This window comes from Salvelinus fontinalis, chromosome 36, assembly GCF_029448725.1.
Source record: "Salvelinus fontinalis isolate EN_2023a chromosome 36, ASM2944872v1, whole genome shotgun sequence".
Classification (NCBI taxonomy): domain Eukaryota; kingdom Metazoa; phylum Chordata; class Actinopteri; order Salmoniformes; family Salmonidae; genus Salvelinus; species Salvelinus fontinalis.
In genome coordinates, this window is record NC_074700.1 from 31,598,647 (window position 1) to 31,670,735 (window position 72,089).

General features: G+C 42.9%; 1 protein-coding gene, 1 long non-coding RNA gene and 1 pseudogene across 4 annotated transcripts; 2 read left to right on the forward strand and 1 right to left on the reverse strand.

Annotated features, from left to right (window-relative positions):
• Positions 1-18,035: 18,035 nt before the first annotated feature.
• LOC129835601 (butyrophilin subfamily 1 member A1-like) lies at positions 18,036-27,408 on the reverse strand. 3 transcript variants are annotated; one of them, XM_055901299.1, is made up of 5 exons: positions 27,144-27,408; positions 23,729-24,118; positions 22,612-22,896; positions 22,351-22,490; positions 18,036-20,042 (listed from the first exon to the last, which is right to left on the reverse strand). In XM_055901299.1, the coding sequence occupies exons 1-5, from the start codon at positions 27,223-27,225 to the stop codon at positions 19,998-20,000; spliced, it is 942 nt and encodes a 313-aa protein (XP_055757274.1). In that variant the 5' UTR covers positions 27,226-27,408; the 3' UTR covers positions 18,036-19,997. The 3 variants fall into 3 exon arrangements, with proteins under 3 accessions (XP_055757274.1, XP_055757275.1, XP_055757273.1); XM_055901300.1 differs by lacking the exon at positions 27,144-27,408 and adding an exon at positions 25,749-26,036 and having other exon boundaries at positions 23,792-24,118; XM_055901298.1 differs by lacking the exon at positions 27,144-27,408 and adding an exon at positions 25,749-26,036.
• LOC129835664 (endonuclease domain-containing 1 protein-like) lies at positions 27,268-32,589 on the forward strand (annotated as a pseudogene).
• A 10,531-nt stretch (positions 32,590-43,120) lies between these two features.
• On the forward strand, positions 43,121-49,681 carry LOC129835811 (uncharacterized). The gene is made up of 3 exons (XR_008756540.1): positions 43,121-43,210; positions 48,137-48,404; positions 48,690-49,681. It is a non-coding gene; the product is annotated as an uncharacterized LOC129835811 (long non-coding RNA).
• Positions 49,682-72,089: the final 22,408 nt, after the last annotated feature.

Below are 72,089 nucleotides of genomic sequence, written 5' to 3' on the forward strand. Positions count from 1 at the left end.
AACTGAATGCAGAGGGAGCCTGTATGAACTGAATGCAGAGGGAGCCTGTATGAAATGAATGCAGAGGGAGCCCGTATGAACTGAATGCAGAGGGAGCCCGTATGAACTGAATGCAGAGGGAGCCTGTATGAACTGAATGCAGAGGGAGCCTGTATGAACTGAATGCAGAGGGAGCCTGTATGAACTGAATGCAGAGGGAGCCTGTATGAACTGAATGCAGAGGGAGCCAGTATAAACTGAATGCAGAGGGAGCCTGTATGAACTGAATGCAGAGGGAGCCCGTATGAACTGAATGCAGAGGGAGCCTGTATGAACTGAATGCAGAGGGAGCCAGTATGAACTGAATGCAGAGGGAGCCCGTATGAACTGAATGCAGAGGGAGCCTGTATGAACTGAAAGCAGAGGGAGCCTGTATGAACTGAAAGCAGAGGGAGCCAGTATAAACTGAAAGCAGAGGGAGTCTGTATAAACTGAAAGCAGAGGGAGCCAGTATAAACTGAATGCATAGGGAGCCTGTATGAACTGAAAGCAGAGGGAGCCTGTATGAACTGAATGCAGAGGGAGCCTGTATGGACTGAATGCAGAGGGAGCCTGTATGAACTGAATGCAGAGGGAGCCTGTATGAACTGAATGCAGAGGGAGCCCGTATGAACTGAATGCAGAGGGAGCCCGTATGAACTGAATGCAGAGGGAGCCTGTATGAACTGAATGCAGAGGGAGCCTGTATGAACTGAATGCAGAGGGAGCCTGTATGAACTGAATGCAGAGGGAGCCTGTATGAACTGAAAGCAGAGGGAGCCTGTATGAACTGAAAGCAGAGGGAGCCAGTATAAACTGAAAGCAGAGGGAGTCTGTATAAACTGAAAACAGAGGGAGCCTGTATGAACTGAATGCAGAGGGAGCCTGTATGAACTGAAAGCAGAGGGAGCCTGTATAAACTGAAAGCAGAGGGAGCCTGTATAAACTGAAAGCAGAGGGAGCCAGTATGAACTGAAAGCAGAGGGAGCCTGTATGAACTGAAAGCAGAGGGAGCCAGTATAAACTGAAAGCAGAGGGAGCCTGTATGAACTGAATGCAGAGGGAGCCTGTATAAACTGAAAGCAGAGGGAGCCTGTATGAACTGAAAGCAGATGGAGCCAGTATAAACTGAATGCATAGGGAGCCAGTATAAACTGAATGCAGAGGGAGCCTGTATGAACTGAATGCAGAGGGAGCCTGTATGAACTGAATGCAGAGGGAGCCCGTATGAACTGAATGCAGAGGGAGCCCGTATGAACTGAATGCAGAGGGAGCCTGTATGAACTGAATGCAGAGGGAGCCTGTATGAACTGAATGCAGAGGGAGCCTGTATGAACTGAATGCAGAGGGAGCCTGTATGAACTGAATGCAGAGGGAGCCAGTATAAACTGAATGCATAGGGAGCCTGTATGAACTGAAAGTAGAGGGAGCCTGTATGAACTGAATGCAGAGGGAGCCTGTATGAACTGAATGCAGAGGGAGCCAGTATAAACTGAATGCAGAGGGAGCCTGTATGAACTGAAAGCAGAGGGAGCCTGTATGAACTGAATGCAGAGGGAGCCAGTATAAACTGAATGCAGAGGGAGTCTGTATGAACTGAAAGCAGAGGGAGCCAGTAGAAACTGAATGCAGAGGGAGCCTGTATGAACTGAATGCAGAGGGAGCCAGTATAAACTGAATGCAGAGGGAGCCTGTATGAACTGAAAGCAGAGGGAGCCTGTATGAACTGAATGCAGAGGGAGCCAGTATAAACTGAATGCAGAGGGAGTCTGTATGAACTGAAAGCAGAGGGAGCCAGTATAAACTGAATGCAGAGGGAGCCTGTATGAACTGAAAGCAGAGGGAGCCTGTATGAACTGAATGCAGAGGGAGCCTGTATGAACTGAAAGCAGAGGGAGCCAGTATAAACTGAATACATAGGGAGCCTGTATGAACTGAAAGCAGAGGGAGCCTGTATGAACTGAATGCAGAGGGAGCCTGTATGAACTGAAAGCAGAGGGAGCCTGTATAAACTGAAAGCAGAGGGAGCCTGTATAAACTGAAAGCAGAGGGAGTCAGTATGAACTGAAAGCAGAGGGAGCCTGTATGAACTGAAAGCAGAGGGAGCCAGTATAAACTGAAAGCAGAGGGAGCCTGTATGAACTGAATGCAGAGGGAGCCTGTATAAACTGAAAGCAGAGGGAGCCTGTATGAACTGAAAGCAGATGGAGCCAGTATAAACTGAATGCATAGGGAGCCAGTATAAACTGAATGCAGAGGGAGCCTGTATGAACTGAATGCAGAGGGAGCCTGTATGAACTGAATGCAGAGGGAGCCCGTATGAACTGAATGCAGAGGGAGCCCGTATGAACTGAATGCAGAGGGAGCCTGTATGAACTGAATGCAGAGGGAGCCTGTATGAACTGAATGCAGAGGGAGCCTGTATGAACTGAATGCAGAGGGAGCCTGTATGAACTGAATGCAGAGGGAGCCAGTATAAACTGAATGCAGAGGGAGCCTGTATGAACTGAAAGCAGAGGGAGCCTGTATGAACTGAATGCAGAGGGAGCCAGTATAAACTGAATGCAGAGGGAGTCTGTATGAACTGAAAGCAGAGGGAGCCAGTATAAACTGAATGCAGAGGGAGCCTGTATGAACTGAAAGCAGAGGGAGCCCGTATGAACTGAATGCAGAGGGAGCCCGTATAAACTGAATGCAGAGGGAGCCTGTATGAACTGAATGCAGAGGGAGCCTGTATGAAATGAATGCAGAGGGAGCCCGTATGAACTGAATGCAGAGGGAGCCCGTATGAACTGAATGCAGAGGGAGCCTGTATGAACTGAATGCAGAGGGAGCCTGTATGAACTGAATGCAGAGGGAGCCTGTATGAACTGAATGCAGAGGGAGCCTGTATGAACTGAATGCAGAGGGAGCCAGTATAAACTGAATGCAGAGGGAGCCTGTATGAACTGAATGCAGAGGGAGCCCGTATGAACTGAATGCAGAGGGAGCCTGTATGAACTGAATGCAGAGGGAGCCAGTATGAACTGAATGCAGAGGGAGCCCGTATGAACTGAATGCAGAGGGAGCCTGTATGAACTGAAAGCAGAGGGAGCCTGTATGAACTGAAAGCAGAGGGAGCCAGTATAAACTGAAAGCAGAGGGAGTCTGTATAAACTGAAAGCAGAGGGAGCCAGTATAAACTGAATGCATAGGGAGCCTGTATGAACTGAAAGCAGAGGGAGCCTGTATGAACTGAATGCAGAGGGAGCCTGTATGGACTGAATGCAGAGGGAGCCTGTATGAACTGAATGCAGAGGGAGCCTGTATGAACTGAATGCAGAGGGAGCCCGTATGAACTGAATGCAGAGGGAGCCCGTATGAACTGAATGCAGAGGGAGCCTGTATGAACTGAATGCAGAGGGAGCCTGTATGAACTGAATGCAGAGGGAGCCTGTATGAACTGAAAGCAGAGGGAGCCTGTATGAACTGAAAGCAGAGGGAGCCAGTATAAACTGAAAGCAGAGGGAGTCTGTATAAACTGAAAACAGAGGGAGCCTGTATGAACTGAATGCAGAGGGAGCCTGTATGAACTGAAAGCAGAGGGAGCCTGTATAAACTGAAAGCAGAGGGAGCCTGTATAAACTGAAAGCAGAGGGAGCCAGTATGAACTGAAAGCAGAGGGAGCCTGTATGAACTGAAAGCAGAGGGAGCCAGTATAAACTGAAAGCAGAGGGAGCCTGTATGAACTGAATGCAGAGGGAGCCTGTATAAACTGAAAGCAGAGGGAGCCTGTATGAACTGAAAGCAGATGGAGCCAGTATAAACTGAATGCATAGGGAGCCAGTATAAACTGAATGCAGAGGGAGCCTGTATGAACTGAATGCAGAGGGAGCCTGTATGAACTGAATGCAGAGGGAGCCCGTATGAACTGAATGCAGAGGGAGCCCGTATGAACTGAATGCAGAGGGAGCCTGTATGAACTGAATGCAGAGGGAGCCTGTATGAACTGAATGCAGAGGGAGCCTGTATGAACTGAATGCAGAGGGAGCCTGTATGAACTGAATGCAGAGGGAGCCAGTATAAACTGAATGCAGAGGGAGCCTGTATGAACTGAAAGCAGAGGGAGCCTGTATGAACTGAATGCAGAGGGAGCCAGTATAAACTGAATGCAGAGGGAGTCTGTATGAACTGAAAGCAGAGGGAGCCAGTATAAACTGAATGCAGAGGGAGCCTGTATGAACTGAAAGCAGAGGGAGCCTGTATGAACTGAATGCAGAGGGAGCCTGTATGAACTGAAAGCAGAGGGAGCCAGTATAAACTGAATGCATAGGGAGCCTGTATGAACTGAAAGCAGAGGGAGCCTGTATGAACTGAATGCAGAGGGAGCCTGTATGAACTGAAAGCAGAGGGAGCCTGTATAAACTGAAAGCAGAGGGAGCCTGTATAAACTGAAAGCAGAGGGAGCCCGTATGAACTGAAAGCAGAGGGAGCCTGTATGAACTGAAAGCAGAGGGAGCCAGTATAAACTGAAAGCAGAGGGAGCCTGTATGAACTGAATGCAGAGGGAGCCTGTATAAACTGAAAGCAGAGGGAGCCTGTATGAACTGAAAGCAGATGGAGCCAGTATAAACTGAATGCATAGGGAGCCAGTATAAACTGAATGCAGAGGGAGCCTGTATGAACTGAATGCAGAGGGAGCCTGTATGAACTGAATGCAGAGGGAGCCCGTATGAACTGAATGCAGAGGGAGCCCGTATGAACTGAATGCAGAGGGAGCCTGTATGAACTGAATGCAGAGGGAGCCCGTATGAACTGAATGCAGAGGGAGCCTGTATGAACTGAATGCAGAGGGAGCCTGTATGAACTGAATGCAGAGGGAGCCTGTATGAACTGAATGCAGAGGGAGCCTGTATGAACTGAATGCAGAGGGAGCCAGTATAAACTGAATGCAGAGGGAGCCTGTATGAACTGAAAGCAGAGGGAGCCTGTATGAACTGAATGCAGAGGGAGCCAGTATAAACTGAATGCAGAGGGAGTCTGTATGAACTGAAAGCAGAGGGAGCCAGTATAAACTGAATGCAGAGGGAGCCTGTATGAACTGAAAGCAGAGGGAGCCTGTATGAACTGAATGCAGAGGGAGCCTGTATGAACTGAAAGCAGAGGGAGCCAGTATAAACTGAATGCATAGGGAGCCTGTATGAACTGAAAGCAGAGGGAGCCTGTATGAACTGAATGCAGAGGGAGCCTGTATGAACTGAATGCAGAGGGAGCCTGTATGAACTGAATGCAGAGGGAGCCCGTATGAACTGAATGCAGAGGGAGCCCGTATGAACTGAATGCAGAGGGAGCCCGTATGAACTGAATGCAGAGGGAGCCTGTATGAACTGAATGCAGAGGGAGCCTGTATGAACTGAATGCAGAGGGAGCCTGTATGAACTGAATGCAGAGGGAGCCTGTATGAACTGAAAGCAGAGGGAGCCTGTATGAACTGAAAGCAGAGGGAGCCAGTATGAACTGAAAGCAGAGGGAGTCTGTATAAACTGAAAACAGAGGGAGCCTGTATGAACTAAATGCAGAGGGAGCCTGTATGAACTGAAAGCAGAGGGAGCCTGTATAAACTGAAAGCAGAGGGAGCCTGTATAAACTGAAAGCAGAGGGAGCCAGTATGAACTGAAAGCAGAGGGAGCCTGTATGAACTGAAAGCAGAGGGAGCCAGTATCAACTGAAAGCAGAGGGAGCCTGTATGAACTGAATGCAGAGGGAGCCAGTATAAACTGAATGCAGAGGGAGCCTGTATGAACTGAAAGCAGAGGGAGCCTGTATGAACTGAATGCAGAGGGAGCCTGTATGAACTGAAAGCAGAGGGAGCCTGTATAAACTGAAAGCAGAGGGAGCCTGTATGAACTGAAAGCAGAGGGAGCCAGTATAAACTGAATGCATAGGGAGCCTGTATGAACTGAAAGTAGAGGGAGCCTGTATGAACTGAATGCAGAGGGAGCCTGTATGAACTGAATGCAGAGGGAGCCAGTATAAACTGAATGCAGAGGGAGCCTGTATGAACTGAAAGCAGAGGGAGCCTGTATGAACTGAATGCAGAGGGAGCCAGTATAAACTGAATGCAGAGGGAGTCTGTATGAACTGAAAGCAGAGGGAGCCAGTATAAACTGAATGCAGAGGGAGCCTGTATGAACTGAATGCAGAGGGAGCCAGTATAAACTGAATGCAGAGGGAGCCTGTATGAACTGAAAGCAGAGGGAGCCTGTATGAACTGAATGCAGAGGGAGCCAGTATAAACTGAATGCAGAGGGAGTCTGTATGAACTGAAAGCAGAGGGAGCCAGTATAAACTGAATGCAGAGGGAGCCTGTATGAACTGAAAGCAGAGGGAGCCTGTATGAACTGAATGCAGAGGGAGCCTGTATGAACTGAAAGCAGAGGGAGCCAGTATAAACTGAATACATAGGGAGCCTGTATGAACTGAAAGCAGAGGGAGCCTGTATGAACTGAATGCAGAGGGAGCCTGTATGAACTGAAAGCAGAGGGAGCCTGTATAAACTGAAAGCAGAGGGAGCCTGTATAAACTGAAAGCAGAGGGAGCCAGTATGAACTGAAAGCAGAGGGAGCCTGTATGAACTGAAAGCAGAGGGAGCCAGTATAAACTGAAAGCAGAGGGAGCCTGTATGAACTGAATGCAGAGGGAGCCTGTATAAACTGAAAGCAGAGGGAGCCTGTATGAACTGAAAGCAGATGGAGCCAGTATAAACTGAATGCATAGGGAGCCAGTATAAACTGAATGCAGAGGGAGCCTGTATGAACTGAATGCAGAGGGAGCCTGTATGAACTGAATGCAGAGGGAGCCCGTATGAACTGAATGCAGAGGGAGCCCGTATGAACTGAATGCAGAGGGAGCCTGTATGAACTGAATGCAGAGGGAGCCTGTATGAACTGAATGCAGAGGGAGCCTGTATGAACTGAATGCAGAGGGAGCCTGTATGAACTGAATGCAGAGGGAGCCAGTATAAACTGAATGCAGAGGGAGCCTGTATGAACTGAAAGCAGAGGGAGCCTGTATGAACTGAATGCAGAGGGAGCCAGTATAAACTGAATGCAGAGGGAGTCTGTATGAACTGAAAGCAGAGGGAGCCAGTATAAACTGAATGCAGAGGGAGCCTGTATGAACTGAAAGCAGAGGGAGCCTGTATGAACTGAATGCAGAGGGAGCCTGTATGAACTGAAAGCAGAGGGAGCCAGTATAAACTGAATGCATAGGGAGCCTGTATGAACTGAAAGCAGAGGGAGCCTGTATGAACTGAATGCAGAGGGAGCCTGTATGAACTGAATGCAGAGGGAGCCTGTATGAACTGAATGCAGAGGGAGCCTGTATGAACTGAATGCAGAGGGAGCCCGTATGAACTGAATGCAGAGGGAGCCCGTATGAACTGAATGCAGAGGGAGCCTGTATGAACTGAATGCAGAGGGAGCCTGTATGAACTGAATGCAGAGGGAGCCTGTATGAACTGAATGCAGAGGGAGCCTGTATGAACTGAAAGCAGAGGGAGCCTGTATGAACTGAAAGCAGAGGGAGCCAGTATGAACTGAAAGCAGAGGGAGTCTGTATAAACTGAAAACAGAGGGAGCCTGTATGAACTGAATGCAGAGGGAGCCTGTATGAACTGAAAGCAGAGGGAGCCTGTATAAACTGAAAGCAGAGGGAGCCTGTATAAACTGAAAGCAGAGGGAGCCAGTATGAACTGAAAGCAGAGGGAGCCTGTATGAACTGAAAGCAGAGGGAGCCAGTATAAACTGAAAGCAGAGGGAGCCTGTATGAACTGAATGCAGAGGGAGCCAGTATAAACTGAATGCAGAGGGAGCCTGTATGAACTGAAAGCAGAGGGAGCCTGTATGAACTGAATGCAGAGGGAGCCAGTATAAACTGAATGCAGAGGGAGTCTGTATGAACTGAAAGCAGAGGGAGCCAGTATAAACTGAATGCAGAGGGAGCCTGTATGAACTGAAAGCAGAGGGAGCCTGTATGAACTGAATGCAGAGGGAGCCTGTATGAACTGAAAGCAGAGGGAGCCTGTATAAACTGAAAGCAGAGGGAGCCTGTATGAACTGAAAGCAGAGGGAGCCAGTATAAACTGAATGCATAGGGAGCCTGTATGAACTGAAAGTAGAGGGAGCCTGTATGAACTGAATGCAGAGGGAGCCTGTATGAACTGAATGCAGAGGGAGCCAGTATAAACTGAATGCAGAGGGAGCCTGTATGAACTGAAAGCAGAGGGAGCCTGTATGAACTGAATGCAGAGGGAGCCAGTATAAACTGAATGCAGAGGGAGTCTGTATGAACTGAAAGCAGAGGGAGCCAGTATAAACTGAATGCAGAGGGAGCCTGTATGAACTGAAAGCAGAGGGAGCCTGTATGAACTGAATGCAGAGGGAGCCTGTATGAACTGAATGCAGAGGGAGCCTGTATGAACTGAATGCAGAGGGAGCCAGTATAAACTGAATGCAGAGGGAGCCTGTATGAACTGAAAGCAGAGGGAGCCAGTATAAACTGAATGCATAGGGAGCCTGTATGAACTGAAAGCAGAGGGAGCCTGTATGAACTGAATGCAGAGGGAGCCTGTATGAACTGAATGCAGAGGGAGCCTGTATGAACTGAATGCAGAGGGAGCCTGTATGAACTGAATGCAGAGGGAGCCTGTATGAACTGAATGCAGAGGGAGCCCGTATGAACTGAATGCAGAGGGAGCCCGTATGAACTGAATGCAGAGGGAGCCTGTATGAACTGAATGCAGAGGGAGCCTGTATGAACTGAATGCAGAGGGAGCCTGTATGAACTGAATGCAGAGGGAGCCTGTATGAACTGAAAGCAGAGGGAGCCTGTATGAACTGAAAGCAGAGGGAGCCAGTATAAACTGAAAGCAGAGGGAGTCTGTATAAACTGAAAACAGAGGGAGCCTGTATGAACTGAAAGCAGAGGGAGCCTGTATGAACTGAATGCATAGGGAGCCTGTATGAACTGAAAGCAGAGGGAGCCTGTATGAACTGAATGCAGAGGGAGCCTGTATGAACTGAATGCAGAGGGAGCCTGTATGAACTGAATGCAGAGGGAGCCTGTATGAACTGAATGCAGAGGGAGCCTGTATGAACTGAATGCAGAGGGAGCCCGTATGAACTGAATGCAGAGGGAGCCCGTATGAACTGAATGCAGAGGGAGCCTGTATGAACTGAATGCAGAGGGAGCCTGTATGAACTGAATGCAGAGGGAGCCTGTATGAACTGAATGCAGAGGGAGCCTGTATGAACTGAAAGCAGAGGGAGCCTGTATGAACTGAAAGCAGAGGGAGCCAGTATAAACTGAAAGCAGAGGGAGTCTGTATAAACTGAAAACAGAGGGAGCCTGTATGAACTGAAAGCAGAGGGAGCCAGTATAAACTGAAAGCAGAGGGAGTCTGTATGAACTGAAAGCAGAGGGAGCCAGTATAAACTGAAAGCAGAGGGAGCCTGTATGAACTGAAAGGAGATGGAGCCTTTGTCAGATCTAGGAAGAAGTGGCTAGAGGAGGGTGAACAAAATTAATCTTCTTTTTTCATGTTAGAAAAATACCACTCTAAAAATAATACAATTCAACAACTAAATATTAATGGTCTCATCACAGATGATCCCAAATTATTATATATCTTTAGTTGCAACTTCTACAGGAATTGATATAGTTCTGAGTATTGTTCTTTAAGTATTGTGAGGTGTCCTCAACTCTTTTTTTTTACTCTGGGGGATGTGAAATCAATTGGGGAGGCCAAGAGGGAAAAGCGTGAGGACCCTATTATAGTTGACGAGATCATTTATTCTATTGAACACCTTAAAAATAGGAAGTCTCCTGGGTCTGATATCTGCTGAGTTTTACAAAACCTTTTCTCAACAGTTAGCCCCATTTCTGTTGGAGGTCTTTTCTGAAAGCATTGTAAATAATGATCTCCCTCCCAGTTTGTCTCCAGGTCTGATTACATTGTAAATAATGATCTCCCTCTCAGTTTGTCTCCAGGTCTGATTACATTGTAAATAATGATCTCCCTCCCAGTTTGACTCCAGGTCTGATTACATTGTAAATAATGATCTCCCTCCCAGTTTGACTCCAGGTCTGGTTACATTGTAAATAATGATCTCCCTCTCAGTTTGTCTCCAGGTCTGACTACATTGTAAATAATGATCTCCCTCCCAGTTTGACTCCAGGTCTGATTACATTGTAAATAATGATCTCCCTCCCAGTTTGACTCCAGGTCTGGTTACATTGTAAATAATGATCTCCCTCCCAGTTTGACTCACGGTCTGATTACATTGTAAATAATGATCTCCCTCCCAGTTTGACTCCAGGTCTGATTACATTGTAAATAATGATCTCCCTCTCAGTTTGACTCCAGGTCTGGTTACATTGTAAATAATGATCTCCCTCCCAGTTTGACTCCAGGTCTGATTACATTGTAAATAATGATCTCCCTCTCAGTTTGACTCCAGGTCTGGTTATATTAATCCCTAAACCCAAAGACTTGCTTCTCCTCGATAATTGGCGTCCAATCTGTCTGCTCAATAATGACAACAAAATATTAGCCTATACATTTGCAAAAAGATTGAAGGCATTATTGGACTCAATTATAGAAGAGACCCAATCAGGCTTCATGAGGAATAGACATATTGTCACGCCCTGGCCTTAGTATTCTTTGTTTTCTTTATTATTTTAGTTAGGTCAGGGTGTGACATGGGGAATGTTTGTGTTTTTGTCTAAGTCTTGGGTGGTTATATGGTAAAGGGGGTGTTGGGTTTAGTGTATGGGGTTGTGTTTAGTGAATGTGTCTAGGTATGTCTATGGTTGCCTGAGTGGTTCTCAATCAGAGACAGCAGTCTTTCATTTGTCTCTGATTGGGAGCCATATTTAAGGCAGCCATAGGCATTATGCGTTTGTGGGTAATTGTCTATGTCATTGTGTAGTGGTCAGTGTCAGCACCATTTGTTTATATAGCTTCACGGTCGTCAGTTTGTTTTTTTGTTTTGTTCGTCTCTCTAATAAAAGAGAATGTATTTTTCACACGCTGCGTTTTGGTCCTCTCTTCCAAGTCAAGACGATCGTGACACATATATCTAATAATGTCTGACTGGTGTTTGATCTTATTGACTATTCTCATCTAATCTTCTAAGATAGTTTTATTGTCTTCTTAGACTTTTATAAAGCCTTCGATACGGTGTAACATTAGTTTTTGGTTTTGGGGAATTATTTTGTGGTAGGATTAAAATTATTTATATGAATTGGAATAGTTCAATTAAATTAAAGCATGGCACTTCTTCCTGCTTGCAACCCAACTTCTTACAAGTTCTGTTAAATCCAGCGATATAAAAAGGATCCGAGAGCTTCTGGTCAGCGGGGTGGTGGCACTGGGATCCTCATCTCTCCCAAGTGGACATTCTCTCTTTCTCCCCTGACCCATCTGTCTATCGCCTCCTTTGAATTCCATGCTGTCACAGTTACCAGCCCTTTCAAGCTTAACATCCTTATCATTTATCGCCCTCCAGGTTCCCTTGGAGAGTTCATCAATGAGCTTGACGCCCTGATAAGTTCCTTTCCTGAGGATGGCTCACCTCTCACAGTTCTGGGTGACTTTAACCTCCCCACGTCTACCTTTGACTCATTCCTCTCTGCCTCCTTCTTTCCACTCCTCTCCTCTTTTGACCTCACCCTCTCACCTTCCCCCCCTACTCACAAGGCAGGCAATACGCTTGACCTCATCTTTACTAGATGCTGTTCTTCCACTAATCTCATTGCAACTCCCCTCCAAGTCTCCGACCACTACCTTGTATCCTTTTCCCTCTCGCTCTCATCCAACACTTCCCACACTGCCCCTACTCGGATGGTATCGCGCCGTCCCAACCTTCGCTCTCTCTCCCCCGCTACTCTCTCCTCTTCCATCCTATCATCTCTTCCCTCTGCTCAAACCTTCTCCAACCTATCTCCTGATTCTGCCTCCTCAACCCTCCTCTCCTCCCTTTCTGCATCCTTTGACTCTCTATGTCCCCTATCCTCCAGGCCGGCTCGGTCCTCCCCTCCTGCTCCGTGGCTCGACGACTCATTGCGAGCTTACAGAACAGGGCTCCGGGCAGCCGAGCGGAAATGGAGGAAAACTCGCCTCCCTGCGGACCTGGCATCCTTTCACTCCCTCCTCTCTACATTCTCCTCTTCTGTCTCTGCTGCTAAAGCCAATTTCTACCACTCTAAATTCCAAGCATCTGCCTCTAACCCTAGGAAGCTCTTTGCCACCTTCTCCTCCCTCCTGAATCCTCCTCCCCCTCCTCCCCCCTCCTCCCTCTCTGCTGATGACTTCGTCAACCATTTTGAAAAGAAGGTCGACGACATCCGATCCTCGTTTGCTAAGTCAAACGACACTGCTGGTTCTGCTCACACTGCCCTACCCTGTGCTTTGACCTCTTTCTCCCCTCTCTCTCCAGATGAAATCTCGCGTCTTGTGACGGCCGGCCGCCCAACAACCTGCCCGCTTGACCCTATCCCCTCCTCTCTTCTCCAGACCATTTCCGGAGACCTTCTCCCTTACCTCACCTCGCTCATCAACTCATCCTTGACCGCTGGCTACGTCCCTTCCGTCTTCAAGAGAGCGAGAGTTGCACCCCTTCTGAAAAAACCTACACTCGATCCCTCCGATGTCAACAACTACAGACCAGTATCCCTTCTTTCTTTTCTCTCCAAAACTCTTGAACGTGCCGTCCTTGGCCAGCTCTCCTGCTATCTCTCTCAGAATGACCTTCTTGATCCAAATCAGTCAGGTTTCAAGACAAGTCATTCAACTGAGACTGCTCTTCTCTGTGTCACGGAGGCGCTCCGCACTGCTAAAGCTAACTCTCTCTCCTCTGCTCTCATCCTTCTAGACCTATCGGCTGCCTTTGATACTGTGAACCATCAGATCCTCCTCTCCACCCTCTCCGAGCTGGGCATCTCCGGCGCGGCCCACGCTTGGATTGCGTCCTACCTGACAGGTCACTCCTACCAGGTGGCGTGGCGAGAATCTGTCTCCGCACCACGTGCTCTCACCACTGGTGTCCCCCAGGGCTCTGTTCTAGGCCCTCTCCTATTCTCGCTATACACCAAGTCACTTGGCTCTGTCATATCCTCACATGGTCTCTCCTATCATTGCTATGCAGACGACACACAATTAATCTTCTCCTTTCCCCCCTCTGATAACCAGGTGGTGAATCGCATCTCTGCATGTCTGGCAGACATATCAGTGTGGATGACGGATCACCACCTCAAGCTGAACCTCGGCAAGACGGAGCTGCTCTTCCTCCCGGGGAAGGACTGCCCGTTCCATGATCTCGCCATCACGGTTGACAACTCCATTGTGTCCTCCTCCCAGAGTGCTAAGAACCTTGGCGTGATCCTGGACAACACCCTGTCGTTCTCAACTAACATCAAGGCGGTGACCCGTTCCTGTAGGTTCATGCTCTACAACATTCGCAGAGTACGACCCTGCCTCACGCAGGAAGTGGCGCAGGTCCTAATCCAGGCACTTGTCATCTCCCGTCTGGATTACTGCAACTCGCTGTTGGCTGGGCTCCCTGCCTGTGCCATTAAACCCCTACAACTCATCCAGAACGCCGCAGCCCGTCTGGTGTTCAACTTTCCTAAGTTCTCTCACATCACCCCGCTCCTCCGCTCTCTCCACTGGCTTCCAGTTGAAGCTCGCATCCGCTACAAGACCATGGTGCTTGCCTACGGAGCTGTGAGGGGAACGGCACCTCCGTACCTTCAGGCTCTGATCAGGCCCTACACCCAAACAAGGGCACTGCGTTCATCCACCTCTGGCCTGCTCGCCTCCCTACCTCTGAGGAAGTACAGTTCCCGCTCAGCCCAGTCAAAACTGTTCGCTGCTCTGGCACCCCAATGGTGGAACAAACTCCCTCACGACGCCAGGTCAGCGGAGTCAATCACCACCTTCCGGAGACACCTGAAACCCCACCTCTTTAAGGAATACCTAGGATAGGATAAAGTAATCCTTCTAACCCCCCCCCCTTAAAAGAGTTAGATGCACTATTGTAAAGTGGTTGTTCCACTGGATATCATAAGGTGAATGCACCAATTTGTAAGTCGCTCTGGATAAGAGCGTCTGCTAAATGACTTAAATGTAAATGTAAATGTAATCTCTATTGCTGACAGAGATATTAAAGGGATCTCTATTGATGACAGAGGTATTAAAATGGATCTCTATTGCTGACAGAGATATTAAAATGGATCTCTATTGATGACAGAGATATTAAAATGGATCTCTATTGCTGACAGAGATATTAAAGGGATCTCTATTGATGACAGAGGTATTAAAATGGATCTCTATTGCTGACAGAGATATTAAAATGGATCTCTATTGATGACAGAGATATTAAAATGGATCTCTATTGCTGACAGAGATATTAAAGGGATCTCTATTGATGACAGAGGTATTAAAATGGATCTCTATTGATGACAGAGATATTATAATCAGTCAGCTCATAGATGACACCACCCTCTTTTTGAAAGATGCTGACCAGATTCCTAGCGCAGTCGATGTGATAAATATATTAACCAAAGCATCTGGTCTTTACCTAAACCTTAATAAATGTGAATTGTTTGGTGTTAAAGACTGTGTGATACCCTCTACATGCAATATTCCAGTCAAGGAAAAAGTAACATACCTTGGGATAACCATATCTAAGGATCAAAAGGAATGATGCTCATTCAATTTTATACCTATTATTGAAAAAAAATAAAAAATAAGTTGAACCATTGGTTGCAGAGGGATTTATCCTTGAAAGGTCGAGTATTGCTTTCTAAAGCTGAAGGTATCTCTAGCCTTACTTATGCAGCCCAGTCCCTCCATCTTGACATCAAAATAGGTCAAGCGGTTGACCAGGTGCTTTTCAACTTCATCTGGAAAAATCGTACACATTATATTACGAAATCTGTCGTTATGAACTCATATGAATATGGTGGGCTCAATTTTTTTTGATTTTCCTACTTTGAATACTAGTTTTAAGATAGATCGGGCTAAACATTTTTTTAAGAATCCAACTTCAATTTGGAATCTCATCCCTCATTATATCTTCTCCCGTTTTGGTGGCCTCAATTTTATGTTACTTTGTAACTATAACATTGATAAGATTCCTATGACATAGGGGCTTCCCCCATCTCTGGGGCAAAAGTTGAACAGTTGAAAAAAAATTCAGAACCTCATAAATTGACCAAGGGCTCCCTCCAGTGACTTGGTCCGGTAGTGGGGTGCTCCCTACCCGGTAATGGAGCCCTGGAACCCCATTAAATGCATTAAAACCCATTTTGAAAATCTATGCCAGTTTGGCCACCCATCTATAGTGTATTATTGTAACATAGTGGACCATATAGCCCATCTATGGTGTAACATAGTGGACCATATAGCCCATCTATAGTGTATTATTGTAACATAGTGGACCATATAGCCCATCTATGGTGTACCATAGTGGACCATATAGCCCATCTATAGTGTATTATTGTAACATAGTGGACCATATAGCCCATCTATGGTGTAACATAGCGGACCATATAGCCCATCTATGGTGTAACATAGTGGACCATATAGCCCATCTATGGTGTAACATAGTGGACCATATAGCCCATCTATGGTGTAACATAGTGGACCATATAGCCCATCTATGGTGTAACATAGTGGACCATATAGCCCATCTATAGTGTATTATTGTAACATAGTGGACCATATAGCCCATCTATGGTGTAACATAGTGGACCATATAGCCCATCTATGGTGTAACATAGTGGACCATATAGCCCATCTATAGTGTAACATAGTGGACCATATAGCCCATCTATGGTGTAACATAGTGGACCATATAGCCCATCTATGGTGTAACATAGTGGACCATATAGCCCATCTATGGTGTAACATAGTGGACCATATAGCCCATCTATAGTGTAACATAGTGGACCATATAGCCCATCTATGGTGTATTATTGTAACATAGTGGACCATATAGCCCATCTATGGTGTAACATAGTGGACCATATAGCCCATCTATGGTGTAACATAGTGGACCATATAGCCCATCTATAGTGTAACATAGTGGACCATATAGCCTATCTATGGTGTATTACTGTAACACAGTGGACCATATAGCCCATCTATAGTTATTGTTAATAGAACCTCTGATAGTAGACTATAGACGGGCTTTATGATTCACTATCAGATGTTCTATGAACAATAACCATTATAATCTGTAACCGATGCAGCATAGAGGCTAGAAAAGGTCCAGAAGTCTGGGGTTGGTCCATCTGCATTTACCCCATTGGACACTTCCTGATTGGTATCATTAATACATTAAAAATAATAACTACTTATTATTCACTCTATAATTGTTTTTTCATTTATATGATAAAATATGGTCATTTTCCGTTCTCTCTGTTGTGTAGTGATGGTCATTCAGTCTTCTGTGAGTCGGATCATTTGTCTCCGTTCACCTAAAAGAGACGTTCATTCGGCTCCCAAACAGCTGTTCGTTCAGTATGGATTAGAAACGGAAAAACCATGACAAAATAGTCCATACAAACTCTACAATGGCTACCTACCATTATGTCAGATAGTGAAATGTCAGTTCAAATACAGTTTTACCTGACCTTATTATTAGATGGCCTGCAACAAAAAACATGGACTGAACAAATGAGAGTGGACCAGAATGATGCTCCGTCCTCTCTATATAGTTCCTGCACTGAGGAACATGGACTGAACAAATGAGAGTGGATCAGAATGATGCTCCCTCCTCTCTATATAGTTCCTGCACTGAGGAACATGGACTGAACAAATGAGAGTGGACCAGAATGATGCTCCGTCCTCTCTAAATAGTTCCTGCACTGAGGAACATGGACTGAACAAATGAGAGTGGACCAGAATGATGCTCCGTCCTCTCTATATAGTTCCTGCACTGAGGAACATGGACTGAACAAATGAGAGTGGACCAGAATGATGCTCCGTCCTCTCTATATAGTTCCTGCACTGAGGAACATGGACTGAACAAATGAGAGTGGACCAGAATGATGCTCCGTCCTCTCTATATAGTTCCTGCACTGAGGAACATGGACTGAACAAATGAGAGTGGACCAGAATGATGCTCCGTCCTCTCTATATAGTTCCTGCACTGAGGAACATGGACTGAACAAATGAGAGTGGACCAGAATGATGCTCCCTCCTCTCTATATAGTTCCTGCACTGAGGAACATGGACTGAACAAATGAGAGTGGACCAGAATGATGCTCCCTCCTCTCTATATAGTTCCTGCACTGAGGAACATGGACTGAACAAATGAGAGTGGACCAGAATGATGCTCCCTCCTCTCTATATAGTTCCTGCACTGAGGAACATGGACTGAACAAATGAGAGTGGACCAGAATGATGCTCCCTCCTCTCTATATAGTTCCTGCACTGAGGAACATGGACTGAACAAATGAGAGTGGACCAGAATGATGCTCCCTCCTCTCTATATAGTTCCTGCACTGAGGAACATGGACTGAACAAATGAGAGTGGACCAGAATGATGCTCCCTCCTCTCTATATAGTTCCTGCACTGAGGAACATGGACTGAACAAATGAGAGTGGACCAGAATGATGCTCCGTCCTCTCTATATAGTTCCTGCACTGAGGAACATGGACTGAACAAATGAGAGTGGACCAGAATGATGCTCCCTCCTCTCTATATAGTTCCTGCACTGAGGAACATGGACTGAACAAATGAGAGTGGACCAGAATGATGCTCCCTCCTCTCTATATAGTTCCTGCACTGAGGAACATGGACTGAACAAATGAGAGTGGACCAGAATGATGCTCCCTCCTCTCTATATAGTTCCTGCACTGAGGAATTACATCTACAGAGAATGTTTTGATCATTTATCTGCAGATAATCCATGTCTGGAGCTCAACAAGCAACAGTTAGTTTACAAATCATGGAGACAAAATCACATGTCTTTAGAAATTTGTATATTTTGACAGGAAGTTAATGCTGAGACAGGTCTCCTTTCCAGGAGGTGAGCCCTGTATATCACCACAATATAATACAAACTACACATTAAAATATATGAAAAGTAAAACACGATCATAAAAACAGACATTATTCAGTAATAAGGTCCCCTAACAACCATCAAATGCCTTAGACACCAATTCCTCCATTTCTTAAGTGCATTGTATATTCTTCCAAACACAAGGTGCAAGGAATCCAAAGGCTGATTTAGCAAAAATGAGTTCTGACTTTACTCAGCATAGAGTCTGTCAGAAGATACACATCCCACTATTACAACAGTGGGACTGTTCTGGAATTACGGTTGCTGAGTTCACATTCATTAATATCCCACAAGGCTTAGCGTCTCTGACTCAGCAACTCAAAGAAGTAAACTTGCATTTCCCTTGACCAGCAAGTCAACATATTTAGTATGATGTCTCAAAAGACCTCACATACATTACAAATCAAAATTGTATTTGTCATACACGTGGATAGCAGATATTATTGCGAGTGTAGCGAAATGCTTGTGCTTCTAGATCCGTAAAAACTGCTATCCTTCAATTGCATTATGAATTGTTGTGCATTGACTGCCCGTCAGAATACGTTTCTCTCCCTATCGCAACGGGAATTTATCTCAGGAGGAACATTCCTCTAACACACGGCAACAAGCCGACTAGGTAAATACATAAACTGTTGTTCTATAGGGTGTTCTGATGCTGTTGTCGTAGTAACATTACATGGTAAAAATAGCAGCAGAGGAAAGTTCCATCCTGAATGATAAAGTCTCTGAATGACTTGGCCAGCAGCTACACAGCTGTCAGAGTTGAGGCTGCTGTGGGCTGCTGTGTACAGTACACTATTTAATTGCCTTCTTCTGAACATGATCAACAATCATGCATGTCAGTACAGTGCATACAGCGTAACCTTATATTTTAAAAAATTAAATAGTTTTTTTTTCAATCTACACACAATTCCCCATAATGACAAAGCAAAAACAGGTTTAGAGATTTTTGCAAAAAAAATAAAAAAATAAAATAAAATACACATTTACATAAGTATTCAGACCCTTTACTCAGTACTTTGTTGAAGCACCTTTGGCAGCGATTACAGCCTTGAGTCTTCTTGGGTATGACGCTACAAGCTTGGTACACCTGTATTTGGGGAGTTTCTCCCGTTCTTCTCTAGTCTACCTTGAAGGTCAGTGAGGTGGACTGACCTTCAATATTACTTCAATATTGAAGTTACAGCATAGAGCACCTGGTAATTTTGGCAGTGAAGTTACAATGCCCCTCTTTGGCACAGTTAAAGGTCATTTTGACCCCAGAGACAAATCTTAGTACCCGAGAAGAGCCTGATAAGAGTCCCTACAGCAACTCCCTACGCTGACCTGTGTCGCGACCCCGGCAACACAGAAGTCTCTCACCAACTCAGCCAGGCATTGATTGCTTCTGTATGCAATAGCTGGTCCTTTCACTATATGATGAAATAAATCAAATAAATCAGCACAGACTACGTAAACTACACCAAAGATGTCTGATAGAAAAAACTAATGCTGATGACATAGTGCTGTATATGGAGCGGCAGGTAGACTAGTGGTTAAGAGCGTTGGGCCAGTAACCAATGTCGCTTGTTGAAATCCCTGAACCAACAAGATGTAAAATCTGCCGATGTACCCTTGAGCAAGGCACTTCACCCTAATTGTTCCTGTAAGTTGCTCTGGATAAGAGCGTCTGCTAAATGACTCAAATGTAAATATAGCCATGCATATTCCTATATAGTCATAGTTAAGGTCCTTGTAAGTCCAGGATAGTGGGTTTGATTCCTGGGACCATCCAAACATGTCTGTTAAATGGCACATAACACTATTATTATAGATCATTTCACATTTAAACCAATGACAGACTGGATTCAATGGCCTCATCTTCCTCATTCTTCATCGTCTCCTTGTTCTTCTTCATTCCTTCTTCGTTCCTGTTTAAACGGGATGAGAGACAGGATTAGAACAGAACTGTCTAATAGCACCTCACATGAACACAGTCAACTAAGAAACATTAAAAACTAAACACTAACTAGTTTCATCTAGGAGTATAATATGGTTGACATCACTGGACTGGTGGAAGCTACTATGTAGTCAAGTCCTCTGTGTCACCTATTGACCGCGTAGACCAGCGGTCCCCTATTGACCGCGTAGACCGGCGGTCCCCTATTGACCGCGTAGACCGGCGGTCCCCTATTGACCGCGTAGACCGGCGGTCCCCTATTGACCGCGTAGACCGGCGGTCCCCTATTGACCGCGTAGACCGGCGGTCCCCTATTGACCGCGTAGACCGGCGGTCCCCTATTGACCGCGTAGACCGGCGGTCCCCTATTGACCGCGTAGACCGGCGGTCCCCTATTGACCGCGTAGACCGGCGGTCCCCTATTGACCGCGTAGACCGGCGGTCCCCTATTGACCGCGTAGACCGGCGGTCCCCTATTGACCGCGTAGACCGGCGGTCCCCTATTGACCGCGTAGACCAGCGGTCCCCTATTGACCGCGTAGACCAGCGGTCCCCTATTGAACGTGTAGACCAGCGGTCCCCTATTGACCGTGTAGACCAGCGGTCCCCTATTGACCGTGTAGACCAGCGGTCCCCTATTGACCGTGTAGACCAGTGGTCACCAACCTTCTGTCAACATCACTACCACTCAGATTATCTTTTAAACAGGACTTCAAAAACAGAAGCCTACTCAACATTACCCTATTAAAAACAGTTCTGAAGCGATGAGGTTTGTGCAGTAGGATATAGGCCCAATACAGTATCACTGCATATTAGATAAGCTTGAATTTCCCTGCCAATGTTGTTCCTCTCAGCTCTCGGCCTGCTGGAGGTCATTTTGCAGGGCTCTGGCAGTGCTCCTCCTGCTCAAAGGTGGAGGTAGCGGTCCTGCTGCTGGGTTGTTGCCCTCCTACGGCCTCCTCCACGTCTCCTGATGTACTGGCCTGTCTCCTGGTAGCGCCTCCATGCTCTGGACACTACACTGACAGACACAGCAAACCTTCTTGCCACAGCTCGCACTGATGTGCCATCCTGGATGAGCTGCACTACCTGAGCCACTTGTGTGGGTTGTAGACTCCGTCTCATGCTACTGTTAAGTTCATGTTTTAAGTATCCCTATACTTCTGTTATTACGGGGCTATCACCAGGTCAAGAGTGCGCCTGCGCAGGAAAGGAGTTCGTTGTTGGACCTAGCCTTGAGTGTAATGGCTACCTTGTAGTGTGTTCATATAGTAGAGTAAACTTTGTTAAACTGGAACCTTGTCGTTGTGTCATTTCGAATTAACAGCTACCACTAGAGTGAAAGCACCGCCAGCATTCAAAAGTGTCCAAAACATCAGCCAGGAAGCATAGGAACTGAGAAGTGGTCTGTGGTCACCACCTGCAGAATCACTCCTTTATTGGGGGTGTCTTGCTAATTGCCTATAATTTCCACCTTTTGTCTATTCCATTTGCACAACAGCATGTGAAATGTATTGTCAATCAGTGTTGCTTCCTAAGTGGACAGTTTGATTTCACAGAAGTGTGATTGACTTGGAGTTACATTGTGTTGTTTAAGTGTTCCCTTTATTTTTTTGAGCAGTGTATTATAGCACCACCACATAACACTACCACACCAGGAAGTAACTCCACCAGATAACACTACCACACCAGGAAGTAACTCCATCACATAACACTACCACACCAGGAAGTAACTCCATCACATAACACTACCACACCAGGAAGTAACTTCACCAGATAACACTACCACACCAGGAAGTAACTCCACCAGATAACACTACCACACCAGGAAGTAACTCCACCAGATAACACTACCACACCAGGAAGTAACTCCACCACACCAGGAAGTAACTCCACCACATAACACTACCACACCAGGAAGTAACTCCACCACATAACACTACCACACCAGGAAGTAACTCCACCACATAACACTACCACACCAGGAAGTAACTCCACCACATAACACTACCATACCAGGAAGTAACTCCACCACATAACACTACCACACCAGGAAGTAACTCTACCAGATAACACTACCACACCAGGAAGTAACTCCACAACATAACACTACCACACCAGGAAGTAACTCCACCAGATAACACTACCAGCACAGGAAGTAACTCCACCACACCAGGAAGTAACTCCACCAGATAACACTACCAGCACAGGAAGTAACTCCACCACACCAGGAAGTAACTCCACCAGATAACACTACCACACCAGGAAGTGTGACTTACCTTTCTGAAGGTCAATATCTCTTTTTTTATCAACAGGTAGAGACCTCCAGCTCCGACTCCAACTCCAGCTACAGCTTCAACCAGAACTGCAACCAGAACTGTCAGCCAGCAGGAATGACACGTCTTAGGAAACATTTGATCTGAAACACAGGATGTAGAATTATTACAATACCTAATGCTTATTACACATGAAATGACTTTTAAAACAGGACATTTTTTCCAGATCGTGCCTCCATTCAAATATCCAAAACAGACCCTCACCTGGAACGTGAACCTGTCTCTCCTTCATGTGTCTGATCTCCAACTGTTGAACCCGACAGGTGAAGGTGTTGTTGTCAGAGTTGGGGACGTTAACATGGCTTGTCACAGTGTAGCAGCCTTCACGGTCTCTGGATGTCTCTGTAGGTCCAGCAGCAGGGAGGACACGTCCATGAGCGTCCCACCACTCCATGACAGGCTCTGGGTAGCAGTCTTCAGCCTCACACCGCAGGACCACCTCATCGCCTTTGATTCCCTCAATGATGATAACTGGTCTAGATGCAGCACCTATACAGATATACCACGGCTTTCAGCCAATCAGCATTCAGAGCTGAAACCACCTAGTTTATAATGTTTATGATATCAGACTGTATACCACGGCTTTCAGCCAATCAGCATTCAGGGCTGAAACCACCTAGTTTATAATGTTTGGTATATCAGACTGTATACCACGGCTTTCAGCCAATCAGCATTCAGGGCTGAACCACCTAGTTTATAATGTTTGGTATATCAGACTGTATACCACGGCTTTCAGCCAATCAGCATTCAGGGCTGAAACCACCTAGTTTATAATGTTTGGTATATCAGACTGTATACCACGGCTTTCAGCCAATCAGCATTCAGGGCTCAAACCACCTAGTTTATAATGTTTGGTATATCAGACTGTATACCATGGCTTTCAGCCAATCAGCATTCAGGGCTGAAACCACCTAGTTTATAATGTGTGGTATATCAGACTGTATACCACAGGTATGACAAAACAATACTTTTTACTGTTCTGTTACCTTGGTAACCAGTTTACAATAGCAATAAGGTAACTCAGGGTTAGTGGTATATGGCCAATATACCACGGCTAATGGCTGTATCCAGGTTGCGTCGTGCATAAGAACAGCCCATAGCCGTGATATATTGGCCATATACCACACCCCCTCGGGCCTTATTGCTTAAATATAACACAAGGGTTTGTTGATATTCTTGGACCTTTAAATTAAAAGAGGAACTAACAATAGATCACAGCATTGTACAGGGACTTAGCTGGGGTCAAGGTCAGTATGTAGTCTAACCAATGTACAGTATGTAACTAATACTCATCATGCTATGGACTTGACATTGAACTCACCCTTGATTTCATGAGATCTGTCTCCTAAGGGGGTTTGGGTGGTCAGCAGGTGTGTTGACTCACCAACAATGAGTTGAATGATGCTTTTCTGGTGGTCCAGCAGTGGAATGTAACAGGTGTAGTTTCCAGCATCAGAGAGTTTCACTCTGGTCAACTTTAAACTAGCGTTGCCGTTCTCTAGTTCTTCTTTAAACAGTGACGTCCTTCCCCTGAAGACTGGATTCTGGAGCACCAGATCCTCCTTCTCATCTCTGTAAAGATGGACCTCTTTTGGTTTTAGGTCCGGTCTCTGCCACTCTACTGTCTGATGCACAGCACTGATAGTGCTTCTCAGGGTGCAAGGCAGGATGACGTCATCACCAACTAAGGCCACAATGGGTTGAACTGTACCTGAAAGAAACAGATTACAGATTCATATACTTTGAGACAAAACAAGATATATGCCTACTGTATGTTGAGCAGGTTGACAGGGACTTCCACAACAGGTAATTTAAAACATGAAATGATCTATGAACATTGACTAACATCAGCAGTCCTACAAATGTGAACTTTACTCTCATACACAATTCAATAAAGCGTCTCACTAAATAGTAGTGATCAGTTAGAATAATCGGTTTATTGATTAGTTGATTGGAGGTGTTTGAATCAATCACAGATATGAAAAAGGCTGCATTTCCACAGACAGCTGATCTCTCTTTAGTGAGAGCTTTCACATGATGCTAGGCTACCTCAGGAGACACTTTTAAAAGGTCCAATGCAGACGTTTTTATCTCAATATCAAATCATTTCTGGGTAACTATTAAGTACGTTATTGTGAATGTTTTCACTTAAAATGGTCCAAAAGAAACACAAATAGAATCTTAGCAAAGAGACTTTTCTCAAGCAATAATTTATCTTGGACTGTCTGGGAGTGGTCTGAGTGGGGAGGGGAAACTGAAAACGAGCTGTTATTGGCAGAGAGGTTTGGAACCCTTTCTTATTGGTCTATTAACTAATTTACCTCATGGTGATGTCACCATGGAAAGACAAATCCCACCAAAACAGGCTGAAATTTCACGTGGTCTTTTCAAACCGCTCCAACACTAAAAGGGCATAATTGTCATTATCACTTATTGTCACGTCCTGACCATAGTTCTTATGTGTTTTGCTTGTTTAGTGTTGGTCAGGACGTGAGCTGGGTGGGCATTCTATGTTGTGTGTCTAGTTTGTCTGTTTCTGTGTTCGGCCTAATATGGTTCTCAATCAGAGGCAGCTGTCAATCGTTGTCCCTGATTGAGAATCATATATAGGTGGCTTGTTTTGTGTTGGGATTTTGTGGGTGATTGTTTCCTGTCTCTGTGTTTTGTCTGCACCAGAAAGGACTGTATCGGCCACGTTTGTTATTTTGTAGTTTTGTAAGTGTTCACGTTTTCGTCTGTCATTAAATATGTTGAGCACTGGCTACGCTGCATGTTGGTCCGATCCCTGCTACACTCTCTCTTCTCGTGAAGAGAGGGAAGGCTGCTGTTACAATAATCATCATTTCCACAGCATTATTCCAACCTCATAGTGTGGAAATATATATAAAACACAGGAATATCACATTTCTTATAGTTCTCCTGAACAGTTACCTGCAGACATTTCTTTAAAGCGACAATCAGCTTTTGAACAATAACAAAGACTACCCTTTTTTTCTTTCTCTCTTTTAAATTATTGTAACGACTCTGGGTTTATAGGCGCGGAAATCGACGCTGCCGCACGAGCATGCTTTTGCGGCACAATCGCTATCGCGCCGGACCTCGGGCTAGGGGTTCGAGACCTGCTCCCTGCTGTTTCATTACATTATAAATTATACCCACCCAGATTGTGTACACGACAATAAGCATCTTAAGGCTCAGTGTATCGTTAGAATCACAGGATCCTATCTGATGGTTTTGGGAAACCGGGACCCAACCCGGTTCCATTCTACAGATCCTGTGTATTAGAAAGTAACGTTACAACTGCAAAACCCACATTATCACTAGCTAGTAAACGTACTTACCGCCTGTGTCTCTTGATGTTGATGATATACTAATGATGTACATTAAAAGTGTCCACAACCCGCAGGCCGAATAAGTCTCCATATTGTCCCGTTAAAGACAGAAGTCATGTAGAACTACAGGATCATCTATCTGCGACGCGATACAGTGACTTGAAACCGATGAGCTGCTGCAAACACACTGTCTTATAGTATCCTTTTTTTGTTCTATAGCAAGCCCCAATCTGTCCTCCTACAACCTGAGCTGCTACAAACAACACTGTTCCCCATCCATCCCAAGTGTCTCCTCCCTTATTGATGCAGTGCAAGCGTAATTTCCGCCTGTGTCTCCCAGTATAAACGTAATTTCCGCCTGTGTGTCTCCCTCTCTCCCTTATTGATGCAGTAACCGCCCCTTTTATCCACTTTTTTATTTTCTTTACCTCTTTGCTGAAGAAATTCACAGCTCCTCAATTTTTATTTAGAAACATCAGTTTAATTGAATATTTAAGATCCTCAAAACGTGATATTTCAACTGAACATGTTGGTTGTACCTCCAGCCAATCACAATCTCTCTATTGAGACATATTGCAGACTCGTTGAAAAGTGTGGTGTTCATCTCCTTAAGAACAAACAGGAGTACATCTCTTTCCATCATTTACCTCAGGATGAAAAACAAGCTTTGCATGTGGAAAAATCACAGATAAATCTCAGCAGCTTCCGTTTTTTCTTCATACTCAAAAATACTCTTCAGTGCCACAGGACAGGTCTCCCCAAGGGACCTGAAGTATGATGTAAGATCTGGACAGCTTTGCAGGAGACGATCGCCAGCTGGATGAACAGAGAGCCATCGTGTGCAAACATGTCGCAGAATTTCACGCCACTCAATGTCAACAAAGACAATACAATGCACGCAGTTCCTCTCTTCAGGAAGCAGATACTGAGAAGTGGCTGTCGATCTGTAAAACAATTGTCTCCATATCCACTGACAGCTGATCGCAGGCGTGTTTGCAGGCATTATGAGCTATGTGAGCTGGGTAATTAGCTTTCAGAATGCGATTGTTGTCACTGCTCAATAACTGGTAAACGGAGAGGTGTTTTCCAAAGTTTACATTATCTGCTGCATAGGCTGTCTAATATCCAGTTCATGTTTTTCCAGACAGAGCTTGATGTATGCCATTTGCAGTTTACCATAGCACCCTTCGCTTTATCACAGGTGACAGTTTTAATACTCATCACTGCATCCTGTATTTAAAGGTTAAAGGTTGGCTGGTCCTCATTAAAGTCCCCTGGATCACTTCACTGTTTGGGCCCCGAATGAACGTCTCTTTTAGGTGAACGGAGACAAATGATCCGGAATAAGATAGTAACGTTACAACTGCAAAACCCACATTATCACTAGCTAGGAAACGTACTTACCGCCTGTGTCACTTGATGTTGATGATATACTAATGATGTACATTAAAAGTGTCCACAACCCGCAGTCCGAATACGTCTCCATATTGTCCCGTTAAAGACAGAAGTTATGTAGAACTACAGGAACATGTCAATCTGCACGACAGGATACAGTGACCTGAAACCGCTGATCTGTCTGCTGCAAACACACTCTCCAAGTATCCCCCTCTTTGCTGAAGAAATTGCGTCAAACTCGCCACCGGAACCACTCGATGTGTTTGATCACCGCCCAGCGGTCAGTACTGACTGGGAAGCGGTGTTTCACTGCGTGTTAGTAGTGTTCACGAAGGGAGCCAATAACTGTACTGCTCTCTCAACACACACACCACCAGCCTGTCAAATCAAATTTTATTGGTCACATACACATCGTTAGCCTGTCAAGGTGGGTATAATTGGTGGAACGTTCCTATAGGAATCTGTTCCAAAAACGCTGTAAATAACAAGGTTGTATAGCGGCGCAATAAGATACCGGGCAGGAAGTTGCCTCTATTAGGCTATCTCTATGGTTAACATGTAACTTAACTAATGACTACTAGCTCCAATATTTTATTTGCTCGGTGACTTGTACACAATTGTTACCGATGACACGGTATATATCAGCCTACTCGTACTACAGAAACATACATTGTATTTAGCCAAGTTCTCTCTTTGTGAATTATTTCCCAAATATAGCAGGTAACTTGTGTCGATGTTGTTGAGTTTATTTTGCCTAGTTAAATAAATATTAAATAAATGAGAAATGTTAAAATATATGTTTTGGCCTATTTCAGGTAACCTCAAGATGCTCGACTCACTACAGCTGATTTTGAAGAATTTTCCAGTCGTTTGTGCTTTAAATTGCTTTAAATTCCGACTTTACATTCCGACTTTACATTCTGACTTTACATTCCGACTTTGAATGTCTGTTTATTGGACATATATATTAGTGTCTAATAAAAAAGAGAAACGTATGTAAAGCATCCCATCTGTTTTAAGGTTATAGTGTGTGTGGTGTAGTTCTTTATGTCCACTAGGTGTCAGCACAGTTTCAATAATGTCACACCAGGTTCACAACATGTTTTCATGTGTAACAAATCAAATTGTGTTTGTCAGATGCGCCGAATACTACATGTGTAGACCTTACAGTGAAATGCTGAATACTACATGTGTAGACCTTACAGTGAAATGCTGAATACTACAGGTCTAGTAGACCTTACAGTGAAATGCTGAATACTACAGGTCTAGTAGACCTTACAGTGAAATGCTGAATACTACAGGTCAAGTAGACCTTACAGTGAAATGCTGAATACTACACGTCTAGTAGACCTTACAGTGAAATGCTGAATACTACAGGTTTAGTAGACCTTACAGTGAAATGCTGAATACTACAGGTCTAGTAGACCTTACAGTGAAATGCTGAATACTACAGGTCTAGTAGACCTTACAGTGAAATGCTGAATACTACACGTCTAGTAGACCTTACAGTGAAATGCTGAATACTACAGGTTTAGTAGACCTTACACTGAAATGCTGAATACTACAGGTCTAGTAGACCTTACAGTGAAATACTGACTTACAAGACCTGAACCAACAATTGATTTTTAAGAAAAATACGTGCTAAAAATCCTGCCTCGGATCAGCAGTCTCTCCAGTCTACCAACTGATCTCTGAAATAACTATTTAAATAAGTCTGTCCTGACGCAGCTCAACAGTCTGCAGTCTACCAACTGGTCTCTGTAATAACTATTTAAAGCAGTCTGTCCTGACTCAGATCAACAGTCTCTCCAGTCTACCAACTGGTCTCTGTAATAACTATTTAAAGCAGTCTGTCCTGACTCAGCTCAGCAGTCTACAGTCTACCAACTGGTCTCTGTAGCTTCATCTTTGTCTCTGGTGTACAGTCTTCAGGTGATGATGGGGGTATTGAATCATCTCTCTACTCTCCTCCTTCTCTCTCTCCTTCCTCCTGCTCTCTCTCGTGTAGTGGAGAAGTTCAGTTATGTTATAGACTATGATAAGTTCTTCCTGAAGGGGACAACTCCTAATCTCCCAGGTATTTTGGTTGGTGGGACAGTCCAGGACCAGAACCGCTACAAGCTGATTTGCCAGAAGTTCAACAACACCTACAGGTTTGCAACTCTGTACGACACGACCAACAGGATCCCTGTGTTCTCAGCCTACACCTTCACTGGTCCTCCTACGGGCCCCAGACCAAATCAACCCTGGATGATCGAGCCCCAGGTAGGACTAATGTTTTGTCATATAACATAACATGATTTGTTTACTGCTGTATATCACAGACAGTTATGAGCTGACAAGGTACAACTCTGTCGTTCTGCCCCTGAACAAGGCAGTTAACCCACTGTTCCCCTGAACAAGGCAGTTAACCCACTGTTCCCCTGAACGAGGCAGTTAACCCACTGTTCCCCTGAACGAGGCAGTTAACCCACTGTTCCCCTGAACGAGGCAGTTAACCCACTGTTCCCCTGAACGAGGCAGTTAACCCACTGTTCCCCTGAACGAGGCAGTTAACCCACTGTTCCCCTGAACGAGGCAGTTAACCCACTGTTCCCCTGAACGAGGCAGTTAACCCACTGTTCCCCTGAACGAGGCAGTTAACCCACTGTTCCCCTGAACGAGGCAGTTAACCCACTGTTCCCCTGAACGAGGCAGTTAACCCACTGTTCCCCTGAACGAGGCAGTTAACCCACTGTTCCCCTGAACGAGGCAGTTAACCCACTGTTCCCCTGAACGAGGCAGTTAACCCACTGTTCCCCTGAACAAGGCAGTTAACCCACTGTTCCCCTGAACAAGGCAGTTAACCCACTGTTCCCCTGAACAAGGCAGTTAACCCACTGTTCCCCTGAACAAGGCAGTTAACCCACTGTTCCCCTGAACAAGGCAGTTAACCCACTGTTCCCCTGAACAAGGCAGTTAACCCACTGTTCCCCTGAACAAGGCAGTTAACCCACTGTTCCCCTGAACAAGGCAGTTAACCCACTGTTCCCCTGAACAAGGCAGTTAACCCACTGTTCCCCTGAACAAGGCAGTTAACCCACTGTTCCCCTGAACAAGGCAGTTAACCCACTGTTCCCCGGCCCTCATTGAAAATAAGAATTCGTTCTCAAACTGACTTGCCTGGTTAAATAAAGGGTTAAATAAATGTTAACAGAATATAGAACTACCATTATGGAGGATATAGAGACTTGATTGTCTTGATTGTGGATTGTGACCCCCCTAGAAAACAGGGTTTATTTGACAGGTGTAACGGCAGTCTACGTCGTCCTCCTCCTCAGACGAGGAGAGGCGAGAAGGATCAGAGGACCAATGTGCAGCGTGGTAATTAGACATAATGAATTTAATCAAACAAAACAAGACACTATACAAACTGACAAAACACACTAACCGTCACAGTCCCGTGTAGCACCAACACTGACACAGGAACAATCACCCACAAACAAACAGTGAGAACAGCCTACCTTAATATGCTTCTCAATCAGAGGAAACGTCAAACACCTGCCTCTAATTGAGAACCATATCAGGCAACACATTTAACCCAACATAGAAACAGACAAACTAGACACACAACATAGAATTCCCACCCAGCTCACGTCCTGACCAACACTAAACAAGCAAAACACATACGAACTCTGGTCAGGACGTTACAACAGGAAATAGAGGTATAGTACAGAATTTTTTAAAATGAATGTATGACTGTTGTTTCCTGCAGCTCAACAGGGAAAACAGCCCTGAAATGGAGAATGACAGTAAAGAGATTGAATACCAACACCAGGGAAAACAGCCCTGAAATGGAGAATGACAGTAAAGAGATTGAATACCAACACCAGGGAAAACAGCCCTGAAATGGAGAATGACAGTAAAGAGATTGAATACCAACACCAGGGAAAACAGCCCTGAAATGGAGAATGACAGTAAAGAGATTGAATACCAACACCAGGGAAAACAGCCCTGAAATGGAGAATGACAGTAAAGAGATTGAATACCAACACCAGGGAAAACAGCAGCCCTGAAATGGTGAATGACAGTAAAGAGATTGAATACCAACACCAGGGAAAACAGCCCTGAAATGGAGAATGACAGTAAAGAGATTGAATACCAACACCAGGGAAAACAACAGCCCTGAAATGGAGAATGACAGTAAAGAGATTGAATACCAACACCAGGGAAAACAACAGCCCTGAAATGGAGAATGACAGTAAAGAGATTGAATACCAACACCAGGGAAAACAGCCCTGAAATGGAGAATGACAGTAAAGAGATTGAATACCAACACCAGGGAAAACAGCCCTGAAATGGAGAATGACAGTAAAGAGATTGAATACCAACACCAGGGAAAACAGCCCTGAAATGGAGAATGACAGTAAAGAGATTGAATACCAACACCAGGGAAAACAGCCCTGAAATGGTGAATGACAGTAAAGAGATTGAATACCAACACCAGGGAAAACAGCCCTGAAATGGTGAATGACAGTAAAGAGATTGAATACCAACACCAGGCTGGAGACAACGACTATAATAAATCAATACCAAATAAAGGGGTGAACAGAGGTCACCTCTTCCCAAATTCACATGCTCATGACCTTGATACTCAGAAGTTCACCTTTACCCTGACCAACATCGTTCCTCAGGTGGTGTCCTTCAACGATGGCAGCTGGAATGATATGGAGGAAAATGTCAGAGAAATGATATGGAGTGCAAAGTCAAAATGACTCTTAATCTCTCTGAAGCTTAACTGTAAGGATGCTAACGACCAGATAAAAGCACTGTAAGGATGCTAACGACCAGATAAAAGCACTGTAAGGATGCTAACGACCAGATAAAAGCACTGTAAGGATGCTAACGACCAGATAAAAGCACTGTAAGGATGCTAACGACCAGATAAAAGCACTGTAAGGATGCTAACAACCAGATAAAAGCACTGTAAGGATGCTAACGACCAGATAAAAGAACTGTAAGGATGCTAACGACCAGATAAAAGCACTGTAAGGATGCTAACGACCAGATAAAAGCACTGTAAGGATGCTAACGACCAGATGAAAGCACTGTAAGGATGCTAACGACCAGATAAAAGCACTGTAAGGATGCTAACGACCAGATGAAAGCACTGTAAGGATGCTAACGACCAGATGAAAGCACTGTAAGGATGCTAACGACCATATAAAAGCACTGTAATAATAACAACAACAAGACAGAAGCCTATGTGGTGACTGGAGCAGTGCCCAGTAAGAGCAACACACTGATCAACAGAGTGAACATCCCGTATCTCCTGTGGACAGCCTTCTGCTGTTACAACAGTGAGAAGAAATAGTGGATGGCTGAAGCACACTGGAGGAGGAACCGAGAGGAACTGAACAAACAAGTATTGAACCCCCAATCAGGGCTGTATGACATGTTGGAACTATTCAGTTGATGTCCAGCTGTTTCCAGATCAGTGTCCAAAAGGTGATATTACGAGAGCGCTTCTCGTAAAGGATCGGGATGTACGTGATCATTGTGTCTATGATGATGACTGTGTCTCTGTTGGGGTCAAAGGTTATTACCTACCTGTTGTATTTGTTTCTGTGCTGGTGATGATGATGTAGTGACATAACCACCAGGAACCTGTGACATCATCAGGTCAAGCAGGTAATAATGGACCTGGTTTAGTCTGACCTGAGTTTCACGCTGTGATCAACATTCACTATTAATGACAATACTTTCTGAACTATTAGCACAGTAGACTACTGACCTGACCTGCTTTAGTAAACTACTGACCTGACCTGCTTTAGAAGACTACTGACCTGACCTGCTTTAGTAGACTACTGACCTGCTGTAGTATACTACTGACCTGACCTGCTTTAGAAGACTACTGACCTGCTCTAGTAGACTACTGACCTGACCTGCTTTAGTAGACTACTGACCTGACCTGCTTTAGAAGACTACTGACCTGACCTGCTTTAGAAGACTACTGACCTGACCTGCTTTAGTAGACTACTGACCTGACCTGCTTTAGAACACTACTGACCTGACCTGCTGTAGTAGACTACTGACCTGACCTGCTTTAGTAGACTACTGACCTGCTTTAGTAAACTACTGACCTGACCTGCTTTAGTAGACTACTGACCTGACCTGCTTTAGTAGACTACTGGCCTGACCTGCTTTAATAGACTACTGACCTGAGCTGCTTTAGTAGACTACTGACCTGACCTGCTTTAGTAGACTACTGACCTGACCTGCTTTAGTAGACTACTGACCTGACCTGCTTTAGTAGACTACTGACCTGACCTGCTTTAGTAGACTACTGACCTGACCTTCTTTAGTGGACTACTGACCTGCTTTAGTGGACTACTGACCTGCTTTAGTGGACTACTGACCTGCTTTAGTAGACTACTGACCTGCTGTAGTAGACTACTGACCTGCTTTAGTAGACTACTGACCTGCTGTAGTAGACTACTGACCTGACCTGCTTTAGTAGACTACTGACCTGACCTGCTTTAGTAGACTTCTGACCTGACCTGCTTTAGTAGACTACTGACCTGACCTGCTTTAGTAGACTACTGACCTGACCTGCTTTAGAAGACTACTGACCTGCTTTAGTAGACTACTGACCTGACCTGCTTTAGTAGACTACTGACCTGACCTGCTTTAGTAGACTACTGACCTGACCTGCTTTAGTAGACTACTGACCTGACCTGCTTTAGTAGACTACTGACCTGCTGTAGTAGACTACTGACCTGCTGTAGTAGACTACTGACCTGACCTGCTTTAGTAGACTACTGACCTGGCCTGCTTTAGTAGACTACTGACCTGACCTGCTTTAATAGACTACTGTACTGACCTGCTTTAGTAGACTACTGACCTGCTTTAGTAGACTACTGACCTGACCTGCTGTAGTAGACTACTGACCTGGCCTGCTTTAGTAGACTACAGACCTGCTTTAGTAGACTACTGACCTGGCCTGCTGTAGTAGACTCCTGTACTGACCTGCTTTAGTAGACTACTGACCTGACCTGCTTTAGTAGACTACTGACCTGCTGTAGTAGACTACTGTACTGACCTGCTTTAGTAGACTACTGACCTGGCCTGCTGTAGTAGACTCCTGTACTGACCTGCTTTAGTAGACTACTGACCTGACCTGCTTTAGTAGACTACTGACCTGCTGTAGTAGACTACTGTACTGACCTGCTTTAGTAGACTACTGACCTGCTTTAGTAGACTACTGACCTGCTTCAGTAGATTCACTCTGTATGTTATTTGTAATGCTATATACAGGATCAACTATTTCTCTTCTTAAAGGGTCAATCTGTGATTGTTGTATCCATTTGGACTTTTAAATGAATGATATGTACCCATTGATTCTTAAAGATATAACCCAGTAGCTGATTTGGTTTTGAGTGTTGAGATTAGATTTGACCTGATCTGAAATTCAAGTTGTGATCGACATCATACGTGATAATTCAATAACATATATCATGTTAATCTCAGGATCAACTTCCTACAAAATGTATTTTGAAACAAATATCTGAAATATTTACTGCTTAGCCGAGACTCACTTTGCATATGATTACAATGTTATTTTAGAATGTATATTTCATCCTTCTTATTAAAAATAAGTAAATAACATTTGAATGTGTTGTGAAAGAGAATAGACCTTCTGTCAGCAGCAGGTAGTGGACATTAACCTGCTACCCTGGTAGTGAGGATCAGCTCTGTCAGCAGCAGGTAGTGGACATTAACCTGCTACCCTGGTAGTGAGGATCAGTTCTGTCAGCAGCAGGTAGTGGACATTAACCTGCTACCCTGGTAGTGAGGATCAGCTCTGTCAGCAGCAGGTAGTGGACATTAACCTGCTACCCTGGTAGTGAGGATCAGCTCTGTCAGCAGCAGGTAGTGGACATTAACCTGCTACCCTGGTAGTGAGGATCAGCTCTGTCTTTATGTGAGGTTGAACAGGGATTGAAAATGTGATCATCGTTAGACAATATGAGTCTTGTTCAGTACACAAAGCAGGTCCCTAATCAATCGAAAGTAATGATCAGATTTCAGGAATGTTAGAATTTTGGCTTCCCATCCCTCTTTATATTTCACTCAATCTTTTCTCTTTCTCGGTTTCACTCAGTCAAATTGGGCTGTTTTAACACAGGCACCCCAATTCAGATATCTGTTGACCAATCACATCAGTTCGTTTCACATCTGCTCTTTTTAAGAGGTCATCTGATTGTTCAAAATAATTAGTGTAAAAATATCAGAATTGGTGTGTCTGTGTAAAGGCAGCTCTAGTATCCTACACACAGCTCACCAGGGGTACGTTCAGTTTGCTGGAACGTTTGCTACGTTGTGGAATGAGTTGCTGAACAAGTTTTCTCAATGTTTTTGTACTTTCTTGAACAGACTTTGAGATAAATGTGCTCCGTTCGGTGTGTCTGCCTGGTGTGGCTTGAAGCATTGAATGACGTATTTAAAAGGCAACTGTGCATTTTGACCTCACGACCCAACCGCTCCCCGATCTTCAGTTTCTTGGTAATTTCTCGCATTGAATCACTTTCATTTCTCAGAACAAGAATTGACTGACGAGTTTCAGAAGAAAGTTCTTTGTTTCTGGCCATTTTGAGCCTGTAATCAAACCCACAAATGCTGATGCTCCAGATACTCAACTAGTCTAAAGAAGGCCAGTTTTATTGCTTCTTTAATCAGATCAACAGTTTTCAGCTGTGCTAACATCATTACAAAAGGGTTTTCTAATGATCAATTAGCCTTTTAAAATGATCAGCATGGATTAGCTAACACAACGTGCCATTGGAACAGAGGAGTGATGTTTGCTGATAATGGGCCTCTGTACGCCTATGCAGATATTCCATTAAAAATCAGCTGTTTCCAGCTATAATAGTCATTTACAACATTAACAATGTCTACACTGTATTTCTGATAAATTTGTGGTTATTTTAATGGACAAAAAAATGTGCTTTTCTTTAAAAAACAAGGATATTTCTAAGTGACCCCAGACGTTTGAATGGTAGTGTACATGGAGACTAGTAGAAGTAACAAAGACAGTGATGAAGACAAGTGGAAAGATTCATGGTCCTCATGGTCTATCAGTTAAGGTCAAATGTAATGAGTGTCGACAGTAGATGAATGGAAATATGTTATTAGTTGCTTTCAGCTAGCAGTCTAATAATGAAATATGTTATTAGTTGCTTTCAGCTAGCAGTCTAATAAGGAAATATGTTATTAGTTGCTTTCAGCTAGCAGTCTAATAAGGAAATATGTTATTAGTTGCTTTGAGCTAGCAGTCTAATAAGGAAATATGTTATTAGTTGCTTTCTGCTTTCAGCTAGCAGTCTAATAAGGAAATATGGGAGTCATTTGAAGAAGCTAATGTTTAAATACAAGGTTACATGATGATCAGAGGGATTGAGCCTTGGGACTGATATGAAATGAGATGCTGCCATCTGGTGTTTGGGTTAAAGATAAGCTTGCTGTGGACCCATTGATAAGCCACCAGTGAAAGTGAGTGGTATTCACTGAACTCAGGCTGTAAAGGACACATTGATAAGCCACCAGTGAAAGTGAGTGGTATTCACTGAACTCAGGCTGTAAAGGACACATTGATAAGCCACCAGTGAAAGTGAGTGGTATTCACTGAACTCAGGCTGTAAAGGACACATTAATAAGCCACCAGTGAAAGTGAGTGGTATTCACTGAACTCAGGCTGTAAAGGACACATTGATAAGCCACCAGTGAAAGTGAGTGGTATTCACTGAACTCAGGCTGTAAAGGACACATTGATAAGCCACCAGTGAAAGTGAGTGGTATTCACTGAACTCAGGCTGTAAAGGACACATTGATAAGCCACCAGTGAAAGTGAGTGGTATTCACTGAACTCAGGCTGTAAAGGACACATTAATAAGCCACCAGTGAAAGTGAGTGGTATTCACTGAACTCAGGCTGTAAAGGACACATTGATAAGCCACCAGTGAAAGTGAGTGGTATTCACTGAACTCAGGCTGTAAAGGACACATTGATAAGCCACCAGTGAAAGTGAGTGGTATTCACTGAACTCAGGCTGTAAAGGACACATTGATAAGCCACCAGTGAAAGTGAGTGGTATTCACTGTATTCAGGCTGTAAAGGACACATTGATAAGCCACCAGTGAAAGTGAGTGGTATTCACTGAACTCAGGCTGTAAAGGACACATTGATAAGCCACCAGTGAAAGTGAGTGGTATTAACTGAACTCAGGCTGTAAAGGACACAGTGGGAACATTTGGAACAGAGGTATGAATAATTGAAAAAGACAAGTTTTTGACGATTACCAATCACTATGTCTTAACTTGATAGTGTGAATAACACCAGTGACTTAAGGATGAAGGTAATGTCATCTAAAACAATCATCTGTTTCCAGTACGTGGAACACTGTCCAAAATGTAAACAGATCCCAGTAAACGTTCTGAGGACCAGGACTATAAAAAAAGGAACAAGCTGATAAGCCAGCAGCAACTTTTTGAAAGACCTAGTGGATTTGCTAAGTGACTAAGATACTGTAGAAGAGTATTGAAAACAGCATATACATATGAGATGAGTAATGCCAGATATATGTAAACATTATTAAAGTGGCCAGTGATTCATAATCTATGTCTATTGGCAGCAGCCTCTAATGTGCTAGTGATGGCTGTTTAACAGTCTGGATGGCCTTGAGATAGAAGCTGTTTTTCAGTCTCTAGGTCCCAGCTTGATGCACCTGTACTGACCTCGCCTTCTGGATGGTAGCGGGGTGAAGAGGCAGTGGCTCGGGTGGTTGATGTTTTGTTGACGTTGGGTGAGAGGTTGTTTCCCAGGCATCACACTCCCAGAGCCCTCACTTCCTCCCTGTAGGCTGTCTCGTCATCGTTGGTAATCAAGCCTACTACTGTTGTGTCATCTGCATTCTTGATGATTGAGTAGGAGGTGTACTTGGCCACGCAGTCATGGGTGAACGGGGAGATCAGGAGGGGGCTGAACACGCACCCTTGTGGTGCCCCAGTGTTGAAGATCAGCGGAGTGGAGGTGATGTTTCCTACCTTCACCACCTGGGGACGACCCGTCAGGAAGTCCTCAAAGCCTGCAAAGAATGTGTTTATCCTGTCCGGAAGCAAGACGTCAGTCTCGGCGACGTTGCTGGTTTTCCTTTTGTAGTCCATGATTGTCCCTGCCACAAATGTCTCATGTCTGAGATGTTGAATTGCGACTCCACTTTATCTCTATAATGACATTTAGCTGGGTTTCAATGCCTTGTGAAGTGAATAACTGCACTGTTTATACTCTGCCATATTACCAGTCTCCTTGCCATGGTTAAATGTGGTGGTTCGGGCTTTCAGTTTCACCCAACCGCTCCCCGTTTCTTCAGCTGGTTGTTCAGTACAGCACCATTTCTATTCAACTGAACGCTCCATTACGTTTTAATGTACTGAACGTACTATTTAGTTTAATGTACTGAACATACTATTTAGTTTAATGTACTGAACATACTATTTAGTTTAATGTACTGAACATACTATTTAGTTTAATGTACTGAACATACTATTTAGTTTAATGTACTGAACATACTATTTAGTTTAATGTACTGAACATACTATTTAGTTTAATGTACTGAACATACTATTTAGTTTAATGTACTGAACATACTATTTAGTTTAATGTACTGAACATACTATATAGTTTAATGTACTGAACATACTATTTAGTTTAATGTACTGAACATACTATTTAGTTTAATGTACTGAACATACTATTTAGTTTAATGTACTGAACATACTATTTCGTTTTAATGTACTGAACAAAACTGGTCTAAAGTAGTGCACTACATAGGGAATAGGGTTCAAATAAGCCCTGGTCTAAAGTAGTGCACTACATAGGGAATAATGGTCAAATAGGCCCTGGTCTAAAGTAGTGCACTACATAGGGAATAGGGTTCAAATAAGCCCTGGTCTAAAGTAGTGCACTACATAGGGAATAATGGTCAAATAGGCCCTGGTCTAAAGTAGTGCACTACATAGGGAATAATGGTCAAATAGGCCCTGGTCTAAAGTAGTGCACTACATAGGGAATAGGGTTCAAATAGGCCTGGCCTAAAGTAGTGCACTACATAGGGAATAATGGTCAAATAGGTCCTGGTCTAAAGTAGTGCACTACATAGGGAATAGGGTTCAAATAGGTCCTGGTCTAAAGTAGAGCACTACATAGGGAATAATGGTCAAATAGGCCCTGGTCTAAAGTAGTGCACTACATAGGGAATAATGGTCAAATAGGTCCTGGTCTAAAGTAGTGCACTACATAGGGAATAATGGTCAAATAGGCCCTGGTCTAAAGTAGTGCACTACATAGGGAATAATGGTCAAATAGGCCCTGGTCTAAAGTAGTGCACTGCATAGGAAATAATGGTCAAATAGGCCCTGGTCTAAAGTAGTGCACTACATAGGGAATAGGGTTCAAATAGGCCCTGGTCTAAAGTAGTGCACTACATAGGGAATAGGGTTCAAATAGGTCCTGGTCTAAAGTAGTGCACTACATAGGGAATAATGGTCAAATAGGTCCTGGTCTAAAGTAGTGCACTACATAGGGAATAGGGTTCCATTTGGGACGAAGAAATACATTACTGACGTGGGAGAAAACATGGAGAACCCTGTACTCACCATGTTACCAATCTGTCACCAATCACTTTGCTGATCCATCAGAAACCAATAAATATCTCCAGGTCTGTTAAACAAAGTGATTTTCATTGTAACTGGGGTCACAGACAGACAGACAGACAGACAGACAGACAGACAGGCAGGCAGGCAGGCAGGCAGACAGGCACACTGTCTGCAGTGATTGTCATTATAATGTAATTTATTTATGTATTTATTTTCTGTTGTACAGAGTTGTCTACTGTTGTCTGTCGCCCCCCAGTGGTTCTTTGTTGTAAGAACGAACTTATTTCCGTCCCAAATAGTACCCTATTGTAGTGCACTATAAAGGGAATAGGGGCCATTAGGGACGTATGTAACTGGAATATGTTGTTGCACTACGTCCTAATGATTAGCTCTGGTCCAGGGTGTGACGTGCATCTTGATGGTGCTGAACCGTCTTGATGGATATAACACCCTGGACCAGAGCTACCTAACAATACACAGCTGGATAATAAGTCCTGTTATCTGATATTCTGAATAATGTTGTATTTTATACGTTGTTAAACTGATAAAAAAGGAGAAACCCGCACACTGCTCTTGCTAGTATCACTGCTCTTTATTCAGCTTTCCGTATCGGCCTCAAGGCCTTCGTCAGAGCTCTGTGAGTGTTAGTCGTTTCCACCCTTATGTAGACATTGCATCGAATGGGGTTGGAGTCGAGGGGAAATAAACATGTGTTACCAAATATAACAATGTGCATTTCATAAGTATTCTAATAAAGTGTGTACATAAAACGTATTAAACACGTCCAGGACCGGACCTGTACGTTCTGCCCCGGACCTGTACGTTCTGCCCCGGACCTTGACGTTCTTCCCCGGACCTGGACCTGAAGTCTGCTGCAGCTCAGCTTCAGATTGTCATATATAATTTTTGCTATTTTCTTTAACAAAGGATACGTGATACCCTCAGTGAATTCGAGCCCTGGTTTTAGTCAAACACACCAAGCCCTTCCCAGACACGGAGGTATTTAAATCAGAACCAAACACACCAAGCCCTTCCCAGACACGGAGGTATTTAATCAGAACCAAACACACCAAGCCCTTCCCAGACACGGAGGTATTTAATCAGAACCAAACACACCAAGCCCTTCCCAGACACGGAGGTATTTAATCAGAACCAAACACACCAAGCCCTTCCCAGACACGGAGGTATTTAATCAGAACCAAACACACCAAGCCCTTCCCAGACACGGAGGTATTTAATTCATTGACCTGGTTTTTGATTGGATTGAGGTCCGGCGACTGAGATGGCCATGGCTGAACATTGATTTAGTTGTCACAGAACCATTTCTGTGTGGATCTTGAGGTGTGTTTGGGGTCATTGTCTTGTTGGAAAGTCCACCTACGACCAAGTCCCAGCCTTCTGGCAGAGGCAACCAGATTGTCACCCACAATTGTCTGAAACTTGGCGGAATTCATTATGCCATCAATCTTAACCAGTGCCCCTGGACCTCTGGAATTAAAACAGCCCCAAAACATCACTAACCCCCCCCCCCCCTCCATATTTCACCGTGGGTATGAGGTGCCTCTCCTTGTATGCATCTCTGTTTCGACGTCAAACATGCCGATGCTGTATCTGACCAAAACGTTCAATTTTGGTGTCATCTGACCAGGGCACCTTCTTCCAGTCATAACTTAAATGACGTTTGAGAAACTCCAAGCGCTTGCGTCTGTGTCTTGTGGTCAGAAAGGGCTTTCTCTGGCAACCCTTCCAGAGAGCCTGTGGTTGTGGAGGTGGCGTCTGTGTCTTGGGGTCATTAAGGGCTTTCTTCTGGCAACCCTTCCAGAGAGCCTGTGGATGTGGAGGTGGCGTCTGTGTCTTGTGGTCAGAAAGGGCTTTCTTCTGGCAACCCTTCCAGAGAGCCTGTGGATGTGGAGGTGGCGTCTGATGGTGCTTTTTGAACCCTGGTGACCCCAAGACGCCACCAAGGCCTACAATTCTTTCACAGTGATTCTTGGGGATTTTGTTGCTTCTCTCACCATCCTCCCTATCCTGGGGGGCAAAATGCATTTGTGTCCACTATCCGTGAGGTTTTCAACTGTTCCATATCTTTAGAATGTTTTAATAATTGCCCTGACAGTGCTCAGTGGTTTATTCAATCGTTTGTGGATCTTCTTGTAGCCCTTACCAGATGTATGAAGGTCTACGACCATCTGTCTCTTTTGAACTGCCAGTTGTTTTCTTCATGGTGTTGGATGACAAAGGGATATTGGATGTGTGTTACCTCATTTTTATACCCTAGTGAAACAGGAAGTGATGTAATGGCTCAGTATAGTTCCTAAAGACTTAGATAAACTTAAATAAGTGGAATTTAATTTGTGGTTTAATTTTGGTAGATGTTATTTACAATAATCTTTAAGGGTGCCATTAATTGTGAAACCTTGATTTGGAGGACATTGATTTTTAATTAAATCAATAAATTATTTTGGTTGGTTCCATTGAAACATTAATAAAGTACAGTATTTCTCACATGTTGGTATTTTGAGTTTATCTCTGTAATTATAATTATTTGTTTAAGCACTGTTTGTGCATTGCCAGTCAGGGGTGCCAGTTAGTTTGGAGCCCACTGTATGTGTATTTATACTACCACAGTACCCAACCCTCTGATATGTGTATTTATACTACCACAGTACCCTCTGATATGTGTATTTATACTACCACAGTAGCCAACCCTCTGATATGTGTATTTATACTACCACAGTACCCAACCCTCTGATATGTGTATTTATACTACCACAGTACCCTCTGATATGTGTATTTATACTACCACAGTACCCTCTGATATGTGTATTTATACTACCACAGTACCCTCTGATATGTGTATTTATACTACCACAGTACCCTCTGATATGTGTATTTATACTACCACAGTACCCTCTGATATGTGTATTTATACTACCACAGTACCCTCTGATATGTGTATTTATACTACCACAGTACCCAACCCTCTGATCTGTGTATTTATACTACCACAGTACCCAACCCTCTGATATGTGTAATTATACTACCACAGTACCCTCTGATATGTGTATTTATACTACCACAGTACCCTCTGATATGTGTATTTATACTACCACAGTACCCTCTGATATGTGTATTTATACTACCACAGTACCCTCTGATATGTGTATTTATATTACCACAGTATCCTCTATGTGTATTTATACTACCACAGTACCCTCTGATATGTGTATTTATACTACCACAGTACCCTCTGATATGTGTATTTATACTACCACAGTACCCTCTGATAGCTACCTACAGAGCTCACAGTTCATCACTGTCCTTTCCCTGGTGGGGTGAAGACCAGAAGAGGGTGATGTCCTTCCTGTCTCAGAAAGTGCTGGGGTGAGTTTTTACATAATAAATGAGAAGCTTATAAATGGTCATTTAGTATTTTCTTCTCTCATGATCTATCAATGCCTCAATGTTCACCCAGTGGCGATTTTCTAACTAAATTGTTATATATTCTGTGATGATATCTGTATGAAGATGAGTCCTGTCTGGTATAATTAGAGGTCAAGACTGGACAAGGAGGGTTGGATAAACTCCTCTGTATGAAGATGAGTCCTGTCTGGTATAATTAGTGGTCAAGACTGGACAAGGAGGGTTGGATAAACTCCTCTGTATGAAGATGAGTCCTGTCTGGTATAATTAGTGGTCAAGACAGGACAAGGAGGGTTGGATAAACTCCTCTGTATAAAGATGAGTCCTGTCTGGTATAATTAGTGGTCAAGACTGGACAAGGAGGGTTGGATAAACTCCTCTGTATGAAGATGAGTCCTGTCTGGTATAATTAGTGGTCAAGACTGAACAAGGAGGGTTGGATAAACTCCTCTGTATGAAGATGAGTCCTGTCTGGTATAATTAGTGGTCAAGACTGGACAAGGAGGGTTGGATAAACTCCTCTGTATGTGGAACAGGTGTGACTATTTATCATGTGTAACAATTAAACCTCCCTATTGGCTGTGTGTTCCACATTCTAAAGTAGAACCATCATTTTACTTGCTGAAATATTGTCCAGAAATGACCTCATTGGACAGAAAGGGGAACTCCTCCCCACACGCATGTTGAACAAATATAATGTTTCCCTGAAACAAAGGATTCCTGTAGTTTCATGAAATAAGAAATATATTCATAGTATATCATACATCATACAAGCCAACGTTCAATAGCAACACTGCTATTGCTTGTTTAGTTTCTCTACATGACCAAGAGGTTTTTTTAAATCCATTGATGACTTTTAGTTTTATTGAAGAAGAAAAAGGGTTTTGAGTCCCTGAAGTAAATATACTTGCTGCTTCTCTTTTTGTTAAATTATTGACCTGTGGAACATTCACCTACTAGGTCAATTGTAACATTTAATATCCGCCACTTGGTTGAATTATAAATGACTGGTACGTCCTAGGAACATACTTAGTGTGTAATGGTAGCTGAGATATGATGTTAGATTAATAATATTTTTATACAAACTTAAATAATATTTTCATAATAAACTAAAGCCTAGAAGTGTTAGTTTGTTCCCCAGTCTCCTCTACTCTTACTGAGAAAAGGCCTCAACTGAAGAATCTACAGCTGCTGAGTCTGAGGTGTTAAACAGTCCAGTGCTGCTCTGACCACAGTGTTGTTAGGAACCACATTTTCTAACTCTACATACACAGCCTTGTGTCAACTCTTACTGTGAACTACTTCAGTTACTGGAAAAAAACTCAGCAGTGGTCAGACCACAATACATCAACATAAACAACACCAATAAATGAAACCATTATTAATATCTTCTGGTTTCCAATAATGAGAACTGAGTTCTGGTTAGTGACGTCTCCACCCTCACAAAGTTACAAGTTAACAGAGGATAGAGGGGGGGGGGGGGGGGGGCTGAGTTAAGTGTTAAGCCTTGTGGGATATTAATGAATGTGATCTCAGCAACCATAATTCCAGAACAATCCCACTGTTGTAATAGTGTGTTATACATGTAACCTTTTCTACCTGCAAATCAGTAATGAAGGAATAAAAAGGAGAGAGAGAGAAGGTGGAAGAGAGAGACGTGGATAGATAAGGGGGGAGAGAGGAGTTGAGGGAGAGAGATGGATGATAGATAAGGGGGGAGAGAGGAGTTGAGGGAGAGAGATGGATGGATGATAGATAAGGGGGGAGAGAGGAGTTGAGGGAGAGAGATGGATGATAAATAAGGGGGGAGAGAGGAGTTGAGGGAGAGAGATGGATGATAGATAAGGGGGAGAGAGGAGTTGAGGGAGAGAGCTGGATGATAGAGAAGGGGGAGAGAGGAGTTGAGGGAGAGAGATGGATGATAGATAAGGGGGGAGAGAGGAGTTGAGGGAGAGAGATGGATGATAGATAAGGGGGAGAGAGGAGTTGAGGGAGAGAGATGGATGATAGATAAGGGGGGAGAGGAGTTGAGGGAGAGAGATGGGTGATAGATAAGGGGGGAGAGAGGAGTTGAGGGAGAGAGATGGATGATAGATAAGGGGGGAGAGAGGAGTTGAGGGAGAGAGATGGATGGATGATAGATAAGGGGGGAGAGAGGAGTTGAGGGAGAGAGATGGATGATAGATAAGGGGGAGAGAGGAGTTGAGGGAGAGAGCTGGATGATAGATAAGGGGGAGAGAGGAGTTGAGGGAGAGAGATGGATAATAGATAAGGGGGGAGAGAGGAGTTGAGGGAGAGAGATGGATGATAGATAAGGGGGGAGAGAGGAGTTGAGGGAGAGAGATGGGTGATAGATAAGGGGGGAGAGAGGAGTTGAGGGAGAGAGATGGATGATAGATAAGGGGGGAGAGAGGAGTTGAGGGAGAGAGATGGATGATAGATAAGGGGGGAGAGAGGAGTTGAGGGAGAGAGATGGATGATAGATAAGGGGGAGAGAGGAGTTGAGGGAGAGAGCTGGATGATAGAGAAGGGGGAGAGAGGAGTTGAGGGAGAGAGATGGATGATAGATAAGGGGGGAGAGAGGAGTTGAGGGAGAGAGATGGATGATAGATAAGGGGGAGAGAGGAGTTGAGGGAGAGAGATGGATGATAGATAAGGGGGAGAGAGGAGTTGAGGGAGAGAGATGGATGGATGATAGACAGGGGCTAGAGAGGAGTGGGAGAAGGGGGGAAGAGGGATGGAGACTTGGTTCTGAGACAGCTGTATTCTTCAAAAATCTATAGATTTATCAGTAACTGAAATGACCTTCGAAATATTATTGTCAGGAAATACAATTCTTCAGGAAAGGCAACATGAACTAGAACTTCTGACAAATCAAATGTAAACCTGCTGTAGGTCTACTTCCTGGAACTGGTGTGACAAATCAAATGTAAACCTACTGTAGGTCTACTTCCTGGAACTGGTGTGACAAATCAAATGTAAACCTGCTGTAGGTCTACTTCCTGGAACTGGTGTGACAAATCAAATGTAAACCTGCTGTAGGTCTACTTCCTGGAACTGGTGACAAATCAGTCAGACTATAGAATACACCAAGTTGTTGGACACATCTTCCTCCGTTTCATTCAGTTGGAAACATCTTCCTCCGCTTCATTCAGTTGGACACATCTTCCTCCGTTTCATTCAGTTGGACACATCTTCCTCTGTTTCATTCAGTTGGACACATCTTCCTCCGTGTCATTCAGTTGGACACATCTTCCTCCGTTTCATTCAGTTGGACACATCTTCCTCCGTTTCATTCAGTTGGACACATCTTCCTCCGTTTCATTCAGTTGGACACATCTTCCTCCGTTTCATTCAGTTGGACACATCTTCCTCCGTTTCATTCAGTTGGACACATCTTCCTCCGTTTCGTTCAGTTGGACACATCTTCCTCCGTTTCGTTCAGTTGGACACATCTTCCTCCGTTTCGTTCAGTTGGACACATCTTCCTCCGTTTCGTTCAGTTGGACACATCTTCCTCCGTTTCGTTCAGTTGGACACATCTTCCTCCGTTTCGTTCAGTTGGACACATCTTCCTCCGTTTCGTTCAGTTGGACACATCTTCCTCCGTTTCGTTCAGTTGGACACATCTTCCTCCGTTTCGTTCAGTTGAACACATCTTCCTCCGTTTCGTTCAGTTGGACACATCTTCCTCCGTTTCGTTCAGTTGGACACATCTCCCTCCGTTTCGTTCAGTTGGACACATCTTCCCCCGTTTCGTTCAGTTGGACACATCTTCCCCCGTTTCGTTCAGTTGGACACATCTTCCCCCGTTTCGTTCAGTTGGACACATCTTCCCCCGTTTCGTTCAGTTGGACACATCTTCCCCCGTTTCGTTCAGTTGGACACATCTTCCCCCGTTTCGTTCAGTTGGACACATCTTCCCCCGTTTCGTTCAGTTGGACACATCTTCCTCCGTTTCGTTCAGTTGGACACATCTTCCCCCGTTTCGTTCAGTTGGACACATCTTCCTCCGTTTCGTTCAGTTGGACACATCTTCCTCCGTTTCATTCAGTTGGACACATCTTCCTCCGTTTCATTCAGTTGGACACATCTTCCTCCGTTTCATTCAGTTGGACACATCTTCCTCCGTTTCATTCAGTTGGACACATCTTCCTCCGTTTCATTCAGTTGTAATCATATCTGTAATGTATGTGAGGCCTTTGAGACTTCATACTAAATATGTTGACTTGCTGGTCAAGGGAAATGCAAGTTTACTTCTTTGAGTTGTTGAGTCAGAGACGCTAAGCCTTGTGGGATATTAATGAATGTGAACTCAGCAACCGTAATTCCAGAACAGTCCCACTGTTGTAATAGTGTGATGTGTATCTTCTGACAGACTCTATGCTGAGTAAAGTCATGTTTTTATCCTAAAACGTTGTTCTACCAGAACCAAAGTGTGGATGCAGTCACTATTTAGAGCAGTCTAATCTCATTAACCCAGAACTATAGTCTTGTGTGATTAAGTTCTGGGTCCATACGTGTTAGAAACTACAGTAGGTGAGTCACATGTTATTTGTTACAGCAGTTTCCATGGAAACATACAGAGGGGTTTATGCAAATCAACCCTTTCTGTCTTGACATCTGAAGGAGGAGTCTCTGAAAAACTATTTAAAGCAGTCTGTCCTGACTCAGATCAACAGTCTCCAGTCTACCAACTGGTCTCTGTTATAACTATTTAAATCAGTCTGTCCTGACTCAGCTCAACAGTCTCCAGTCTACCAACTGGTCTCTGTAACTTCATCTTTGTCTCTGTGGTGTACAGTCTTCAGGTGATGATGGGGGTATTGAATCATCTCTCTACTCTCCTCCTTCTCTCTCTCCTTCTTCCTGCTCTCTCTCATGTAGTGGAGAGGTTTGATCCAGAGTGCACTGAGTTCTTCATGGAGGGGACACCTCCAAATCTCCCAGGTATTTTGGTTGGTGGAGAAGTCCAGGACCAGAACCACTACAAGATGATTTGCCAGAAGTACAGGAACATCTACAGGTTTGCAACTCTCTACAACACGACCAACAGGATCCCTGTGTTCTCAGCCTACACCTTCTCTGGTGATACAAGTCAAAAAAAAAAAAAAAAAAAAAGTTCAAAAGACCAAAATGGATGATTGAACCTCAGGTAATTTTAACATATTTTCAAATCGACATTTAATGCCAAGGTTGAACAATAACCTTCAATAGACAATTACTACTGTCTGTCTAGCAAGATGACATGTCAATTACTACTGTCTGTCTAGCAAGATGACATGTCAATTACTACTGTCCTTGTTTTGCAAGCTTACATGTCTATATCGTTCCATACAGAGATAGTTTGGAAAGTAACTGTCAAAGTATGATACATATATTTTTGATATATGCTACTATAGCTACTTCTGCTATTGAGATAAAACATGTGCTTTTATAGTTTTGAATGAATCAAGTTTACACCTTCACTGGTCCTGGGGGCCCCAGACCAAAAAATAAATCCTGGATGATAGAGCCCCAGGTAGGACTAATGTTTGTCATATAACATAACATGTGTATTTGTTTACTGGTATATATCACAGACAGTTATGTTACCTAGTCAGTCCTGGATGATAGAGCCCCAGGTAGGACTAATCTCTATTCATTCAACATGTGTATTTGTTTACAGCTATAGACATACAGTATCTTTGAGACACCTTTATTACAAGCCTTTGGTTCATCCACACTTTCAGCTTATGTCTGGATTGTTAAATTGTGACTTTTTTAAATTAGTTATTGTATGAGCTTGTTAATGAGTTGTAATGTCTAAACTAGTTAGAGTTGTAATGTCTAAACTAGTTAAAGAGTTGTAATGTCTAAACTAGTTAAAGAGTTGTAATGTCTAAACTAGTTAAAGAGTTGTAATGTCTAAACTAGTTAAAGAGTTGTAATGTCTAAACTAGTTAAAGAGTTGTAATGTCTAAACTAGTTAAAGAGTTGTAATGTCTAAACTAGTTAAAGAGTTGTAATGTCTAAACTAGTTAAAGAGTTGTAATGTCTAAACTAGTTAAAGAGTTGTAATGTCTAAACTAGTTAAAGAGTTGTAATGTCTAAACTAGTTAAAGAGTTGTAATGTCTAAACTAGTTAAAGAGTTGTAATGTCTAAACTAGTTAAAGAGTTGTAATGTCTAAACTAGTTAAAGAGTTGTAATGTCTAAACTAGTTAAAGAGTTGTAATGTCTAAACTAGTTAAAGAGTTGTAATGTCTGAACTAGTTAAAGAGTTGTAATGTCTAAACTAGTTAAAGAGTTGTAATGTCTAAACTAGTTAAAGAGTTGTAATGTCTGAACTAGTTAAAGAGTTGTAATGTCTAAACTAGTTAAAGAGTTGTAATGTCTAAACTAGTTAAAGAGTTGTAATGTCTGACTGATGTTTCTGCAGCTCGAAGATGAAATGGAGTAGTATAAAACACATATCAGAGGGTACTGTGGTAGTATAAATACACATATCAGAGGGTTGGGTACTGTGGTAGTATAAATACACATATCAGAGGATACTGTGGTAGTAAAAATACACATATCAGAGAGTACTGTGGTAGTAAAAATACACATATCAGAGGGTTGGGTACTGTGGTAGTATAACTACACATATCAGAGGGTACTGTGGTAGTATAAAAACACATATAATAGGGTACTGTGGTAGTATAAATTCACATATCAGAGGGGACTGTGGTAGTATAAATAAACATATCAGAGGGTTGGGTACTGTGGTAGTATAAATACAGATATCAGAGGGTACTGTGGTAGTATAAATACACATATCAGAGGGTACTGTGGTAGTATAAATACAAATATCAGAGGGTTGGGTATTGTGGTAGTATAAATACACATATCAGAGGATACTGTGGTAGTAAAAATACACATATCAGAGAGTACTGTGGTAGTATAAATACACATATCAGAGGGTTGGGTACTGTGGTAGTATAAATACACATATCAGAGGGTACTGTGGTAGTATAAATACAAATATCAGAGGGTTGGGTATTGTGGTAGTATAACTACACATATCACAGGGTACTGTGGTAGTATAAATACACATATCAGAGGGTACTGTGGTAGTATAAATACACATATCAGAGGGTTGGGTACTGTGGTAGTATAAATACACATATCAGAGGGTACTGTGGTAGTATAAATACAAATATCAGAGGGTTGGGTATTGTGGTAGTATAAATACACATATCAGAGGGAACTGTGGTAGTATAAAATCACATGTCAGAAGGTACTGTGGTAGTATAAATACACATAGAGGATACTGTGTTAGAAAAAATACACATATCAGAGTGTACTGTGGTAGTATAAATACACAAATCAGAGGGTTGGGTACTGTGGTAGTATAAATACACATATCAGAGGGTTGGGTACTGTGGTAGTATAAATACAAATATCAGAGGGTTGGGTATTGTGGTAGCATAAATACACATATCAGAGGGTACTTTGGTAGTATAAATACACATATATGAGGATTGGGTACTGTGGTAGTATAAATACACATATCAGAGGGTACTGTGGTAGTATAAATACACATGTCAGAGGGAACTGTGGTAATATAAATACACATATCAGAGGGTACTGTGGTAGTATAAATACACATATCGGAGGGTTGGGTACTGTGGTAGTATAAATACACATATCAGAGGGTACTGTTGTAGTATAAATACACATATCAGAGGGTACTGTGGTAATATAAATACACATATCAGAGGGTACTGTGGTAGTATAAATACACATATCAGAGGGCACTGTGGTAATATAAATATACATATCAGAGGGTACTGTGGTCGTATAAATACGCATATCAGAGGTTTGGGTACTGTGGTAGTATAAATACACATATCAGAGGGTACTGTGGTAGTATAAATACACATATCAGAGGGTACTGTGGTAGTATAAATACACATATCAGAGTGTACTGTGGTAGTATAAATAAACATATCAGAGGGTACTGTGGTAGTATAAATACACATAACAGAGGGTTGGGTACTGTGGTAATATAAATACACATATCAGAGGGTACTGTGGTAGTATAAATACACATATCAGAGGGTACTGTGGTAGTATAAATACACACAGTATACTCCCCCTCTTATCCTCTCTCTCGTCCCCCTTCTTTCTCCTATCTCCTCCCTCTCTCTTCCCCCTTCTCCCACTCCTCGCTCTATCTCCATCTTCTCTATCCTCTCTCTTCCCCCTTCTCCCACTCCCCTCTCTTCCCCCTCTTCTCTCAATCCTCGCTCTCTCCCTCGCTTTTCCCCTTTCTCTATCCTCAGTCTCTCTCTTCACCCCTCTCCCACTCCTCCCTTTTCATTCCTTCGTTAGTAATGTTACGTGTATGATTTCCAGGTAGTAATGTTACATGTGTGATTTCCAGGTAGAAATATAACAAGTGTGATTTCCAGTTAGAAATCTTACAGGTGTGATTTCCAGGTAGAAATGTTACAGGTGTGATTTCCAGGTAGAAATGTTACAGGTGTGATTTCCAGGTAGAAATGTTACAGGTGTGATTTCCAGGTAGTAATGTTACAGGTGTGATTTCCAGGTAGAAATGTAACAAGTGTGATTTCCAGTTAGAAATCTTACAGGTGTGATTTCCAGGTAAAAATGTTACAGGTGTGATTTCCAGGTAAAAATGTTACAGGTGTGATTTCCAGGTAGAAATGTTACAGGTGTGATTTCCGGGTAGAAATGTTACAGGTGTGATTTCCAGGTAGTAATGTTACAGGTGTGATTTCCAGGTAGTAATGTTACAGGTGTGATTTCCAGGTAGTAATGTTACAGGTGTGATTTCCAGGTAGAAATGTTACAGGTGTGATTTCCAGGTAGAAATGTTACAGGTGTGATTTCCAGGTAGTAATGTTACAGGTGTGATTTCCAGGTAGAAATGTTACAGGTGTGATTTCCAGGTAGAAATGTTACAGGTGTGATTTCCAGGTAGAAATGTTACAGGTGTGATTTCCAGGTAGTAATGTTACAAGTGTGATTTCCAGGTAGTAATGTTACAGGTGTGATTTCCAGGTAGAAATGTTACAGGTGTGATTTCCAGGTAGAAATGTTACAGGTGTGATTTCCAGGTAGTAATGTTACAGGTGTGATTTCCAGGTAGTAATGTTACAGGTGTGATTTCCAGGTAGTAATGTTACAGGTGTGATTTCCAGGTAGTAATGTTACAGGTGTGATTTCCAGGTAGAAATGTTACAGGTGTGATTTCCAGGTAGAAATGTTACAGGTGTGATTTCCAGGTAGACATGTTACAGGTGTGATTAGCAGGTAGAAATGTTACAGGTGTGATTAGCAGGTAGTAATGTGACACGTGTGATTAGCAGGTAGTAATGTTACAGGTGTGATTTCCAGGTAGTAATGTTACAGGTGTGAATTCCAGGTAGTAATGTTCCATGTATGATTAGCAGGTAGTAATGTTACATGTGTGATTTCCCGGTAGTAATGTTACAGGTTTGATTTCCAGGTAGAAATGTTTACATTTACATTACATTTAAGTCATTTAGCAGACGCTCTTATCCAGAGCGACTTACAAGTTGGTGCATTCACCATATGATGTCCAGTGGAACAACTAACTCTAACATCTAACTCTAAGGGGGGGGGGGGGGGGGGGGGGGGTTAGAAGGATTACTTTATCCTATCCTAGGTATTCCTTAAAGAGGTGGGGTTTCAGGTGTCTCCGGAAGGTGGTGATTGATTCCGCTGACCTGGCGTCGTGGGGGAGTTTTTTCCACCATTGGGGTGCCAGAGCAGCGAACAGTTTTGACTGGGCTGAGCGGGAACTGTACTTCCTCAGAGGTAGGGAGGCGAGCAGGCCAGAGGTGGATGAACACAGTGCCTTTGTTTGGGTGTAGGGCCTGATCAGAGCCTGAAGGTACGGAGGTGCCGTTCCCCTCACAGCTCCGTAGGCAAGCACCATGGTCTTGTAGCGGATGCGAGCTTCAACTGGAAGCCAGTGGAGAGAGCGGAGGAGCAGGGTGACGTGAGAGAACTTGGGAAGGTTGAACACCAGACGGGCTGCGGCGTTCTGGATGAGTTGTAGGGGTTTAATCACACAGGCAGGGAGCCCAGCCAACAGCGAGTTGCAGTAATCCAGACGGGAGATGACAAGTGCCTGGATTAGGACCTGCGCCGCTTCCTGTGTGAGGCAGGGTCGTACTCTGCGAATGTTGTAGAGCATGAACCTACAGGAACGGGTCACCTCCTTGATGTTGGTTGAGAACGACAGGGTGTTGTCCAGGATCACGCCAAGGTTCTTAGCGCTCTGGGAGGAGGACAGAATGGAGTTGTCAACCGTGATGGCAAGATCATTGAACGGGCAGTCCTTCCCCGGGAGGAAGAGCAGCTCCGTCTTGCCGAGGTTCAGCTTGAGGTGGTGATCCGTCATCCACACTGATATGTCTGCCAGACATGCAGAGATGCGATTCGCCACCTGGTTATCAGAAGGGGGAAAGGAGAAGATTAATTGTGTGTCGTCTGCATAGCAATGATAGGAGAGACCATGTGAGGATATGACAGAGCCAAGTGACTTGGTGTATAGCGAGAATAGGAGAGGGCCTAGAACAGAGCCCTGGGGGACACCAGTGGTGAGTGCACGTGGTGCGGAGACAGATTCTCGCCACGCCACCTGGTAGGAGCGACCTGTCAGGTAGGACGCAATCCAAGCGTGGGCCGCGCCGGAGATGCCCAACTCGGAGAGGGTGGAGAGGAGGATCTGATGGTTCACAGTATCAAAGGCAGCCGATAGGTCTAGAAGGATGAGAGCAGAGGAGAGAGAGTTAGCTTTAGAAGTGCGGAGCGCCTCCGTGACACAGAGAAGAGCAGTCTCAGTTGAATGACTAGTCTTGAAACCTGACTGATTTGGATCAAGAAGGTCATTCTGAGAGAGATAGCAGGAGAGCTGGCCAAGGACGGCACGTTCAAGAGTTTTGGAGAGAAAAGAAAAAAGGGATACTGGTCTGTAGTTGTTGACATCAGAGGGATCGAGTGTAGGTTTTTTCAGAAGGGGAGCAACTCTCGCTCTCTTGAAGGCGGAAGGGACGTATCCAGCGGTCAAGGATGAGTTGATGAGCGAGGTGAGGTAAGGGAGAAGGTCTCCGAAAATGGTCTGGAGAAGAGAGGAGGGGATAGGGTCAAGCGGGCAGGTTGTTGGGCGGCCGGCCATCACAAGACGCGAGATTTCATCTGGAGAGAGAGGGGAGAAAGAGGTCAAAGCACAGGGTGGGACAGTGTGAGCAGAACCAGCGGTGTCGTTTGACTTAGCAAACGAGGATCGGATGTCGTCGACCTTCTTTTCAAAATGGTTGACGAAGTCATCTGCAGAGAGGGAGGAGGGGGGGGGGGGAGGAGGATTCAGGAGGGAGGAGAAATTGGCAAAGAGCTTCCTAGGGTTAGAGGCAGATGCTTGGAATTTAGAGTGGTAGAAAGTGGCTTTAGCAGCAGAGACAGAAGAGGAGAATGTAGAGAGGAGGGAGTGAAAGGATGCCAGGTCCGCAGGGAGGCGAGTTTTCCTCCATTTCCGCTCGGCTGCCCGGAGCCCTGTTCTGTGAGCTCGCAATGAGTCGTCGAGCCACGGAGCAGGAGGGGAGGACCGAGCCGGCCTGGAGGATAGGGGACATAGAGAGTCAAAGGATGTAGAAAGGGAGGAGAGGAGGGTTGAGGAGGCAGAATCAGGAGATAGGTTGGAGAAGGTTTGAGCAGAGGGAAGAGATGATAGGATGGAAGAGGAGAGAGTAGCGGGGGAGAGAGAGCGAAGGTTGGGACGGCGCGATACCATCCGAGTAGGGGCAGTGTGGGAAGTGTTGGATGAGAGCGAGAGGGAAAAGGATACAAGGTAGTGGTCGGAGACTTGGAGGGGAGTTGCAATGAGATTAGTGGAAGAACAGCATCTAGTAAAGATGAGGTCAAGCGTATTGCCTGCCTTGTGAGTAGGGGGTGAAGGTGAGAGGGTGAGGTCAAAAGAGGAGAGGAGTGGAAAGAAGGAGGCAGAGAGCAATGAGTCAAAGGTAGACGTGGGGAGGTTAAAGTCACCCAGAACTGTGAGAGGTGAGCCATCCTCAGGAAAGGAGCTTATCAAGGCATCAAGCTCATTGATGAACTCTCCAAGGGAACCTTGGGGGCGATAAATGATAAGGATGTTAAGCTTGAAAGGGCTGGTAACTGTGACAGCATGGAATTCAAAGGAGGCGATAGACAGATGGGTCAGGGGAGAAAGAGAGAATGTCCACTTGGGAGAGATGAGGATCCCAGTGCCACCACCCCGCTGACCAGAAGCTCTCGGGGTGTGCGAGAACACGTGGGCAGACGAGGAGAGAGCAGTAGGAGTAGCAGTGTTATCTGTGGTAATCCATGTTTCCGTCAGTGCCAAGAAGTCGAGGGACTGGAGGGAAGCATAGGCTGAGATGAACTCTGCCTTGTTGGCCGCAGATCGGCAGTTCCAGAGGCTGCCGGAGACCTGGAACTCCACGTGGGTCGTGCGCGCTGGGACCACCAGGTTAGAGTGGCAGCGGCCACGCGGTGTGACGCGTTTGTATGGTCTGTGCAGAGAGGAGAGAAGAGGGATAGACAGACACATAGTTGACAGGCTACAGAAGAGGCTACGCTAATGCAAAGGAGATTGGAATGACAAGTGGACTACACGTCTCGAATGTTCAGAAAGTTAAACTTACGCTGCAAGAAATCTTATTGACTAAAAATGATACAGTGCTGCTGAAGTAGGCTAGCTAGCAGTGGCTGCGTTGTTGACTTAGTTTGAAAGTGTAGCTGGCTAGGTAGCCTCGGTAGCTGGCTAGGTAACCTCGACAATTACTCAAAAACGACACAATTATCTTGACAGCAAAGACAACTATGTAGCTAGCTAACACTACACTAACCAAGTCGTTCCGTTGTAATGTAATAGTCTCTACAGTGCTGCTATTCGGTAGACGGTAGACGTTGGCTAGCTGGCTAGCTGCTGGCTAGCTAGCAGTGTTTCCTACGTTAGGAGGGACGACAAATAGCTGGCTAGCTAACCTCGGTAAATTACGATAATTACTGTAATCTACACAATTATCTTGGATACGAAGACAGCAAAGACAACTATGTAGCTAGCTAACACTACGCTAATCAAGTCGTTCCGTTGAATGTAATAGTTTCTACAGTGCTGCTATTCGGTAGACGTTGGCTAGCTGTTGGCTAGCTAGCAGTGTTCCTACGTTAAGAAGGACGACAAATAGCTGGCTAGCTGACCTCGGTAAATTAAGATAATCACTCTAAAACTACACACTCTAAACTACACAATTATCTTGGATACGAAGACAGCAAAGACAACTATGTAGCTAGCTAACACTACGCTAATCAAGTCGTTCCGTTGAATGTAATAGTTTCTACAGTGCTGCTATTCGGTAGACGTTGGCTAGCTGTTGGCTAGCTAGCAGTGTTCCTACGTTAAGAAGGACGACAAATAGCTGGCTAGCTAACCTCGGTAAATTAAGATAATCACTCTAAAACTACACACTCTAAACTACACAATTATCTTGGATACGAAGACAGCAAAGGCAACTATGTAGCTAGCTAACACTACACTAATCAAGTCGTTCCGTTGAGTGTAATAGTTTCTACAGTGCTGCTATTCGGTAGACGGTGGACGTTTGCTAGCTGGCTAGCTGGCTAGCTGCTGGCCAGATAGCAGTGTTGACTACGTTAGGACGACGAATTACGATAATTACGCAATTATCTTTGATACAAAGACGGCTATGTAGCTAGCTAAGAAGAAATTGCTAAGATCAGACAAATCAAACCGTTGTATTATAATGAAATGTAATGAAAAGTTATACTACCTGCGGAGCGAAGTGCGAAATGCGACCGACCGCTCGCTCCAACCCGGAAGTTAATAATGTTTCATGTATAACCTTTACATTATTCTAGTGCTTCAGTCTCTTAACTATTTTCACATGTGGCTTTGATTGGCTGCAACATTACTGGTTCTCTAAAGGTAGTGACTATTTAAAATCTGGAAACTTTACTGGTTCTCTGAAGGTAGTGACTATTTAAAAATCTGGAAACTTTACTGGTTCTCTAAAGGTAGTGACTATTTAAACATCTGGAAACTTTACTGGTTCTCTAAAGGTAGTGACTATTTAAACATCTGGAAACTTTACTGGTTCTCTAAAGGTAGTGACTTTTTTAACATCTGGAAACTTTACTGGTTCTCTAAAGGTAGTGACTATTTAAACATGTGGGAACTTACTGGTTCTCTACAGGTAGTGACTATTTAAATGTAATGGGACAGTTCAGCGAAATAATGTATTCAAATTTGTTTCCTAAACTTCTTTAACTTGTATCTTTTGTGAGGGTGGAGACTTTGCGAACCGGAACTCCCAGTTTCTGACACGTATGGAACCAGAACTTAATTACGCAAGGTTATAGTTCTTGGTTAATGAGATTAGACTGCTCTAAATAGTGACTGCATCCAAACTTTGGTTCTGGTAGAAAAACCTTTAGGATAAAAACATGACTTTACTCAGCATAGAGTCTGTCAGAAGATACACATCCCACTATTACAACAGTGGGACTGTTCTGGAATTACAGTTGCTGAGTTCACATTCACTAATATCCCACAAGGCTTAGCGTCTATGTCTCAACAACTAAAAGAAGTAACACTTGCATTTCCCTTGACCAGCAAGTCAACTTATTTAGTATGAAGTCTCAAAGGCCTCACGACATTACAGATATGTTTACAACTGAATGAAACGGAGGAAGATGTGTCCAACTGAATGAAACAGAGGAAGATGTGTCCAACTGAATGAAACGGAGGAAGATGTTTACAACTGAATGAAACGGAGGAAGATGTGTCCAACTGAATGAAACGGAGGAAGATGTGTCCAACTGAATGAAACGGAGGAAGATGTGTCCAACTGAATGAAACGGAGGAAGATGTGTCCAACTGAATGAAACGGAGGAAGATGTGTCCAACTGAATGAAACGGAGGAAGATGTGTCCAACTGAATGAAACAGAGGAAGATGTGTCCAACTGAATGAAACGGAGGAAGATGTGTCCAACTGAATGAAACAGAGGAAGATGTGTCCAACTGAATGAAACGGAGGAAGATGTGTCCAACTGAATGAAACGGAGGAAGATGTGTCCAACTGAATGAAACGGAGGAAGATGTGTCCAACTGAATGAAACGGAGGAAGATGTGTCCAACTGAATGAAACGGAGGAAGATGTGTCCAACTGAATGACATGAAGGAAGATGTGTCCAACTGAATGAAACGGAGGAAGATGTGTCTAATTGAATGAAATGGAGGCAATCAAATGTCAATCAACTTTCCACCTCTGATTTAGCCTCTAACACACTTACTGTAAACCAAGGCATTTAATGGATGTTTCATTTACTGGTGATGTTGGGGGACATATTTCCAGTAACTGAAGTAGATCACAGTAAGAGTTGACACAAGGCTGTGTATGTAGAGTTAGAAAATGTAGTTCCTAACAACACTGTGGTCAGAGCAGCACTGGACTGATTAACTGTTTAACACCTGTAAGGGAATTCTGCCCTATGTGTAGAAAAGATTCCACCGGAAACTTCTTTGATCAGAGGTTAGTTTGTTTAATAAGGATTGCAACACACTTACATCAATCTGCAAGCAAGACACTCAGCATTGTGTTTGGCGTATTCCCCTTTAATCCCATACTATGGTTCACCCTCCCAGGGTGATGTCCTCTAACTAATACCATATAAGGTCATAGCTTGCAGCAGTATTGATAATAACTAAGTCACGTGTCCTTTACAGTTGGTGGGAGATATTAACTTTTAAATCAAATGACATTTTATTGTTCACATGCACATGGTTAGCAGATGTTAATGCGAGTGTAGCAAAATGCTTGTGCTTCTAGTTCCGACCGTGCAGTAGTATCTATCAAGTAAACTAACGATTTCACAACTACCTGATACACACATTTGTAAAGGAATGATTAATAATATGTTCATATAAATATATGGATGAGCGATAACAGGATGACATAGGCAAGATGCAGTAGATGGTTTCTCTCCTCTTCCTCTTAATTGGTTTCATAAGTCTGTAGAAACAGATACTGGAGCTCAACAATAGGACGTGTCTTAGTTCCTTAATTCATCTATTTCAAACAGTAAAGTTCAACACACAGGCATATGACTTCTGCAAAAAGTTTCTTAATACAAGTGTTATTTGTAAGCAATAGGTCAAACATAGTATGTCTCTCTCATGCTCAAGCATCTCTGTATAATGTACAGATATTAAACAATTCCTTACACACCTCAGACTCAGCACTGGACTGATTAACACCTCAGACTCAGCACCGGACTGGATAACACCTCAGACTGTAGGAGTACAATTACACACATGGATAACATATAGAGGTATAAGATAGGTGAACAGTATAATTACATTTACATTTAAGTCATTTAGCAGACGCTCTTATCCAGAGTGACTTACAAATTGGTGTATTCACCTTATGATATCCAGTGGAACAACCACTTTACAATAGTGCATCTAACTCTTTTAAGGGGGGGGGGGGGGGGTTAGAAGGATTACTTTATCCTATCCTAGGTATTCCTTAAAGAGGTGGGGTTTCAGGTGTCTTCGGAAGGTGGTGATTGACTCCGCTGACCTGGCGTCGTGAGGGAGTTTGTTCCACCATTGGGGTGCCAGAGCATACATTGACATAATAACATACATGTCAGACAGAGAGGCGCTTAAAGGCAATTGGACACTAGACATATGGTCTGACCATTCCATTACAAACATACATGTTAGACAGAGTGGCGCCTAAAAGCAATTGGACACACTAAGGATAGGGGAGAATAGAACAAAGAGTGCATTGATTTAGTGGTGTAGGGAAGGGGCATGGGGTCTGTTGACACACTGGGATAGAGGGTCCGGCCACTATTATAAACAAATTGAAAGCAGATGGTGGTGAATGACTTCATAGGGGACGGACAATACTATGTGGGTATAAATATAAAGGGCTGGACTTCTGAGAGGTGTGTGTTCCGCGGACATTCCAGATTGTGATACAATTTGTATTAAAAATCATATTTGAGTTCACAAAGTTCTTGTAAGAGTTATATTTGAAGTGATTTTCCACGACAAAATTGGCGAGCTTGCCAGGAGTGACAGGGACGGAGACGTTCTTGGCTGATGACGGGTTCTTTGGACAATCTGACAAACAGAGGTGGCCACCCAACTATATAAGGTAAGCAAGTTCTTACAATAGTTGAAATGTTTGTGTAGATTGCTTCAGAGTCCTGTCTCAGCGGGAGGAATGTCATGTAGGTCTCTCTCTCAAATTTCCTAAAAACGATAAAAACGAAAGAACTTTTAAATTCAAATAAATGTGCATGCATGTGTGAGTTTGGGTTTTGTATGAATGCGCATGTCTAGAGATTGAGTGAACTGGAACTGTGAACTTCGCTTGTGTCGGGTGTTTGGCTGGGGGGAGCGGGCATTTGTTCTGGTTGGACTGCTCGAGACAGGTTCATGTGTCTGGTTTGATTGGGGGAGTTGTTCCGTCTGATTCTGCTTGGCCGGGTTTGACCGTATCAGGATCTGTTTTGGGATGTGCGTAAACACACCTCAGTCAACCTGAGCGGGCGACTCGTGTCGGGTGTGTGTGATTCGGACTGCCCCTCTCGTCGGACCATCCATTTTGAGCAGCCTTGTGTGGGCTGATCGGCGCGACTGTTTGTACTCTCTAGTTGAGCGGCTGGGCTCAGGCGCAGGGCTACAACTAGCAGCCCATACGGTCAAAACAGATAATGTAGGTAGAAAATCCTGTGATACCTCTTCAATAAAATTAGTAGAAGGAATGCTTGGACAGGTTACTTATGAATAACGGCTCTAAAAGTAATAGAGAACTGCATAAATAAGTAGTTAGGAAGCCACGATACCGCTCTTTAAAAAAAAAGGAACATTTTTAAAGAGGTCTGCTTGGGTGAAATATTAGGCAGGAAAAACGTTAGCCCGATTGTGCGGCGTTCAACTGCAAAAGTAGCTTATACAGTCAAAGCATAAATCAGTAGTTAACCTCTTGGAACTATAGGGGGTGCTGTTCCGCATTAGCATATTTGTGTCTCCAAATTAAACTGCCTCGTGCTAAATTCTTGATCGTACAATATGCATATTATTGTTATTATTGGATAGAAAACACCTTCTAGTTTCTATAGAAGTTGAAATTTTGTCTCTGAGTTGTACAGAACAATTTCTACAGCACTTTTCATGACAGGGTTCAGATTTCAATTTTTTTTACCTCTGATCTGGGGTCTGTTTTTAAGGCGACAGTGAATGCTATGAAGAAACCGACACTGCCTACGTCTTCCTCTGGGTGTCTGTACGTCATCACGCTTTCAATGGAATCGATGGGATATTCACAGCCAGTATAAAAGACCAAAATGTATAGAGACCGCCCTTTCTCGTCGTGCGCCTGAAGCGTGAAGGGCATCGGACCTGCCTCGTTCCAAATCGTTTTCTAACCAGCAATATTTCTCCGGTCATGTTTTCACTCGTTTTAGGTGTTAAAAACATCAAAATGTAGTTAATTTGAACCGTTTTATAGCAATTTATATCCGTTTAGTGCGATTTTAGAGGAATTTATTTGTTGTGCACTCTGAAACTTTGGACACGTTTTGGGGTGTCGGTCGTTGGTGGTGGACATTTCGAAGGACAGAGGACATCTATCGACCAAAAGACGTTTATAACATAGAAAGGATACATTGCCCAAGAATCTGATGGAAGAACACCTCAAAGTAAGCAATATTTAATATGATAAATCGTGTTTCTGTCGAAATATTTTAAACGCACATTTCGCCATTTTGTTTGGTATAGCTTCACTTGGCGAACCCTGTATTGAAAAGTAAGGATAATTTTAAAAATGTAAATCAGCGGTTGCATTAAGAACTAATTTGTCTTTCGATTCCTGTAAACCCTGTATTTTTTAGTCAAGTATATGATTAGCTATTAATTAAACCAGATCACTCTGAAAGATGGCGACCGACATTTTCAGGCTTGTTTTGCTACTATTTTCATTGTGTAACCACGGTTTTGTATGGCTAAATATGCACCTTTTCGAACAAACTGTATATGTATATTGTAAAATGATGTTACAGGAGTGTCATCGGAAGAATTCTGAGAAGGTTAGTGAAAAAATTAATATCTTTTGGCGATGTTGACTTTTATCGCTCACTTTGGCTAGAATCAATGCTGGGCTGCTATGTGCTATGTGCTACGCTAATATAACGATTTATTGTGTTTTCGCTGTAAGACACTTAGAAAATCTGAAATATTGTCTGTATTCACAGGATCTGTGTCTTTCGATTCGTGTATGCTGTGTATTTTTACGAAATGTTTGATGATTAGTAGTTAGGTAAACACGTTGCTCATTGTAATTATTCTAGTCCATTTGTGACGGTGGGTGCAATTGTAACCTATGGCAGCTACCTGAAATATGCACTTTTTTCTAACAAAACCTATCCCATACCATAAATATGTTATCAGACTGTCATCTAATGAGTTTTTTTGTTGGTTAGGGGCTATAAATATCTTAGTTTAGCCGAATTGGTGATGGCTACTGGTGTTGGTGGACAAATAAAAGATGGTGGATTATGCTAATGTGTTTTTAGGTAATAGATGTACATCTTTACATATTGTGTCTTCCCTGTAAAACATTTTAAAAATCGGAAATGGTGGCTTTATTCACAAGATCTGTATCTTTCATCTGGTGTCTTGGACTTGTGATTTAATGATATTTAGATGCTACTATCTACTTGTGAAGCTATGCTAGCTATGCTAAACAGTGTGTGGGGGGTGGGGGGTGCTCCCGGATCCGGGTTTCTGAGGCAGTAGAAGTTAAATAAATATTTCATGGTTACCGCCCCAGAAAGGGGAACTGAACGGATGAATATTTAGAAGGCAGGAAGAACGTTAGCCCGATTGTGCGGCGTTCAAATGCAAAAGAAATCCTGCGAATAAAAAAACACTCTGTCTTGCTAACAGGGTTTTGTAATTCAGTAGGTCACGCCACAATACTACTCTAATAATAGAAGAAAAGATCAGTATTGTGGGGGGTGAATAGGATATGAAGACAAGCTGATCCGATTAGACAGTAGTCTCGTCATATTGTAGAAATCTTAGCAGTCTAGGCTTATGTAGGAGGAAGTGAATTAAGTCAATAAAGAAAGACTAAGTTGTTTTGAGGTAAAAACAAAGGGATTGAATGAACAGGTGAAAAATAAAAAGGATGAATGAGAATGTTGTAAGAAATGAGTGGATCTGTGTAAAAATAGAACATTAGGAAGGAAAGACAAGTTGTGTGTGTGTAGGCAGAACGTCCAGAAAAGGGAGCGCGCAGCTCTCCTGTGACAGAGTAGAGTTGATGAAGGGTGCCGTTAACTGCTATTAGGCAGAGGGAAAGGAATTAAGAAACATCAAAGTAAAATAAGTCGTAATCAAGGATAAAAACACTGATGTGATAAAGTAATAAGCGACCATAGTAGAATTACTAAAAAAGGTGTCAAAACAAATAATAAATAAAAATACTTAAAAAGGCGTTAACCGAATAGTATAAATACGGATAGAAAAGTGTGAAACAAAATAGAAAGTAGGAGCGCCAATAAATTGAAATTATACTATAAAGTTAATAATGAATCTAGGTTGGTTAAGATAAATAGTGGAATCCAGGACACATTAAGAATTCGCGTACGGTGTAACAAAGAAAGAGGAAAAAACAGGCCGTCAGACACTCTGTGTCTACAGAAGCTACGGTCTAAAAAATAGCCTGATGGGTAGACAGCGGTGCAAAATCGAGTGGCCAGGATAAAAAGGAGACAAGGGGAGGCTTGATACACTAATCAATTGAATATAGGATCAAGCAATAAGGAACATGAAGTAGAGGTAAGAAAGTATAAACAATATAAATAAATAAAGATAAAGATAAGGTATTAAATGTAATGTAAATGTAATCATATAATTGATTAGAGCTATAAGAATAGACTAAACCAAACGGATAAAATGAATTAATAATGATATCTGTAAAGGGGAAAACACAGTGATATTTGAAGTACTGTACTAGAATAAGACATTAAGTCATCTGTAGTATTCAGAAATAATGTCTGTACTATAAAGAGTAGGCTTTGATAAGAGAAATTAAGTGATGTGACAAATGAATTATTAATTGGAAAGGAGATTAGCTCTACCTCGGAAAAATAATAAATAAAAGGTGTATAATACATGGGAGTATTTAGGAAAAATAAATGAATAAATAGTGGCATGAAAACAAAAATGATTGTTTCTCCCTAGCATAGAGGGATTTTAAAAAGCCATGGAGTCCCTGAAAGACGCGCACATTAGTTCTACCGACTTCGGATTGAATATGAAAAAACTGGATAATGGGGGACGCCATTACCCGGTAACATTCTATCATCAGAAAATACATTACTATAAAAGACAAATGTGGTTCCACTCGTCCTCGCAGACGTGCGGGTGATTAGTAGAACTATTGACTATCTAAAAACGAATAAGAAAATAGTTCCTGTTTTGAATATGGATATAGCGGAATATGGGGAAAATTAGTGTAAGGTGACACTAGAACTTAGTGCGGTAGCAGGAAATGCCTATATACGAGAGTTTATTTCCTTGTCAAAATAACAAACAACTAATCGGTTTGAGGTTAGTGAGAATGGAATTTTTACTTGGCGGTGTATAGTCTCTGAGCGAACAATGAGTGGTTCATAGAGATTACAGTTTATATGTGGTCAAGAAGAAGTATTAGATCACATTTTGACTTGACATCTAGTAGAGTACAGATGGAATTTTAATTGTTAGACATTCTATACCGTCATTCTCTGAAAAATGTTAAGACGTTTATGGAATAAAAACTATTTGCAGATTAAAAGCTGACGTTGTGAAATTAACGATATGTATACTTTCTTTTCCAGAAAAAAAAAAGGTTTAATCTTCTCTGGTCAAAATATCATTGGAGACTGTATTACTGTGGAAAGCAGTTAGTTAAAGTCAGCTGCTATAAAAATATCTGTATAAGGCTACAACATTGGAGTTCTGGATAAGTGTGTCCAGTCCCTGTGTGCTATTGGCTATGGTTTACTAGTAAGTGCACCATGTACTGGGAATGAATATGCATTAGTAGATTTATTGGAAGGGCTTTTTCCACTTCAGTTTCAATTTGGGTATGCAGAAGGATGGAAATGTTTTTTTAAAAATGTATTTAAGTTGTTCCTAAAGAAAGGGGGAGTGGAAACATATTAATGGTGTCAAAATGCCCTGATTCCTAAGAATTTCCTGTGAAAGACTGATCACCTTTTACTAGAAATTGTTGGAACAGGTGGGATTTAATTATAAAATGATTAAAAGACACAAGACTGTATTCAGAATGTATTATTACTTTGAAAATCTATTATGTCCCTGGGAAAATTATGAAGAGTTGTAGTCTTAAATTGAATAAGTTATTCAGATAGGTTTATTTTTTATTTTTGTTTTTTGCTATAACATGTGTTCATAGGTAAAATTATCAATTCCTTGGGGTTATGGTCTTTGGGTAATTACACACATGTGCTTTGTTCATTCTGCATATAAAAAGTGATGTAAGTTACTCCAAAGGGTTTATTGGAGTGTGGGTTTCTGTGAGGGTTTTGTTGATAAATACATCATCTGTAATTCATCTGAGAGATCACCAGTAGAATAAGGGAGTTGTCATGAAAGGTGACGTCAGAATGCTTTAAGGCATGGGAGAGAATATCACCACTAGTGGGTGTGGAGCTCATACCCACCCTAATCGACTGAATAGTGAGGGACAACTGTGTCTGATGACCTGTGAACTGTATCTAAAAATTTACATGTTGAAATGATATGGGCCAGGGTGAATTATGAATTAAAGGAATTGGGGTATTGAACTTTTATTACCAGGCCACTCATGAGAGAAAAACTGAGACAAAAAGGCTATTGGGAAAATAGATAATACTGGTAATAAAAGTGTTTAGTATAAATGTTAATTATTGGAGGGATGATGTGTATTGAATAGATAAGGTCAAATTTGAGTTAAAGTAAACACTAAGGATTGTTATCCTGAATATTGGGTTGGAAAATGTATTTAAAAAAGAACTGTTTAGTTATTTAGATATAGAACTGTTTAAATTTAATTGGCCTAGGGAAGCTCTGGAAAATACTCCTGAGACAAGGAGGTTGACAACTTACAGAAGATTAGATAAGGTTTTTTGTTTATTTTGTTTTATAATGTCATTGGAATTGTAATGATAAAACTTTTATAAAATAATGGAATAAAAAGGTATTCTGTTGTGCGATGATACCCAATGATGAAGAAGAAAGAGACCAACAATAACTTGGGCATAGAATGACATGGATGGACGTTTTCTCCAGGTTTAATTACATTACAATTAGTGGTAATTTATTGCAAATGTGTAATTATTATAAAAAACAAAAATTCTCTCTTTTTCTCGTTTGGTCAATTTATTTTTGTTTTGAGGAACATAAGGTTGTGTATATGTTCCTGAGGAGGGATTGATACTGATATAAATGATATATAAATTGACTTAAGGATGTTTTAAGTATGTATCAAACAATGGCAGTTATGGGTTAGGGGACTCATAAAAGAAGGTAATGGTAGTGAAGGGGTGTTATTTCTAGAAACTATGTATAAAAATAGAGATAATTCACAGAAAAGGAAAGACAGCTGGCTGTGTAAAATATAGGGACAATTCTAAAAGTAAATAGAACAATTCACATATCTAAAGATATGGTAAAAAGAATAAGTGGTGGCATTTTGAACATTAGAGCAAAAGTTTAAGAAACTTATGACTTAGTTTTGTTAGGATTGGATATTAATCCAACTGGAAAACGCTTGAATGATTATATGTTATTTTACAGCAGTTGCTGTAGGGACAATCATTTGACTATCATTATGAATATTTCTGTGGCAGGAGGCCAGGTATTTGAGGCAGAATGGTTACATAGGGCTGTTATTAAAAATTAAGATTTAGTGATCTTGCTATAAGAAGGAAGTCTGTTGTCAGGGAATAACCCATGTGTTAGTGTGTATGTCCTCAGGAAAAAAAACAGCCAGAAATGGAAGGGCTTGGGCTGCATTCTGGAGACTGAGTGTACATCGAGATACACCAGGCTGGTGGTATACTTCTTACAACACTGCAGTGGTAAAGTTCTTCATGTTTCTCTTTGGTGGGTACATAAGTCTCACGAGAAGTGAGGTCCAGCTGAATAAAGGGTGAGCTTGAAAACACCATGACAGAGGACGTGGAATCAGAGAGGGAGAGAGAGAGACTAGATTCCACTATAGACATACTGGGTTGAGTTTGGGGGCTACTTGTTTCATTTTTTAATACATCATGTGAAAAAGAATAGATGATAGGATATTATACTCTAAACAAACATGTTAAAGGGATTGATATGAAAGCATATACAGTGTTGAATTAATTCAAGAAGAGAGAATGTTAATTGTAGGTTATGCACATGATTATCAGTTGAAATGGAGTAGATGGGAAACTAAGTAAAAATGACATGATTTGGGAACACCTCTCAGAACCTGGGGCCGAAAGGGGAAGACTGGGTGGAAGCATGAGGAAGCTTTTTAGGGCTTTTATTTTTGTGGAGTCCAGCAGAAAAGTATCCTGGAGGCATAGAGTCAGGTAAAGAGAGAGTGGGAATTGTCATGGTTTCAGATTTCAGTTTGCATGAATATATTTATGCATAACACATAACATTGTCAATGCTGTTATGTTTTGTCTGTTGTTTTCCAAGTCTTATGTTTAGGAAACCAGAAGGAGAGGGGTTCACCAGCTTCAGCTGGAATGTCTGTTTGTTGTGTGATGAGTGATGGAAGTAAGAGGATGTATGGTGCAATCATAGAACAGAGGTCATAAGTCTCTAAGTATGAATGCTTCACAGAAAGTAGGCAGAAACCTGAACCAGGATGAGAGGTTCTGCGTCTGATGATCCAAGGGGACCAGAAGGACCTCTCCCAGTGATACCAGGAGATCTAGTACACGTTCGAGGGATCCGGAGGAAGTGGGATCAACCGAGGAGAGATGGACCCTATGAGGTGGCCAAAGCAACAAGAACGGCCGTCCAAGTGAAAAGAAGCCAGACGTGGTACCATCTGAACCACTGCAGCTGAGTCCCAACAGAGAGAAGGATACAACCACATAGAGATGAGGACACAGAGGATGCTGATTCACCAGGAGGGAGCCTGGAGGGAGCAGGAGTAGCGGAAACGATTGAGACGCCAGGGAGGAGCCAAGAAAACAGCAAATCAAGTGAAAGCCAAAATATGACACGTGCATCGACTAATGCACCCAGAAGAGGAGGAGAGGCCTCACAAGGAACAGAATGAGAACATTTCTTCCCTAAAATTGAAACCCTTCCAGATGGAAGTTAAGTCTGGCCTGAGGAGGGAGCCTCAGGTGAAGAAAGAGGAGGAAAAGTCCCGCAAGCTGAAGAAAATGGGGATTTCCCCACAATTGACTTTTAAACTTTTGAATGGTCTCCTTTACAGACAATTGAAGTTAGAACAACAAAAGAATAATGACATTGACATAACAAAAGTAACAGTGAATGCTAGTATAGAAACAACAGACTAATGCGCAATCAAGATGTATGGTGGAAGCAGGAAGAGAAGAAAGGAATCAGCCGAACAATCCAAAAAGACTGACAAGGTTTGAATCTCTGTTCCACCTTAACTTATAACAGAAGCAGGAGAACTGAAGTCTATCTCAATCATAAGGATCAAACCCTTACCGGAGATGGCACTCTGTGGATGGACACATCACCAAACAAAGGGACAAGTCGTTTGGGATCCGAAAGGATGTGACCTGACATTAATCAAAGAAAAAGACGAGAGGGTGCTCATCATGAATCAGATTGAACCAGTTGAAGGTGAAGAATTAATAGTTGAAATAGCAAGAACAACAGTGACCAAAGGGAGTAGCACCATGGTCATTAAGATTGATCCTACCCCTGCACCTGAACAGGAAGAACCTGTGACAACAACAAGGGTGGCGGTTGCTGTGACGACCACAGTAGCTACCACTAAGATGACATCGACCTCCCTTTCCAAGCAGTTCACTGTACCCACAAAGCAACCTGAGACATCAGAGTCAGGAGAGTTTTTTACTGACATTTGGAACTTTCTGATAAACTCTAATGATCTACCTCAAGATAAGAACATTGAAAAAGCAACAGAATTAGATATATCAGAATCAGAACCACTCAAGGACACTACATGAGAAGAAGGAGTGAAGAAGGAGTGATACGAATGGGCTAAGTATATGGCAAACAGACACAGAATGGACAATTGTATTTTGTGAAGAAAATCACCTTTGTCTGATCTTTTAATAGTCTCTGAACCAGCATCATGTAAAAACTGTGTAAGTTGGGAAAAATAACTATTGTACCAATAGAAAGTATTCTATTCCCTTGTGTGACAAAATGTAGGATTGCTCTGGGTAAGGACTAGGGGAAAAATTATGTTGAATGAGACCATGCTGGGAGACAATGATTGTGCTGCCTATAACATTAGAACTGAATTAAATGTACCTTAATTAGATAGAGGTACCGTGGTTAAAGGAAAATATGAATGTTGTTACAGACACCACACCGAAGGAATTGATGTAGGAAACACCACTGTAGAATGTGATACTATTTGGGTGTTAGAGAATGCGGGAGTTCGTAAAAGTAATGATAAAGGGTTGATTATGAATAGAAAAGGGTTGTGTGGTCACATAACTCAGGTTGCGCCATCTCTTACTATGTTGAAAATTCAAGACAGAAGTATTGCTGATAGTTTCTGGATGTGTGGAAAAAAACTAACTGTTGAATGTATTGTCTGATGGATGGATTGGTCTTTGTGCCTTAGAGCAATTAAATAGGTTACGATTATTAAATCACCCCATGATGACTATGTAAAACCTAGAGTTAAAAGGGCTTATGAGAAGGATCCTGAGGTATACCTTAATGCAATTGGACTGCTTAGAGGTCTACCTAGGGATTTCAAGGCCAGAGATGAGGTTAAATCAGGATTTGAATCTATATTTTTGTGGATAACACCAAATTAGAACTTAGAGTGGATTAATTTTATTGGCTATAACCAACAGGGATTCATTAACTATACTTAATTGGCTCTTAGTGGAGAAGGGTGGAGTTTGTGTCATGTTTGGGGATGACTGTTGCACCTTTATTCACAATATTGCTATGGCCAAACTCAAAGGATTATGAGCAGAAGTAAAGGCTAATGCTGATGAAAATGTAATGAAAATGTTTAGACTCTCATGTATGAATTTGGTTGGATCTAGCGTTAAGAAAGTGGGAAGTCCAGGCAATTATACCAATAAGTATGGAAAGCCTTGCAATGCGGTTGGAGGACCTCTTGACTGCCCCTTTGGTAACCCTAACTGTCTCTATGAAGTGATTGGGGGGGGGGGTGGTCATGCGTGTCACGATTTTCGTAAGGATGGTTTCCCTGTATATGTTCAATTACCCAGTTCAGATTAATGTTTACTCATACATGTCCACAAAAAGTGTCATTTGCGTCACAATTGCAAGTGGTGTACAAAAATTCATGAGGATGGTCATTATCATCACCTAGAACCTTTTTTCTGTGCCAAGTGTCAAAAAGGAGATTGTTTTATTTGTAAGGATGAGGACTGTGCTCCTAGATAATGGGGTTTAGCATTTTTATTTTGCCTAATGCTTTGTGTTCTTTGTATGTTTCTTTGAATTTTTATATATATATCGATGAACATACATATTTTCTTTTAATTAAAGTTAGTTTTGCCTTCTAAAAATAGGATCATTTTACAAAAACATGTTAGGTGACAGAGGGTATTCCGGTTACAAGTGTCTATGGACCATGTATTAAATCATCTAACAAAGGTTGGTAGGTGTCTGCACGGGGGGATAATGTTGAAATGTTTTGTCTAGTTAGGTTTTTATTAATTTTTCTAATTGGATCTTTTACTCCTATTTTAGTTTTAATCATTTGGAGATGTTTGGTCTAGTTGGTTTATGTGCTTTATTCTGTTTTTGTATTTTCTTGAATATCGTAGGTATTCTCATTTACTATCCCAAAGTCATGTTTGTATAATTTATGTGGCTAATTAGCCCCAGAGATGGGATTGTAGGAGTACAATTACACACATGGATAACATAGAAATATAAAAGATAGCTGAACATTGGAGTAACGAGCCACATGTTGACATAGATCATGAGACCGTGGTAATGGAAATCTACTGGGGGACGTTCTGACCCTCTGACCCTTGTAGATTCTCCATTGTGTTGACAGATTGCCCAGACATGTTGGTGCCAGGGTGTTTTGACACACTAGATTTATAGTCTACCCATTCCACTAGATAAGCATACATACCAGAGAAATATGCCTGGGGTGGCTGGACACTAATGAACAAGAAACACATAGTCTGCTGATTCCATTTGAGTGAAACTGACCAGACACATAGACGCCTATAAGCAATTGGATGCCCTAGAGATGGGGGGGCACAAAGAATGCATTGATTTAGTGGTGAAGGGAGGGGATACAGAGTCTGTTGACACACTGGGATAGAGGGTCTGGCCACCATTATAAACTGATTGAAGGCAGATGGTGGTAAATGACTTCATAGGGGACGGACAATACTATGTGGGTATAAATATAAAGGACTGGACTTCTGAGAGTGTGTGTTCCGTGGGACTTCCGAGATGGTTATACTATTGTAAATAAAAGCATGTTTTGATTTCACAAGTTCTGATAAAGCG

Excerpts from the sequence above, each read along its gene's own strand:
- LOC129835601 (XM_055901299.1), bottom strand. The coding sequence starts at position 27,225 with ATGGAGACGTATTCGGACTGCGGGTTGTGGACACTTTTAATGTACATC. Across the intron at positions 22,897-23,728 it reads CAGATCTCATGAAATCAAGG|GTGCTGCATCTAGACCAGTT; the intron begins GTGAGTTCAATG and ends ATATCTGTATAG. Across the intron at positions 20,043-22,350 it reads AGATATTGACCTTCAGAAAG|GAACGAAGAAGGAATGAAGA; the intron begins GTAAGTCACACT and ends CCGTTTAAACAG.